Below are 72,089 nucleotides of genomic sequence, written 5' to 3'. Positions count from 1 at the left end.
ATATTTAATTTCATTTATTTTTATACATTACAGAGAAATGCATGCCAATCAAATTCTCGAATTTCCTGGCAACTGTAGCTTTTGGTAATGAGTTTATTAACATACACAATATTGTACATCCACATACTCTTAGAATTGAACCTTCAAGTAAAAATGAGTTTTCTGGAATAAACTAACTCTGACTATGGGTTCTAAGACTTTAAAGTGTGTTATAATAATTTTTTCAGTATTTTAATTAGTTTTGAATCCAGAAAAGTTGTGTGTGTGTGTGTGTGTGTGTGTGTGAATTCCCCAAATGATTTGATTACTCAAATAAAGGTCTTTAAGGTCTTTAATATGTATGTAAGTATTACATATATATGTATGTGTATATTTGCATATATGTGTCCCCCCACACGCATAAATAAAAAGAATACTTTTCAAGTATAAGCAGTGAAACATTGTTTCATTATTCATTATTCACTTAATATGATGTTAAGATGCATAAACAGATGCATAAAAAAGTACTACAAATTCTGTTTCCTGTGGACACTTCCAAAAACAATTGTGCTAGTACAGGGTTTGAACTCAGGCCTTACGCTTGCACTCAGGTTTTTTTTCCACTCATAGCAAGCACTTTTCCCTTCATCCATACCTCCAATACAGCTTTTTCCTGCTGGTTAATTGGAAATAATAGAGTCTCTTGCAGCTTCCCCCACTACACCCTGGGCTAGCTTTGAACGACAACTCTCATATCTCAGCCTACTGAGTACATAGAATTACATTTGTGAGCCACCATGAGGATCAGGCTTGGAAGCTTTACTTATGTTTACCTTAGTGTAGAATATGGACTACTAGACATTGGAAATGGGTGGGCCCAAATAAAGGGACTTAATCAATGCATACTATAGGTGTATATTGGGATATTGCATCCCATTAATATGAAAATAAATGTTGAACAAACATTCAAAAATGAAGCAGTGTACCAGAAAAATCATTTGATAAAGTGAATTACTAACATGACTTCAAGTTCTTTTTTTTTTTTTTTGCCAGTCCTGGGCTTAAGCTCAGGGTCTGAGCACTGTCCTTGGACTTTGGACTTTCTCAAGGCTAGAGCTCTACCACTTGAGCCTCAGCACCACTTCTGGCTTTTTTCTATGTATGTGGTACCGAGGAATCGAACCCGGGTCTTCATGCATGCTAGGCAAGCACTTTAACCACTAGGCCAAACTCCCGGCCCCAACTTCAAGTTCTTAAATCAAATACTTAATGAGCTTTTCTTAACATAACAAAGAATATAATTCATTATTTTGAAAAATAATGAATTTATATTTAATTCTGAAATTAGAAAAAGATAATACTTGCTACAGTATCTCTTTATATTTCTCTGCTAGTTCTGGCACATGTAATCCTATGGAGAAATGAAATGAGATGTGGTTATATGGGAGTAATAAAAAGTTAACATTGCCATAAGTGGAGCTCTGGCTCAAAGTGGTAGAGTGCTAGCCTTGAGCAAAAAAGCTTAGGAACAGTACCTAGGCCTTGAGTTCAAGCAACATGACTGACAAAACAAAACAAACAAAAAACAAAAACAACATTGCTTGTAAATAATGTTATCTAAATAAAACTCAGAAAATTATCTTAAAATCCACATCCTAAATTGAGAACAAAACTTCCATGTAAGGTGAGTGCTGTTGGCTCACAACTGTAAACCTAGCTACCCAGGAGCTTGAGATCTAAGAAGCCTGGGTAAAAATTCCATGAAATTCGTATGTCCAATTAACCACCAGAAATTAGGGGTGGTACTGTGGCTCAAAGTAATGAGTGCTAGCCTTTCACTGAAGACTTGAGGTACATCAGAGTTCAAGCCCCATGATGGACCAAACAAATAAACAAACATATTTCTATGTACCATCAAAATTAACACATAACTATAAGGAATCCTTCATTTTTATTGATGGTTGTGTGTTTTTAAACTCATGCCTGCTAGTGCAGTACCATATCACTGAACTGTTCTTCCATCCCTGCATTTGCTTTTATGATAGGATCTTACTTGCTGGCCAGATATGCATCTAAGCCTTGATCTGCCTATTTTTATGCTTCCTCTTTTGGCAGGAAGGTGGAATGTGGCACGAAGTCCAGCTTTCCTTTCAGATACAGGATCATATGGACTTTTCTGGCCAGGTTGGCCTGGCACTGGGATCTGCTCAATCAGCCTCCCATGTAGCTTGAGATGGTAGATGCACTGAGGCCAGATATAGATTAAGAATGTATCTCTTGAAACTTTTCTGCCTAGCCTGACCTCAAACCTCATTTCTCTTATTTTCAGTCTTCCAAGTAGTTTGGATTGCAGACATGAGCCACCAGTGACTTCCCTCCCCCAAATCAGTTATTCTGAACAATAACAAAATGTAACAATCCTTTGCAATAGTCATAAAAATGAGTATAAACTTCATAAAATGTATTTACATGTACTCTTAGACCTACAGCCTTGAGAAAATAGGGAATTTTTGTTTGAGAAAGCTTGATGCTTAAACAATTTTAATTTCTCTTAGTCAGTGGTTTTATTTTACCTTTTCACATTCTGGCTAGGATATTTTAGAGGGATTCTATTGAAAATGTTAATTTGTATCTTGAAAAGATGTTGATTAAAATTAAGGCTCTTTGAAAGAAGTATAAAATTTTAGATTTTATTTGAGAAGGTAAACAATTGTGACTATCACTCATTTCCTCAAATCCTTTAAAAATATTAGGCAACATGTTGGTATGTATACATGTATGTAAACAAAAGACTAATGAAAATCTCTAGTAAGAGCATTACATATTTATAGGTAAGAATGTTATTAATAGAAACAAATTAAGAAGTGCTAACATGTAGCTGACACTAGACTTAACCAAAACCTTCCAAGACCTTGGAGCAAGTCAGACTGAGTTATGTGTCAGTTATCAAATTATTTTTTAAAGAATTTTATTAAGAACATCTGAGATATTTGTTCCCGCTGGATGTAGTCAATGTGGCCCTCAGGTTCAAGTCCAGAAAATTTTTCTCTGGACAAAGTGATTTTTTTTTAAGATAGGGTTAATCGTAAGGGTATTATGGCTTGAGAAGGAAAATAAACTGAAATTGAGGTAATCTGGTAGAGACATAAGAAAATATTAGGCAAATAAGACAGAAATACATTAGATTTTTTTATTCTCAGACAATAAAATTCATTTCCCAGAGGACAGAACTTGTTAGTTTGGCAATTAGACTATGGGCATATGTGTGTTCTGGCGTACCACCCACATGCAGGTTAGTGTCCGCCACAGTGTGCAGCTTGTTTCCTTACACAGAATCAGTAGTGAGCTTTAATTATGGGAAAGTCTTAATGAAGAAACAGCCTACAACCATTATGGGGTCCAACACGCTCTGTACTAGTGCCAACTACTGTTGTTCTGTATTTGTAAATATTAGCAGACTGACACACATGACAAGACCTTTGAGTAAAACACAAAGTAAAAAGGAGATGGACAAAGAACAAGCAAAATAATATAGTCAATGTTCAAGGGTAGCTAGAGGTGTATTTAAAGTGGTAGAGCAGCAGCCTTGAACAAAAAAGCCAAGCAAGGATGTAAGGCACTAGTTCAAGCCCCAATACCACCCTGCACACACACACACACACACACACACACACACACACACACACACACACACACACGTGCACACACATTGACATTAATAACATGTTTTGGAGATTAAATTTTTAACTACATAAGTTTAATCATTAGACACTGTTTAATTACCACAGTGTATCCTATAAATATGTATAATTATAATAAAAATTAAAAGTATGCAAAACTTCTGGGGAAAAATAATACAATTCATTATTCTAGAATGAATCTTGTAAATACTGCACCCATAAAGCAATAATGCTTGACCATGAAAACAAAACATATGAAACCTACAAAGCAATTTTGGAAGTTTAAATTCAGTGAACTGCAAAAATACAAATGAGGGGTTTGGAGTATGGTCTAGAAGTAGAGTGAGTATAGTGCTTGCCTAGTGTGCATGAAGCCCTGGGTTCGCTTTCTTAGTACCCCATACACTGCAAAGGCTGGAAGTGGTACTGTGGCTCAAGGGTAGATTGTTAACCTGGAGAAAGCCCAAGAACAGTACCCAGGCCCTGAGTTCAAGCTCCCAGAGTCTCAAAAATAATACAAATGAGTACACTTTATTTCCAAATTATCCAACTAGAAAAATCTCTCTGATTATTAAAACAAAAAATAAGACAACTATAAGATCTCCAAAAAAGCCAGAAGTGGAATTGTGGCTCAAATGGTGGAGTGCTAGGGAGCAGAGGACACAGAAAAGTTCAGATACAATGCCTAGGCCCTGAGTTCATGCCTTAAGACCAGCACACACAAAAAATAAACTTTATATTTCAAAATGTTAAGAAAAATTTTCAATGGAAAATTTTAATCATAAAGAAATGGTACATAATTTGGAATATAGATGTGGCTTTTGGGCAGTACTAGTGTTTGACTTCAGGGTCTTTGTGCCTATTATGTCCTGAGCCACTCACAAGTCCCTTTTTGTGTTGGTTATGTTTAATATAGAGTCTCACATTATGTCCAGGCCTACCTGAATGAGAATCCTATTTGTGCTTCTCTGTGTTGGGGGAAAACAGGTATATACCATCACACTTCATACTAGACACTTGTAGTCTAGACAATTGTAGTCTAGAGTCTTGTGAATTTATTCCACTCCCCCAATTCAGGATGGCAATCTCCTGATCTTTGACTACTGGGTAACTAGTATTATAGGCTTGATAAATACGTTTTTATCTGAATTAAACATTCTAGAAGATATACATGTATAAAAATCCCGCATGATACACAATTGACATGTATATTTTTTGCCACTCCTGGGGCTTGAACTCAGGGCCTGAGCACTATCCTTGGGATTTCTCAAGGCTAGTGCTCACATTTTTGAAGATTTTTATGCATTAGTTTAAATACTTTAAAGAGAACATTTAAACTCGACAGAATTAGAGACAAAAAATGTTCATAAAGAAAGATTTTCAGGGAACTAAAGTATTAGGAGCGCAAAGAAAATATAGCAATCTCTTTAAATTTTTATGAAAAATAACATTTTTGAGACAAGAATTCTGTACACATTCATATCATTAATAAATCATAAATGTCAAGTAAGTATGCTTTTATGAATATATTACTCTCGAAAAAAATTCCAACAAAACCAAAAAGCTGGCAACATGCAATTGAATAATCATTAAAACCAGACACCAGTGATTCTATACCTCTAATCTTAGTAGTTAAGATTGGGAGGCTGGGGCTTGGAGAATTGTAGTTTGAGGCCTAGCTAGGCAGAAAAGTTCATGAGACCTTCTCAACCCATATCTGGACCATAGTCATTAATATACAGAGACCATAAACACACACACACACACACACACACACACACACACACACACACATGCACACTTCAACATGGTTTGAACTTACAAATAATGTGTCAGACTGTCTTAACTGAGGGCACTTAATAGGAATTTGATGATGAAGAAATGAACTACAGTATGCTAGAACTAAAGTAAAGGACTTGGTATAAAGTCTAAAAGATCCTAGTAGTACCAAAAATATTTTTTAGTAAATTTGAATGATGTATACTGAGAAATATGTGGTATGAGATGTGCTGTTTTAATTCATGTATAAAAAAAACCCTAAGGGACAATTGAGCTAATGTATAGTTTTTCATCAATAAATTAGTAGGTTCATGAAGTCTTCTGACTTACCTTGCTTTCTGATCATTAAAATAATAATAAAATAAAATAAACATGTACATCAGCAAAAACAGTCTAAGAATGATCTCTGAACCTCAAGGAAAGTAAATCAATATATTCCTTAAAAATAAAATGAATAATGATAGCATTGGAAATGGCAGTTGATAGACTTGTCAGACTCTAAGATGAACTTCTTGTGCAATCAAACGTGACAGTTTGATCTAAGTGAATGGATAACACAAGTCACAGAAAAGATTTTATTATTTCCATTCTTTAGCTAAAATATTTTGAATATTAATGGATATCCACTATTATGTTATCAAGCATGGTGTAAAAATTAAAATATATTATATTTGGCACTGTCATTGGCTATATAGAGTATATTAGTTGTCCTTTTAGTGAATGAGGATTTATGTATTTAACTAGCCTATGTCTTTGATACCTTCCTGTGATACAATCTTTGAGGTTTATTTTGATATTTCATATAGGTAATATGCATTCAATTTCCATGGACCATTCAAGAGAGTAAGTTGTGATATAATCAAACTTTGTGATATAATCTAACTTTAGGATATATTCAAGCAGAAATTGTGATGCTATATTCTGAACTATTATTTAACTTTCATCCACTTACATAATCAAATTAGCAATTTCCATTTGAAACATTTTAGTGACACAAAAACTGATGTAAAATATTTTGTTGATATTTTACAGGTTATGTTTTGCTTTTCAGATAGTATGATAAAAGCCTATTTGCTTGGTAATGAACATAGGATATGCTATGGTAAAATATACTTGTGACTATATTCCTGTGCTGTAAATTGTTAATATTATTAATATAATTATACACTTTACATTTCATTCTATTTTCTTAAATTTAGAGTGCAAGTTTGATCTGGTTATTATTGTAGTATGTATTTCTTAAAATTAAACTGTCAGTCCTTAGAGCAATTGTTTCAGGCAACTGTTTATGAAAAATAAGACATTCTGATTAAAAGATAAAAAGCCCCAAGGTCCATCATTCTTACTGAGAGTGATGTACAAAACACACAGCCACATAGTTTAGTTTCAATACCCCTCTTAAAGCCTATGTTTTCTGACTCTTGCCTGTTCTCTCACTTTTTCTAGTGTTGCTATCATTTTTAAAATCCCTTTACTATTTGATCTTCTTATCAGAAAACTTCCTGTAGATATTCATGTGGCTTGACTTCTGTATATTTTTCAGAACTCTTGCTGAAGTCCTTCCATGTCTACCTTAGCTCTGCATTTTGTAAGTTTTCATCTGCTTCTTTTTCTACAAAATTGACCTGGCATTGACATTATATTTCTTTGCATAATATTACCTGATTTGTATAGTTTTGTATTGTCTTTTTTGCCAGTTGTGGGGCTTGAATTCAGTGTCTGGGCTCTCTTCCTGACCCTATATTCAAGGCTAGCATTCTACCACTTGAGCAATAGCAGCACTTTGGCTTTTTCTGTTTATGTGGTACTGAGAAATCCAATCCTGGGCTTCATGTATGCTAGGCAAGCTTTCTACCACTAAACCAAATTCCCAGCCCCTTGTATTGTCTTTCTATACAAGACAGCTAAGGTTTTGTAGGATAGGTTTTGTTTGCTTAACTAGTATACTTCTACCACCTAAAGCATTTGACATATAGTAGGCTTTTCATTTTTCTGGAGCAATACAATGCAGAAACTGTTGGAAGGGGTGCTAAAAGTAATTCAGTAGATTCTTGAATTCTAATTTGATGTCAGAAAATACTTAATTTTGATTATGACATAGAAAAGTCAGCAAAATGTTGGGTACCAGTGGCTCACACTTGTAATCCTAGCTACTTAGAAGGCAGAAGTCAGAAAGCCTGCAGTTTCAAGCCAGCCTAGGCAAAATCTAACAGTAGATGAAATGGGAATGTGCACCTGTCATGCTATGCCTCAGATCAGGCAGACTATGGTTTTAGGAAAGCCTAAGCAAAACAGATCATTATATCCTCTCTTAACACAAAAAGCTGGATATGGTGGCATTTGCCTGTCATCTCAGCTAAAATGGGGGGGGGGCAAAGATCCAGGCCAGCCTGGGCAAAATGCTTGGACCCTATCTTAAAAATGACTGGAGTAAAAAAGGCTGAAAGCTTGGGTCAAGTGGCAGAATAAGTGCCCAAACATGAAATTCTGAATTCAAACCCCGTAATATAGAAAAGAGCAAAAACTAAGCAAGTTATTACTCAGATAAACAATGAAATCAACAGTTGCATATATTAGCATAATAACTATCATGAAATCTTATAAGATCACGTATATTTTTCATGTATAGCTTAATTCATAATTTCATATGCTGAAAATGTATGGTTAAGTTATTTATTAAATGATAACTATTTCTTCCTGGCCTCACCACTTTCTCCCACGTACCAGTGTTCCAAAGATAGACCAGGACAGAGACAGGGTTCTTCCCTATTAAGAGAAAAAGGAGAAAGTATGCCACATGGAGCTTGGACATGCTGAGTCTTCAATGGCCCTACAAAGAATCATCTACTGTTCTATTCATAGCACTTGGAAGTACCACTGAAATTTCACCAAACCTCTAAGAAAGTGGATAAAATTCCAACTTTTTCACTGCTCCAGTACTGAATTTATAAATGAAAAATATCAAGTAAGAATAATTGTATTTTGTGCACAGCTATATCCTGTGTGTTGCCATCTACATTCCACTTACTTCCTGGCAGATTCTCTGTAAAACAAACAAACAAACAAACACGAATTTTAAGTGTCAGGGATTCTCTCTTGTATAGCTCCTTGGGTTTGAGAACTCATTTGCAAGGAAGGTATTTCTCTCCAAGCATTTCCAGAGTAGTGTATAAAACATCTGAGAAAAACTAATTTGAGTGGTTAAGACTCCATAAATTTCTTGTGATTTTTATCCTTGCTTAAAAAAACAACACACACACAGTTAGGCACACTGATGTCTTACACATGTAATACTAGATACTCAAGAGAACTAAAGAATTTAGATTTTTTTCTAGTCTGATGGTGTGAACTCAGGGCCTGAGCTCTCTCCAGGAGCTTTATGCTCAACATTAGTGCTCTACTACTGGAACCACAGCTCCACTTTTAGATTTTTAGTGGTTAATTAAAAGTCTCATAGACTTTCCTGCCTGGGCTGGCTTTGAAGCACAATTCTCCTAGACCTCAGCCACTTGAGTAGCTAGGATTACAGGCATGAGCTACACATACTCACCAGGATTTCTATTTGAAGTCATTCCAGGCAGGAAATTCCATGAAAGTCTTATTTCCAATAAACTAGCAAAATACTGGACTAGAGACATGGCTCAAGTGGCACTATAATGCCAACTTTGAGCAAGAAGACTAAGCAAGGGACCCTAAGTTCAAAACTGGTGCTGGCATGAAAAAGAAAATTATATGCATACATTTTTCTTACTTTTTTATTTAAGGTATATGTGAAATGAAGTATGAAATGAACATAGATTGTATTTTGAATGCATAAATATGTAAATTATTTATGATATAAATGAATATATATAGGTCTATGAATCCTATCTATTTTTACTTTATGCACCTTTATAACCTTTACTGCCTTATTTTTTTCTAATTCTCTGATAAGGAGAAATAAGTTTCTCATTTCTTCAAGATACCTTAGTTTCTGATAAACACTGTCCAAACAACACAAAATAAAATTTAAAAACCAAGTATTTGGACTTGTTTTTGAGAGAAACTAATACCACTTTTTTCATCCCTTCCTTCAGAGCCAAATTTCTACAAATATTATCATTTTCTTGAAAAATCAGCTTTGTTGAGACATAATTTTCACCTCATAAAAATATATGCATTGTGTCAATTCAATTTTAAATGTTTTTCTAAATGTGTGGAGCCTGCATCACAATTCAGGAAGACTTGCTTCAGCTTTCCATTCCCCTGAGCCTGTATGTACAAATTGTATTTTCCAACTTGTTTTTAAGAGTCATTGTCTTCACTTGTTCACCTCTTAGTGAAAATGAACTTTGATTACATGAAAGTCCTGGTATTTGGGGGTTCTGTTGCCAATATTTGCTTGAAATCAGTAACTAAAATAACTTAGATAGGTTTTCTCATTTTGAATGGATAGGTAATCATATCACCTGAAGTCTAGTGGATTTGTCTGTCTCTCTCATTAATGATTACTAAAAGAAAAGAATAATCCTTCCTGATTTTCTTACCATATATGATGGGTTCTTTTCACGCTTTAAAACCCAATGAAATAAAAAAAATTTATGAAGAAAAGAAAAAATAAATGAATCAGGCTCGGGAGTTTGGCCTAATGGTAGAATGCTTGCCTAGCATGCACGAAGACCCTAGTGTGATTCCTTGGTACCATATACATACAAAAATGCCAGGAATGTTGCTGTGGCTCAAGTGGTAGAACATTAGCCTTGAGAAAGCCCAATGACAGTGCTCAGGCCCAGAGTTCAAGCCCCAGACTGGCAAAAAGACCAATGAATCAATTTATCTTATTACAAAAAAGTCATATTTGTTGCTTTAATTCCAATACTTGGGAAGCAGATAGTCAAAGGGTGAGGTCAAAATGCCTTGGCAAAATTTAGACCACATATTAACTAACAAGTTAAGTGTGATACCTGTAATCCTACATATCCTGGAGGCATAAACAGGAGGATTGCAGTTTAAGGTTAACTGTGCCTCATCCCCCTAAAAACAGACAATACCATAAAAATAACTGAAATAAAGGAAGAATCAGAGTAACAAGATAAAGAACATAAAGGGATAATAAGTAACAGAGAAAATGTTGAAAAAGTTTCAAATAGGATTTTCATATTTATATAGTATGTGAAATATGTGAGGTGGGAAGAAATTGGGAATATGTTACATCGTTAATGGTAGTTAAAACTGAAACATATGCACAAACCACAGGGATAACCAAAGTTTTAATCTTATCCTTTTTTCTATCCTTGCTGTTTCTGGATGTTTACCTGAAAAATACCAAGTTTTCTGAGACCCATTTTAAGTAGAGCCTAGTATTAAAGGCGAAATTCTACTTAGCTATCATTCTTATGCTTTATGGACCATGAACAAAAGTATGTGTTTCATGGTCAGAGTAATCCCTTTTCATAAAGTTTAATAGATACTTTGTGGTTTATACAATGAAAAGTTGTTTTTTTTTTTCCCAGTCCTGGGGATTGAATTCAACGCCAGGGCACTCTCCTTGAGCTTTTCAAGGCTAGCACTCTACCACTGGAGCCACAGCACCACTTCCGGCTTTTTCTGTGTATGTGGTACTGAGGAATCGAACCTAGGGTTGTGTGTGTACAGGCAAGCACTATACTTCTAAGCCTCACTCCTGGCCCCACACCATGAAAAGGTTTTTTTTAATGACTTTTACAGAGAGGGAGTGTTCAGGAAAGAGACGGGTGGAAAATGTTTGAGAGGTGTGTTTGTCTACGTGCACACATACACACATACACACACAAATATATGTGCATAAACATATATATGAATCTTTCTCATACAACTAATCAAAACTAATGAATTTTTTTTAATTTTATGACTTTTAATTTTTATAAAAATATTTAGCTAAATTTTTCTAAGTATCTACCACAAAGTGGTTTGTTTATAAGCTACTTTGATAATTAAGGACTGGGAGAAACTGCTTCTTACGTGCTGTGTGGCCATTATTGAAATGGTTTGTTGTAATATTCCTAGGAAAATTATTGAAGTGCAAAATTATGTGAGGAAAAGCCAATATCTACAATTAGGCCAGAGGGAATATTTAAAGTGAAAATTCAATATTGTTCTATTTATTGTAAAATCAGTCACAAATAGTAATTATATTTAATGATGCCAAATTCTCTTTAAGTAAATATTCATATATAGTTATTATGTACATTTTAATTTTAATTATTAGTAACTAATCATGTTTTGTAAATGAGAACACAGAAAGTGAGTGTGTTCAGGGTATTTTTTTTGCCAAAAACTGAGCAAGAGAATCTGGGCGTTTTTATGTCTTCTCTAATAAAAGCATTTATGGATATTTATTCCAGAAAACCATGACTTAAGACCTTTTCTCACATGACCTGAAGGTCTTCAAGTAAGTCCTATAGATCTTCAAAAGATGAGCTAGAACCTTGCCAAATGGCTCAATAGGTTTCATAGCTAATGAATATCGTGGCTTTAATAATTCTAATTGTTTTGCATTATCTTCTTCAAGGACTTTAGTACCCGGGCTGGCTTTGAACCTCGATCCTTAGCTCTCAGCCTCCTGAGTAGCTAGGATTATAGGCGTGAGCAACCATGCCTGGCTGACAAGTAGGTTTAATATGAATTAAACATTATTCAATGCACTATCTATAACAATACAACAATAATACAACATGTATCAAATGTTGAATGTTGCATTATGACCGTTACTTTAATTAATACAATTTGCTTGTTTTTAAGTTTCAGTTAAAAAATAGCTGATAGAAATAAAGGACTTCCTTCTACATTCTTCTTTCTGAAGAAAATTTCTCGATGACAGCTTTGTCTAAGTGTTGCAAACAGTATAAATGTAAGTGAAAATGTGGTAAGAATTTTCATTCTGAATTTACCTGAAGTTATCCTTTGGATGTCTATTATTCTGCCTATCAAAATGAATTAAAGAGTTCAAATACAACATAAGACACACTACATGGTTCCATGTATACGTAGTTCAAGAACAAGAACAAGTAACTTTAGAATAACAATTATTCTAAAAAACAGAAACTGTAAGTGAGAAAATTTTCTTGCTTGACAAGAAATTTCAGTGTTCTCTTACTTATTGGTGTTAAATATAAAATTCAGATGTCTATATATTTTCAATTTGTTAATTTTAACATATATAATTATCTTAATTAAAATATATAAAACTTGTTATGAAAAAATAGCACATGGGAGCATCATTACCATTCAACATTACTTCAGATTATAGCAAATGTAGGAAGCAGTGAAAGAGGAATAGGCTGTATAATTACTGAAAAGGGTAAAATAAAATTTACTGCTTGCGGGGCCGGGAGTTTGGCCCAGTGGTTAAAGTGCTTGCCTAGAATGCATGAAGACCCGGGTTCGATTCCTTGGTACCACATACATAGACAAAAGCCGGAAATGGTGCTGAGGCTCAAGTGGTAGAGTGCTAGCTAGCCTTGAGAAAGTCCAAGGACAGGGCTCAGGCCCTGAGCTCAAGCCCAGGACTGGCCAAAAAAAAAAAAATTTACTGCTTGCAATGATATGAAAGAACACATACATAATTTGAAAATAAACAGTAAATAAATAAATAGAACTCAAATGCTTAGGAAAGTCACATGTAGTTTCTGTGTTAAAACCTGAGAACTATTGTTTTATCATCTTTGTCATTCACTGCCTGTTAACATAATGCTCTAATGTGCCTTCTGATTTCTATTTTGTTTGCCAGGCTTGGGGCTTGACCTCAGGGCCTGGGCACTGTTCTTGGACATTCTCAAGGCCACTTGGATCCCCAGCACCATTTCCTGCTTTTTCGGTGTATGCGGTACCAATGAATCGAACCTAGAGCTTCATGCATACTAGACAAGCACTCTACCACTAGGCCATGCTCTTTGCCCCATGCCTTCTGATCATCATTGAATGATGATCTCCTTACAACTCACTTTATACTTTAAAAAACACATCTACATTTACTTAGCAGTTGAGGTCGTATTTTGCTAATCTTTCTCTTTATGCATTATTCTGTACAAAATTGATGTGGGTAATTTCTCAGATTTCTCCATTTTAAACCACTATGCCTGAGAGCTACTGTGAATCGTTACTATATTTCTATAAAGATTGTTTTTCACTATGGTTCTCAGCAGAGGTTTTCTTTCCTGATAACCTTAGATGTGAGCACTTTCTATGCACATATGTATGCATAATCAACAGAATACTTATAAGTGCTTTGTGGGAAGGTTTAAATTTTAGATTGAAATCTCAAAGAAAGTTGACTTGATAGGTCATGTTGATGTCAGATTATATCAGTTATCTAACAGACAAAAGCTCCATGGAGTCTCCTGTGGAGAAAGAATATAATGTACATTGCATCAATTTTCAAGTTACATTTGCATTTTAAATACAAATTTATAAAAAGTTTTTCCAACAAAGATTCTTTTATTTAGAATTTCTTTTTTCCTTTCACCAGTAATGAGATTTAAACTCAGGTGCTTGTTCTGTCAGGCAAGTTGTTCAACTACTTGAGCCATGCTTTTAGCAACTTTTTAGAGACTGACTCGCTGCCTGCTGGGCTAAGAAGGCACTTTTTAGCATTTTTTTAGTCTTGTATTTTTTCTCAGCAAACATAACCTCATAAAGCTCCTTAATAGCTAGATGGACAGATGTCTATCACCATGCTCAGTTGTGTTGTTGTTGAGATGATGTCTCATGAAGTTTTGCACAGATTGGTCTCAAGTCGTGATCTCGTTCTCAAGCTCCTGAGTAGCTGGGATTAGAGCCCTGAGATGATGCACTTTGCTTAGGATTTAATTTTTTTATCTTAAATATCTTGAGAAGTGTACATTTCCGTAAAACAATCATTTTCCTATTTTCTGAGAAAATTAAATCTAATTGTCTCCATTTAAAATTACAAAATTTCCTCTTATGATGAGTCTGAACTGAGACATTTATCTCATATTTTACTGGACATATCAGTCTCCTCCACCTTTCTTTTCTTTCCACTACATCTGTCAATGTCACTTGCTTCTGAATTCATATTCTGTAGCCTGATCCTAGGAAGCCACTTCTCCATTGGTTTCTAGACCCTATATCTCTCTTAGGGTTTTGAATACTTTTCTCTCAGACCTATATGTTTTCTTTCAGCATATTTTCTCAATATCGTTCATCTTATAAACAATGTGCAACAAACTCCCTTAATTATACATTTGGTTCTCTCTTTATTCTTTTCTTCCACATAGAAAAATGCCTTGGGAGATTTGGCTACACCCAATTTTTATGTACCAAGGACACTATCTCTGGGTTATATTACCAGATACTCATGAGGTTGAGACTGAGAGGATCACCATAAAGTATAGTCTATTCTAATGATTCTGATAATACTACACTCTGTATTAAGTTATAATAAGTTTAAATAATCAGTTTATGAATGTTTTATACAGTTCCCAATTACTTTGGTGATATGTCTAACTTTAAGAATTTTTCTTCCGCATGGAGTTTGTCCTTTAAATTTTTTATCTTGTTTTCATTTTATAGTCTTCATTGGGCTTTTATTAGAAGCAACTTAGCAGAAGCACTACATTGAACAGAATAGTCAGATAATGATATAGGAAGGAACATTTAAAAAAGATCACAAATAATGAAAATTGCTAGTCATGAATCACAAAATAAGTAGAGACTTCAAAATCTATGAGAACTGAATTATTTCTACTTACATGCTAAACATTATATGAATTATTATAGCTTCTACAGTTAAGGAATTTTTCTCATGGAGTTTTTGACATTTAATATTTTTATTATTTTCTGATTTATAAAATTCTCCCCAAGCTGTTTTTAGTCTCCTCTAATGTTACATCTTCTCATCTTCTCTTAATTTGGTATGTTTTTTAAATTTTTTGGGGGGGTCATGGGGCTTGAACTGTGGGTCTAGGTACTGTCCCTGAGTACTTCCGCTCAAGGATACCACCCTACCTCTTGAGTCACAGCCCCACTTCCCATTTTCTAGAGGTTAATTGGAGACACGGTCTTTAGTGACCAGGCTGGCTTTGAACTATGATCCTCAGATCTCAGCCTCCTGAGTTGCTAAGATTACAGGTGTGACCCACCCCGCTCGGCCCTTGATGTTTTTTTTTTTTTAACTAAGAAGCCAGTGCTGCTTTGTGGCTATTAACTAAGTTACAGACTTTATTCAAACATTTTGCCTCTTTGCTCATGAATGCTCTTTTTCTGTTCAAAGATCCTAACCAGATACAGCGTTGCATTTCACCATTTTGTTTCCTTAGTCTAATAAGGTCTGTTATAATTTCTCTGCCATTTTTTGTTGTCAGTGACCTTGAAACCATTGAGGAATTCTACAGGTGTTTTGTAAAATATTCATCAATTTGGTCTTTTCTGATATTTTTTATCATGGGTAAACTTGGAATATACAGGGTTTGGAAATGAATAAATGTGAAGATGAAAAACCTTACTATTGTATCATATTGGAGGCATCTAATATGAACATAAGCTACATTACTTGGCAAAGCAGTAAAGTAGTATTTTATGGTTATTTATTATAAAGTGATTACTATCTCTTCTTGTTACATTGGTTGTATCAATGCAAGACACTAAATCAAGTCCATATTCAAAGGAAGAAGGGAATAATATTAACCCATTGTATTTAGGGAGATTTAAACCTCCTCTCCCATTTGTTTAATTATTCATTTATATCATTGTAGACATGTAACTATTTATTTTTTAACTTGAGTTGTAATTTAACGCACATTATTTATGATAACTTATTATACCTTTGACCTTTGGAAATTGTTTGAGTTGGATCATGGGCAACTGAAATTTGTTGATTTGCTCTTTTACTTTCGTTTCTAATAACTTTACTATTTTATCAATACAAAATTCATCCTTTTTATTCCATGTACTAGATTCAGAACATGGGATTTTTCAAGGGATTTCAGGTTTCTTTTGTTATAGAATGGCAATAGAAATCATGATCTTGGCTGGGTACTGATGGCTGAAGCCTGTAATCTTAGTTACTTGGGAGGCTGAGATCCAGTTTGAAGCCAACCTGAGCCAAAAAATAAGATACTATCTCCAAAACCATTAGCAAACAACTAGGCTGCATTCGTAACTCTAATGGTACAGTATATATATTCTCTTCAATAAGAAGACATCTCAGACCCAGAGAATCTCCATGAAGACAGTTATAAAATATATACTTTGTTTCTGTATCTCTCTATATAATTTATTAAGCTAATCAAGAGTTTAGACTAATACCTGTAATTATAATCTATAACCTCAGAGTTAATCTAACCTGCCTTCCTTGCTTCCCCATAATTTCCTATTGACAGCAAGAAACCTGTTTTTCATCATCCATTATTAATTTGTTTATTAACATGTAACATGTAAAGCACGTTGATAATTACTGACTAGTTCTCACATTGAAAACAATTTATCAACTAAATTAGTTTGTATGTGTATCTCTTTTTTCTTTGCAGATGTCTTTAGGGTGCCATTTGATGAAATTATTTAAACAAGCTTACTATATCCATCCCTACTTCAGAAAGGGTATGTCAAACATTTGTAATATAGTCACACTTATTTATCATAATTCATATTCCATTTTGAAATCTCTTTAACATTGTAGGTGAATATTTTTAGTTTGCATATAAATATATGCTTTTGATGTACTGTTTCATGAGTCGTGACAAATGCATTGAATATTAAATACATGCCTCCAGTATCATACAGATCAAGTCTGTCACCCTAAAATCCTACCAACCTTATTGCTAAGAGGTACTCCAATGAGAAAGCATGTGGAATAATATATTTTTAATAAATGTTAGTTTATTTTCATAGTTCTCAAATTAATTTTTGAGGATTCACAAGTACTTTTATTTACCAACTTACAATTGTAAGCTTTTAAAAAGCACTCCTGTGTATCACAATAATTCCCATGGGTAACCTTAAAACGGTAACACCTAAGGCCCAATCTTGTCTATTATTTAGTAACTTTTAATGTAAGCTTTTTCAAGTGAACCAAGGTGCTAATATTTACCTCCTATTGATCTCAGTTCCAACACTGAGGAAATACAAAAGATAGCCCTTAAAATATCTATAGATTTTTAGCAGAGTAATGAAGACAACCCTGGCTCAGTTGTAATTTGAACTTTATTTTAAAGAGAGACTTAAGGAACACTTTTAGCTAACTCATCTAGATTACTCTGTAAGTGATATTAGACGTACTGCTCATATCTCAATATGTACTGCTTTTACAACATTATTTTTATCTTTTGTTTGTCTTTAAGAAATGTCCTCCAAGTCATACAGTTCAGTTTAACGTACTTGAATTATTAATATGGTTGCCATTTCTGCTTTCTAAGGTGAGAATATGTCTACTGTAATACACAGAACCTAATACGTGAATATCATGAAAGTATCTTAGATACTGAGCTCTCAATTTCTATTGTCAACTCTATCTAATTATGATGCACCAAAAGAACAGTGTAAAAATAGATGATACATAAATAGATGTAGATGATAGACAGATAGATGATAAATATGCGGATGGATGGGTGGGTGGATGGATTGATAGACTATAGAAATATAATGTGAAGCTAATTGAAAGGACCTCCAGGATAGTGAAACAAAAGCTATATAATGAATGATTGTTGTCCTTAATGTACTATGTTGTCTCTCATCTCCTTTGCTGTCCCTTGGTTATCTCATATTGGTATAGTATCTCACTTTGTTATCTGATATATTGAACTTATTCGTATTTGGATATTTGAAATTTGATAGGGAAGGGGGAAAACCAAGATGGGTGGGGGGTGTGGGGGGGGAGGGAAACGGGTACCAAGACATGTGAAAGGGTATCAATGTATGTGAATTAATGCACCTTCTGTCTGGCAAATATCATGTAACCCTTTTACTAATTACAATAAAAAAAAGAAATATATACAGAAAAATAAAACACAATTCCAATCTCTTTATTTATGGGCATTGATTTTCTCCATACAGCAAATATTTGAATCTAAGTAACTTAGGAACATAGTTCAAAGCATAAAGAGGATATATTATCATTTAGTGTTCAAGCAGGGAAATATAGAGATGTATATATATATAGAGAGAGAGATAAACAATGGTCTGGAACTTACTTAAATATGGTAGTTGGTTAAGGAGTCTTAGTAAGCTCTTTTCATGATTTCAACTAGCATCAATTAGTTATATAAGGAGGTTACATTCTGACATGTTCATATATGTGTACAACATACCTTGGTCACACACTCGTCCGTCACTCACTCTCACCCTGCAACCTCCATTCTGAAATCAATTTCAGAATGTTTGGTTGCATACATGTATGTAATGTATTTTAACAATATTCACCATTTTTTACTTTTTCCTCCCTCTTCCTACTAGTACCCATAGCCTGGACAAGACCTATGTATCTATATGCTTTCCCTCTATATAGTTAGAGATAGATATGTACACATATTATAACTGTCTTCATGGAGATTCTCTGGGTCTGAGATGTCTTCTTATCGAAGAGAATATATACTGTACCATTATATCAACAATACAGATACAGATTTATATGGAAACATGGCACACACATGAAATCTCAGAAGGCAAGACTGTTTCAAATTCAAAGACAGCCTGGGCTACGTATGCATTCTCGGCTTTCCTGGGCTAGTAAGACCTTGTCTCAGAAAAATTAGTTATAATTACAAGTATAAAGGAAACAAGCAAGTAAAATAGGACTTGGAAAACTGAAGTGATTTTTACACTTTTATTTTATGTATATATAGATCTCATTAATATACAGAAGAGGCTATAGAATTTAACTCTATCTGCCATAAGACAGTGGGAAAAACATTAATTTTATCAACTCAAATTGGAGATGAAATTCCCCCTTTTGAATTAATTTTTCAACACCAATTATTTTGTTGCAGTATAAAATGCCTACAGAACTGTATTTTTATAAGCTTTTATTATAACTGTTTCCTATATATGCTTATATTTAACTGCATAAAATTTTAACGATGCAAAAGTATACTTTTTGAAAAGACATCATTAATTTTTTTTTATTTTTATTTTTTGTGGGAAACAGGGATTGAACTCAGCCTGGTTGCTGTCCCTGAGCTCTTTACCTCAAGGCTACCACCCTACCTCTGGTCCTGGGCGCTGTCTCTGAGCTCTTCAGCTCAAGGCTACTGCCCTACCCTTGAGCCAAGCCCCATTTAACCATTTTTCTAGAGGTTGATTGGAGATAAGAGGCTCAGGTCCTTTTGTGCCTGGGCTAGCTTAGAACCTTGATGCTCAGATCTCAGCCTCCTGAGTAGCTAGGATTACAGGCGGGAGCCACCGCTCCCACCTGGCTGAGAAGACATCTTTTACATTCTTTCCTTAGAAGAAGTATGGAAAAGAACACAAATGGAAATACATATATAGTTGCAATATATGTATATATGTATATATATTTATATATGTAGTTTGCTGAACGGCAAGCCCAAAATTTTTGGAGTATTCTAATAGTCCAACAATGGAATTCAACAGAGCTTAGTCTACTAAGTTCTGAGCTAAAAGCATAATACAGAAAACTCACAGGCTCAAGCCTGTAATCATAGATACTCAGGAGGCTGAGATCTGAGCATCAAGCTTCAAAGCCAGCCCAGGCATAAAAGGATCTGAGACTCTTATCTCCAACTAACCTCTACAAAAGGGGAAGGGGGCTTGGCTCAAGGGTAGGGACAGTGCCCAGGCCCAGTTCAAGCCCCATGACCCAGAAAAAAATTAAGTTCAGTGAAGTTAAATATACATCAGTTTATACAGCATCAGTTTTTTTTCCAGTCTTTGCCTTGAACTCAAGGCCTGAGCACTGTCCTTGGGCTTTCTCAAGGCTAGTGCTCTACCACTTGAGCCACAGCACCATTTCTAACTTTATCTATGTATACGGTACTAAGGAATCAAACCCCGGTCTTTGTGCATGCTAAGCATACACTCTACCACTAGGTCAAACTCTCAGCCCCTCCCAGCAACAGTTTTTGAACAGATTTTTTTTCTATAGTGTATATTTTGGGATTCCTTAGCCTTTTGTTCATGCTCAGATGTTGCAATCTGATATAGAGGGGTCATTTGGGAAGCAGAAATAGTTGTGAAGTAGGAAAAATAATAATAAATCAGAATTTCTAAGAAGTATTTGGATGACAAGCACAGGTTGAAACTCATGTTGCTCTCTCCTTGTCTTAAGTCCTCCAGCTCTGATTATATGAGTGCCTTGAAGAAGCAGGCACTCCTTTAAAAGGAGCACCTGAAAGCAAAGGAATGTCTAAGGGAGTTGGAGTTGTGGGCCCAGCTAGTACTCAACATCTGCAATATAGGCAAAAATGTGCACAAGCTACCGCAACACCTGCTTCCCCTTCTACTACTTGTGAGGATACTTTGTGAGGATAAATATGTTTACTACGTTTTCCTTTTAGATATTTTTCTATATGCTTATAGAAAAAATAATCTCATTTCATGCATGAAACCTTACATAAAGTTTTAAGTTAACTAAGTTAATGGATTATAGATTGTGAATAGAGGCAGAGAAATGTTTATCAACAGCAAGAAAAGTTTTGTAAATGTTGCTAGTTTAAACCCTATCCAGTTATACAGCCTGCCTCAATTGTGGAATCCTAGTTTACTATTTTCCTCTTTTGTGTTCTACTTTAAACCACAGTACTAAGATCAGAATTATTGAGTTCTCTAGATGAATTCTCTCATGAGGCTCATAATGTCCTTTCCTGTCTGGAGATAGGTAGAATCTTCTCTAGGCCTCTAGATCCCTACGCATTATCCCTAACTTTGAATCTGTGTATTGGAATTTCGGTGAAGATATCTTCCATTAAAAATTGTAAACTCAGGCCGGGAGTTTGGCCTAGTGGTGGAGTGCTTGCCTAGCATTCACAAAGAGTTGAAAGACAACGGATAGTCCATGATTGGATAATTATGCAAGTACACATAATTCCCATATGTAAGAAGGCTTTTTCGAAGGGCAAATAGTTCTCACAATACAAGAGAATCACTTTCTAATAACAGAGAAAAATCTTGCAAAACAAGAGGGAGGAAGTTTGAAAAATACTTGGTGTTATATATATATAAATATATATATATATCCAAAGGCAAAGATACAATGTCATTCTTTTTATTACATATTGGTAGGCATCAACATTCATTTATTTTTTATATGTATGATACACAGTCTGGTAGTTTTTATTTATTTTTGTTACACTAATTTTCAGCAGATTTTTGTCTTAATTATTGAAAATTATCTTCAAGTAGTTATACAAATACTGATGTAATAGTTCTTTGTTTATTCTTCTCACTATTAAGTAGTTGTATGAAAGGGTTACAATTTCTTAAGTCAGGTTATGAATATAATGTTTCTCAGTCAATGTTACCACTTCATTTGGTTTCCCTCATTTTCCCTTTTCTGTCCCTACCCTAGGATCTAATAGTGTTTTGTGAAAGAGAGATTGTTTCTGTGCACCAGTGTCTTATGCCTTTAATGCCAGATAATCAGGAAACTGAGCATTGTGGTTCAAAGCCAGCTCAAGCAGACAAGTCCACAATACTCTTTTCTCTAATTAAAGACCAAAAAATCTGCAAGTGGAACTGTGGCTCAAGTGGTAGAGCTCTAGCCTTGAGCACAAAAATTCAGAGATGGCACAGAGGCACTGAGTTCAAGCCCCAGGACAGCATTGAAAGACATATTGTTCATTAACAAGGTGTTTGTCTCAGCCATGGAGCACAAACACAGGCAATCTAGAGAATCCAGGCCTATGGAAGCCCACACTGGTATTGTGTAGAAAAGAAATCCCTGTTGACTTTGGAGATGTGTGTGTGTGTGTGTGTGTGTGTGTGTGTGTGTGTGTGTGTGACATTAAGAGTATTTACAGAATTTCGAAGAGGGCACTGAAGCATTATAAGGAAGTATTAAGGAATATTAAGGAAAAACTCAGGCAACAGGATTAGAAGCCATAGTCAACGGAATAGTCCTATTCACAAGAAGGTATTTTTTCATGTTTTTGTTGTAATTAAAAGAAAGGTTACATTATATTTGCTAGATAGAAGGTGCATTACTTCACAAACATTGATACTCTTCCTCATGTTTTGGTCCCCATTTGCATGAAGGTATTTTTAAGCATGCTGTTAAACTTTGGGAAGTTTGAGTAGAAGAAAGCATTATGTGACTTACTTTTTGATTATTTTTATTATCTTTATTTAGTTGTACAAATGAGTTGCCATTCACCAACAGTTTGATTACAGTATTTCTTGATCAATGGCACCCCTTTCAGCATTCTCACTTACCCCTCCCAGCCCACTTATATTGGTTTTAAGTTATATATTTAATTTTTGTGCCTTTGAACAAATGCAACTTGATCTGTGCGATCCCTTCAACATCTTCATCCCCCACTTTGATCTATCAATTCCCTTATATTTCCCAATTTTGTGGCATGCACAATAAATTCTTGTCCACATTCTTCCCCTTCCATCTTCATTTTGCTACTCCTCTCTCCTTGGCCCCACCTTACCTCTTTCAAACACCTATTTCCTGGTACTTATTTTGTTGGGCATTGGTTTAATCTTTTAAAAAGAATTAGACTGTATGTGCCCTTCCTAGAGTCCATTATACTAAAGTTAATTAATTTGTAACCCCTTGCTCACCATCCAGGGTGTTTACTTGGTGATTTATAGGCACATTCTAGGTACCACAAATGAGTGAAACGATGAAATCTATGTTTCTCTGGGTCTAGATTGCTTTGCTTAATATAATTTTTTCAAGTCGTTTTACTAATGAAAAAGTATCATTTTTATGATGGATGAGTAGAATTCCATTGTGTGTATATATACCACATTTTCTTGAACCATTCCTCCATTGAGGGACATCGAGTCTGATACCATATCTTAGCTATGGTAAATAATGCTGCATTGAACATGGTTGTGCTGGTAGCTTTAGTATGGTCCTGTTTGTGTCCTATTAGATGAATACCCAGAGTGGAATTGTCAGATCATAGGGTAGCTCTAGTTTTATGAAGATCCTCCATACCACTTTCATTGATTGAACAACCTTACATTTTCACTAAGAATGAAAGTGGAGTTCTCTTTTGGCCAAATCCATGCCAGCTTTTTTTATCGTTAGTTTTCTTGAAATTCTCTATTCTAACTGGGGTGAGGTGGAAATTCTAATAGGAAGTACAGTGTTGGAGAAATATCAATACCAATCAGCCCAGGTGGAATTTCTAATAGGAAGAACAGTGTTGGAGGAATATCAATACCAATCTTCCAACTTTATTAAAATGCCATACTAATAAGAATAGCTTGCACCTGGCAAATAAATAGGCCTGAGGACCATTGGAATAGAATAGAAGATAAAGAAATGATCCCATAGACATATAGACACCTAATATTTGAGAAGGAAGCAAAAACACAGGATGGAAGAAAGATAACCTCTTCAATAAATGGTGCTGGCAGAGTTGGCTCTACACCTGCAGAAAACTGAGGTTAGATCTTTATGTATCACCTTATGCCAGATTAAATTCAAAATGAATTAAAGACCTCAATGTAAGGCCAAAAATGATGAAAATATTATAGGAAGGGTTAGGGGAAACCGTAGGGCTCTATACACAGGTTGAAAGTTTCTAAAATCTAGAATTACAACAAATAAAATCTAATAAATGGTTTTGCATCAAATTTAAAAGTCCTTTTAGCTAACAAGCTAAATAGAAAGCCTATAGAATGGGATATTTTTACCAGCTAACCAGCAAACAAGGGCCTAATATCCAAAATATACTTAGAGCTGAAAAATTGAACTCCTAGGCTGGGAGTGTGGCCTAGTAGTTGAGTGCTTACTTAGCATATACAAATCCTGAGTTGAATTCCTCAGTACCACATACATAAAAAAAGTCTCTAATTGGTGCTGTGACTCAAGTGGTAGAACACCAGCCTTGAGAAAGGCCAAAGTCAGTGCCCAGGCCTGAGTTCAAACTCCAGGACTGGCAAAAAAAATTGAACTCCCCCCGAAAAAACCCTCAGAGAAATAACAAGCCAATTAATAGATAGGTAAATAACTAAAAGAATTATCAGAAGCAAAAATGGCCAATAGACAAATGAAGAAATATTCATCATCTCAGATCATGAAGGAAAATATCATGGTTTGAGAAATTAAAGGGAGTAGTGCAAGGGGTGAAAAGTATTTAGTTTGAGAAATATTCTGAAAGTGGAAAAGATGGCATTTTTGATGAGTTGATTGAAGTGAATTAGGCTACAAAAACATGCATCAGTTGGGTAATTTAAAACATTTGGGTAATTTGAAGTGTATATAGGATTTTTACAAAAGTAAGAGCAGATTGCATGGAAGTCATAAGAGAAGTCCTGGATGTCAGTGCTAGTATGAACAGGAGGGCATTATTTCCCTAAACTTGAAGATGTGGAGGATCATAAGAGTTAACAGAAAACCTGATAAAGAATAGTTTGTATGAAGAGTCCCACCTGATATTAATCCCTTCCCATGAGCCCATAGGAAAGAGATCAAGGGCTTAAAAATATGCCAAATTTATTCTCACCCTTCAGATCTTCTGGTGTTTCCACTGAATCACGTAAGGAAGGAAGGCAAAAGAGTCTGGATGGACACTTTTGGTAGAGATAAGTATTAAAAATAACTCCTAATAATAGTGATTGAATAGTAATTACCATGTACTAGACTGGGCGCTACAAATGCAGACAGATGATCAATAGTTGTTTATTTTTATTTTTTTGCCAGTCCTGGGATTGAGCTCAAGGCCTTGAACACTGTCCTTGGAATTTATCAAGGCTAGAACTCTACCATTTGAGCCTCAGCACCACTTCTGGCTTTATTTTCTGTGTATGTGGTACCGAGGAATCAAGCCATGGTCTTCATGCATGCTAGGCAAGCCCTCTACCACTAGGTCAAACTCCAGCCCCAATAGTTGTTTTTTAAACATCAGTATAGAAATTCTAAACATTGAGAAAATAGAAGGACTTGAAATATTGGAATTGGGTGCACCTGTATGGAATTTGTAGGAAAGAAAAATAGATATAAAATGTGCAAATTATTAGCCTCTGGAAGTAAAGAAAATTTCCTAAGGAGTGAATACACAATGAAAAGACCAAAACTCTTTTGCCTGGTTACTGAGAAACATTTATTTTAGAAAGAAGAAGAAAACCATTTGGAACAAATATAAAACATGAAAATATGAAACACGTGTACCTGCGACTTCACAAATAAGTGGTTAACTGGGTTGAATGTTGAAGAAAAATTAAGGTAAGATATCAGAATTGACCATTGGATTGTGATTCCTGAGAACAAGTAGCCAAGAAAGTTGGGAGAGAGAAAGATATATAAAAAGGGGAATAGAGTGAAGGGAAACAACTCTTAAGGACTTTTATTTCATAGAGATGTGAATCAGAGGGTGAATCAGAGGGTAAGTCAGAAGAGAGGGGGAATGTGGCCAGAGGATTTTTGAAAGAAATTCATGGTTATCTCAGGATGTTACATGCAAATAATAATGAACCAGTAGTGAATGTTAAAACCACAATTCACTGGAGATAGAGAGTTTAAAAAAGAAAAGGAAAGAATTCAGTGCACAAGTGGAAGCTTTTAACATAAGGGGAGTCAAAATATTTGTTACAGAGACATGTAGATTGTTAGATCTGATGTGAAGAATGTGCATGTTATCTTCTAATTGATTCACTTCTTGAAGTAAATAAAGAAGCCAATTGTGAATGAAGGGATCTATTAGCAAGCCTGGAAGCTTAGAGGGTGGCTTGTTGTTTCATGCATACAAGTAAAGCGATACAACATTATTATTTGACTTTCTCTAACCATGTCTCATGTTCAAGTGTATGACTGAAGTAGATAGATAGGTAGGTTGAAGTAAATTCCAGAATTTTTGTTAAAGATGACAGAGTTAGGCTAGTAAAAGATCTTAGATTGTACCCAGTGGGATTGTTATAATAATGGACCAAATTAAGCAGGGAATTAGGAACATGTGGGGAAAGATGGAAAGAGCGAATGTTATCAGCTCAGCAGACTGGAGGTCCCAATAAAATTCAAGTTTGCTGTGGTCAGCAAGTATGATTAACCAGATAAGAGTAGAATTCACTTTGGAATATTTTTACCCTATAGTATAAAAATGTATATGAAGCTTAGACAAACAGGGTGGTGTACTAGTTTAAAGAAAAATCAATTTATTAAATGATGAAAGTAATTTTGGGGAGAATTTTAGAAGAAACACTGCAGTACCACAGGATAACACTACAACTGCTCGTGAAGATCAGAAGTAAGGGACCATTATTCTGGTAAGGTTCATGAATGAAATAAAAATGTGTTCCTCATCTGATTGCTTCACTGGGCTAGAGATTCAAGAGGCAATCATTTCTGAAGTGCTTAAAGACTTTGTCTTGTATTCTTCCCTCATGGAAATAACACTAAAGCAAGGAGACAAACTTGTAAACCAGTAATCATCATAAAATGATGTGCATACTACTAGTAAAAGCGTTTTCTGTGGAAAATTCATAAGATGTTTGAAAAACTAACATTTAAATGTGCTTTACAGATTCTATGACTACTTAAAATTCTAGGAAGCCTGGGAATTTCAGTTTCTTTTTAAATTATAATAGAAGATTTTATATTTTTATTTTAATGAGATACAGTTAAGAATTTATATAAATGTGTACAAATTTGTATAAATAAATAAAACTTGAATCCATATTCTAAAAAAATTATCTTACGTCTCAAGTAGAATGCATTCTTCTTCTGTCATAGAGAGTATTCTAACATAGTAGATAGTATTCCTGAAGACATTGACCCCTATGACATGGAATTTTCTGTAACCCTCTATAAGGACTAAGACTTTGGCTCAAGTAGTAGATTATTTGTTAAAAAATTCTATAGGTCACTTTTGGATGGAAAACAATAAAAAATCATTTCACACTATCAGAAAGATGTTGGAAATATGTTGTTTTATTTGTGTATTTCAAAGAGTAAAGCTAAATCATATTTGATTTCAGCTCATGTCTATTGAGGTAGAAATAAATGTAAGATATTGATAGATGAAAATCACAACAATTAGTTTTAATATTTCGTTAGTTTGCCTTAAAATACTTCTTGTATTTTATTATTTGAGTGATATATAGTGGGGTTACAGTTAAATTCATCAGGTAGTGGGTAGATTACCTTTTGAACATTGTTACCTCTTCCAATGTTCTTCTCCCACTTTCCCTCCCACCAATCATCTTGTTATTCCCTTTCCCTTCCTCTTTTTTTTCAACAAACAAATAAACATATATACAATATACCAGACACCCAGTTTTTCTCTAAAAAAAGGACAAAAGTATTCCTTACCTTTTAGAAAAACCATGCTATAATCTGTTAAATGGAAAGATTGTGTACTGGTTGACTTATTGTGTGAAAAGTGATTGATAGATATTAAATAATTTGGGAGTGACATAGTGCTTAGATTATTTTCTAGGAAAAGCATTTGAATATACCACCAAAGAAATGACAGGAGTGTGGTCCACCACCACTTAACATGAATTTTCTTCTGGGCACCTGTGCATTCATGCCCATGTTTCTGTGGCTTGTCCTTACTCTCCTTTAGCAGTCCCCATTCTGAGTGTGACCTGGCAAGGCTTGAGGTAGTTGGAACTTAACATGTGATCTGTGACAGGAAAGGAAAGCGAGCATAACATATTCTGGAAAATGGGAAATCTTGGTTTATGATTTGAACAGAGTATGTAGAAACAATATGAAACAGAGCTAGCTAATAACTTGACATAATTTATTGAAGTACTTCTGAAACTTTCACATCTCAGGACCCCTTTATCTCAATTCTTCAAAATGATTGGGAGTCCTAAGTTATAATTATTTATATTTCCTATACAAAAATGAAAGATGAGAGATGTTTAGTTATTAATTTAAAACAAAAATTAACCCTTTGCAAGCTACCTCAAGTAACACATCTTATGAAAGATAATTATTTTTCCTTAAAACAAAGTTAATGAGGGGATTGGTATTGTTTTACAACTTTGCATATTTTTATTATATGGCTTAATAGAAGACAACTGGATTCTCGTATTTGCTTCTTCCTGCAATCTATTGCATGCAGCATCACACATTATACTGTATTAGAAAAATTTGTACATCTATGATTGAATGATAGTGAAGAAAACAAATGACATTTTAGGATTATCATGAAAATCATTTCATGCAGTAAACCCTTGAAATAATTTTATAGACCTTCTTTATAATAGTTCCCAAATGTACTTTGACAAGACATATAAACTAATGAAGCATGAAATATTAGACATTAGGCAAGACATTACCTTGTTGGATTTGTCAGGGTGGGAAGTACGGTGGAGAGAGGAAATGCTGGATGATTGGAAACAAATTAAATCTAAACAATTTTTGACATATTCTTCCTGGAAGGACTATTTTAGATGCACACATATCTACACATAGAGATAGTGAATTTTTTTGCTATTCCTTTCTTCTATTCAAGAGTAAATTATTTGAATGAGGCACCAGTAACTCACATTAGTAATCATAGCTATTCAGGAGACTGAGATCTGAGGATATTGGTTCAAAGGAAGCCAGGGTAGAAGAGTCCACGTAACTATTATATTCAGTTAATCATCCAAATCCCAAAAGTTGAACAAGAGGTAGAGAGCCAGCCTGGAGTGAAAATCCTGAGGAACAGTGCACAAGCCCTGATTTCAAGCACCAGTATCTACCTCAAACAATCAGTCAATCAATAGGAGTAAGTTTCTTAAAATCAGATACTACTATATTTGCTTGATACTATTCTACTTTTTAAAACATATTTCTTAAGTGCCATTGGGGCTTGAACTCATGGTCTGATGCTCTTTCACAAGTTTTTCACTAAAGGCTTCTGCTCTACTGGAGCCATGCCCCCGCTTCTGGCATTTTTGTTAGTTGACTAGAAATAATAGTCTCATGGATCTATGTGACCTGGAGATTTCAGCCTCTTGAGTAAGACTGTAGGTGTGATCCATTAGAGCCAGGCTGTTTTTGGTTTTAGAATAGTTCTGACAAAATATAATGTAACCCTTCTATTAATTACAATAAAAATATATGAAAAAAGAATAGTTCTGACAACTAAACCTAAGGTCTCATTCATACTAGATAAGTACTATACCACTGAGCTATACACTCAGTCCAAGCAGATACAGGTTGAGATTAGATTCATCTTTCTAAGTTTAGCATTTGGTACCAAGTAAAGATCTGTTGAAAATTAATGAAATAACCACTTTAGCTATCAGAATAGGATTTAGGGAGTATAGAATAGAGTGGAATTTGTAGGGACGACCTCCAAGTATTTTTTTCAATATGATTAATTTAAAATGTGTGTGTGTGAGTGAGAGAGAGAAAGAGAGAGAGAGAGAGAGAGAGAGAGAGAGAGAGAGAGGAGAGAGAGGAGAGAGAGAGGAGAGAGACTTTCCTGCCTAACACTTTAGGCTTTCAAGTTTACTGAAGTGTCTTGTGTAATTAAGCCAACATCATGGTATATTCTAATATTTGTTTTCAATGTTTTAATATTTTGGCATTTGTTTTTAAGACTTTTGATGTTTTAGTGTTTATTTTTAATGTCTTAGAATTTTAAATATTAATCATTTAATATTTATTTAAATATTTAATCTTAGATCTTTGCTGGCCTATATTTCCAGTTCTGTTAGTGAGTACTGATTTACACCAACCAACTGGGATTAATTTGGTTACAGCACAGTGGATGTTATTTTCTTTTTTTTTTTTCCAGTCCTGGGCTTGAGCTCAGGGCCTGAGCACTGTCCTTGGACTTTCTCAAGGCTAGAGCTCTACCACTTGAGCCTCAGCACCACTTCCGGCTTTTTTCTATGTATGTGGTGCCGAGGAATCGAACCCGGGTATTCATGCATGCTAGGCAAGCACTTTAACCACTAGGCCAAACTCCCGGTCCCCTGGATGTTATTTTCTATCCAGCTTCACTATAATGTCCTTCTAGATGCCATTCACAATGAAGGAATCTGACTTATCCCTACAATTCTGTGAAGGAATCTGTTAGTCCCACTCTTAAATGCATGTATAATAGGAGACACACCATTCTACCCATCACTGATAGGTCCATCAATATCCTTCTACTTCATAAGCTCCACTAAGAGTTAATGATGTAAGGGTTTTAATGATTCACAAGTCAATAAATAGACATCATGATATAGAAAATAAACAAGTGTTATATGGAGTATGTTTCGAACAACTTCAAATGAATTCAGAAGGTAACGAAACAATCTGGCTTCACGTTTCAAGAGTGTAGCCGCAATAGGCAGGAAAGAATGCTTTAAACACTAAAGGGATTTAGTTCTCATGTCCTTTATTGTTGCTCATTTTTCCATCTGGTTAGACTTGCTATTTTATCTAGTTATTTTATCTGTACTATTCAGTACAACCTGCTTTATATTTTGTTTCCTGTATATTCCACAAGCTTAATTGTTGTCCTATCCCAAGAGGATATGAATCATTTTTAAGTTAGAAAAAGAAGCATCTGTATAGGTGGAAAATAACAATCATTTCATTATAATTACTAAATTTGTTTTTCTTTTAATTATGCCAAAATGCATCAATATCTCCACCTGTCATAAAAGATGAAGGCAGTCACCAACTCTGCTTTTATCCGTTTAAGATTTTAAAAAAGATGTAATGAAAGTTTCAGCCTTTATTTCATCTTACACATTTCTGTTTGCAGCGTAGTTTGATGAGTTACAGAAATTTTATGCTTGAGGAAAAGCATAAATATACTTCCAAAAATTACCATTGTTTTGATTTTCCAGTAGTTATTGCGTATCTGACAACATATTGAACAAAAAAACACCAATATCCATGTGTTTCAATAGAGATATTTATATAATTAAAATGAATAATAGACTATTATTTTAAGGATGTATAAGGTGGATATTCATAGTGATGTATGAAGTGGAACTATAGCACTAAAATTAATAATCTGGTATGATCTTATATAAGCTTACCCTGAAAAATAGAAAATTAAGCACATTAGTGGTTTGTTTGTTTGTTTGTTTTTGTCAGTCATGAGACTAGAACTCTGAGCCTAGGCACTGTCCCTGAGCTCTTCAGTTCAAGGCTAACCAGAACATTAGTTTTAAAAGTAGCCAAAGATATATTTCATTAAACATATATAACTAGAAGTGGTACCACACGTTCTTTCTCCTTTCATTCAAACACAAAAGGAATTTCTGTTCTTTTTTATTTCTAACGTGATCCTTCATATTTTCAAATGTAGTAGGCTTCAATTTCAGTTTTGACAGAGTCACACACATCCTACTGCCCTCATGTATTGTCTGTTGCGGTAGTTCTTAGGCACGGTAGACACTCTTGGGCTTCCTGTTGACAAAGTATGTTTGGACAGTGCCCTGGATCTGGCCTTGGTAGAATTGTTGAACATTCTTGCTGATTCTCTTTTTAACCACTGAATATGCATTTCAGTTGGACCAGGTATCTTTGTTCTAGTGTCATTGGGTATATAGACTCACTGTTTTGAGCTCTTACACTCTTTTGAGCTGTTTACATGGTATTTTTCTTCTATAATTTTATCCTCTTGCTTCTCCATGCTCCCAATATTGTATTTCCATAACCGTTTAGTTCAAAGGATAAATTTAGATTGAGTCAAGAATGCCTCACTTACATCGGCCTCCAACTTTATATTTTCCAGCCCAGCTTTTTAACTGAACAATTTTGTTTTTGAGAGATCATAAAATGTTTTAAAAATTAATGAATGCACTTAATGTGAAAAGAGAGTGGTACGATTTGGTTGCTTGGATTCAATTTTCTAAAATGCAAAGAGAGGAACTAGAATACATCATTTCTATTTCAGTCTTGGTAAAATAGAAACTGAAGTTGGAAAGCACATAGCCGATTTTCTTACATACCTTCTAAATAAACCTCAAGGTCACTTAAAACAATATGAGTCTACAAATACTGTGTTAGTACTATCAGTCTTTGGAATAAGTTTATATAACTTCATATAATGACTGGTTTGAAAGCTATTGATCATTTAGAACAGAAACATTTAGTGATTTTGTAAAAACCATTACATAGTTTCATTCTTTCTAGTTATACCATTCAACAACATATGCATTCATTAACAAGTGTGATGTAAAGTTAGTTATATCCAAAGAGTTTCAGAGGAGAGAGCATTCCCAAAGGTGGGGGCATTTGGGGAAACAACTAGAAAATGCTAAAAGAGACTGCTTAAACAACTAGAAAAAAATTTGTTAATTTTTGTTGTTCAAAACTGTGAAGTTGGTACTAATGTATTATAGCAGAAATAGGCAATTGAAACAGGGATGTATTTGTATAGATAAAATTTTAAAACATCTTTAAAATATTTTTAGCCAAAATGAAAGGCCTGGGTGCTGTTCCTGAGCTTCTTTGTGCTCAAGGCTAGTGCTCTACCACTTGAGCTGTACCACCACTTCTAGTGTTTTGAGTGGCTAACTGGAGATAAGAGTTTCACAGGAACTTTTCTGCCAGACTGTCTTTGAACATCAATTCATAGATCTCAGTATCCTGAGCAGCTGGATTATAATGGTGAGGCACCAGTGCCTGGAAAGTACTAGGTTTTGAACTCAGTACCAATACTTGCTAGAAGGAGCTCTATCACATGAACCACGCCCTCAGAACTTTTGCTTGTGCTATTTTTCTTTGCGGGGGGGGGGGGCTGTCATGGGTTTTGAATTGGGCCTGGGCGCTAACCCTGAGCTCTTCAGCTCAAGGCTACCACCCTACCACTGAGCCAAGCCCCACTTCCCCTTTTATAGAGGTTAATTGGAGATAAGAGTCTCAGGTCCTTTTGTGCCTAAGTTGGCTTTGAACCTTGGTCCTCAGATCTCAGCCTCCTGAGTAGCTAGAATTACAGGGGTGAGCTACCATGCCTAGCTACTTGTGTTATTTTTCAAATGGTGTCTTGGATTTTTTTTGTGTGTGCTTATACAACTGCTTGATTTTGGCTTTCTTGCTTATGTCTCCTGCTGTACCACTTCAGGCACACCTCCAGTCCAGCATTTCTTTGGTTAATTAGATATGGTGTATTGAAGACCTTTCTCATGGGCTTGCTCTGAACCCTGCCTCCTGAGTAGCTACGCTTATAGTCATTATAGTCCAGCTTTCAGCTGGATCTTACCTTTTGGCATGGTCAATCCCGATGTGATCTGCCTCACATATAGCTGACCTATCAGGTGCATGCAATGCCACAAACAATTTTTGCCAGTCCTGGGGCTTGAACTCAGGGCCTGAGCACTATCCTTTGGCTTTGTCAAGGCTAATACTCTACCACTTCAGCCACAGCACCACTTCCAGCCTTTTATGTGTATATGGTACAAAGAATAAAACCCAGGGTTTCATACATGCTAGGCAAGCATTCTACCACTAGGACACTTTCCTGGACCACAACCATTTTTAGCCTTTAAAAAATTTGCTACAGTTTGAACTCAGGATATCACACTTACTAGGTAGGTAGATCACCACAGAGATATACACCCATTCACCTTTTTTGCATATTTTTTTGGAGAACAGGTCCTATTAGCCATGGACTGAGCCTAGACTGTTCTTCCAATTGTACCTTCTCACCTTAACTTCGATGACAGGCATGTTCCATCATACTAGTTTATTCTGCTAAGATAGAGCATCCCTCACTTTTGCCTTGGATAAATGTTGAAAATCTATCCTTCCAATCTCAAGTTCCTATGTAGATGGGATGACTGGCACATGCCACCAGGATCACCTATTGGTAAGGTATAGTGAATATTATGCCTGGCCTGGCCTGAAACCATGATCCACCTGATCTTAGCATCTGAATAGTTAACATCATAGGCATGAGTCACCATTCCAATCTCAGAATAATTTTTGTTAATCAATTTTGTAGTCATATACATAATTCCTTGAAATGCTACCAGTGAATATATTCAGAGAAGGCAGTTAGCTTTTTATAGTACTTAAATCAACCACAAAGCTTCAAAATTCACCACTTATGCATATTTTTATGATATATTATTTTTATAATCACATACCCAGCTAGAGTATGATACCAAAATAATTTAAAATTACAATGGAACAAAATCTTGTGCTTTTACTCTCAAAATAATAATGTTGAAATCTCAACCCCAAAGGCGTTGATATTAGGATATGGCCTTTAAAGTGGTGATTTAGCCATAAAGTTAGAGCCTTTAGAAATGTCACCTCTGCTCTTATTTAAACAACATTCCAGACTCAAACCAGGAACTTATGGCTCATGTCTGTAGTTGTAGCTGCTCCAGAGGCTGAGATATGATAATGCCAGTTCAAAGCTAAAACAAGACAGGAAAGTCTGTGGGTCTGTTGTCTACAATATACTATTTAAAAATCCAAAGGACAGCAATAGAATGGTAGAAAGCCATATAACGAATGATTGCTGTCCTTAAGGTGCTATGTTATCTCTCATCTCTTTTGCTGTTCCTTTGTTATCTCATATTGTCACAATATCTCACTTTGTTATCTGATATATTGGATACATTTGTATTTGGTTACTTGAAATTGGACAGGTAAGGGGGGAAAACCAAGAGGGGGGGTGGGGGGGAGGGTAATGGGGACCAAGACATGTGGAAGGGTATCAATGTATGTGAATTAATGCACCTTCTGTCTGGCAAATATCATGTAACCCTTTTATTAAATACAATAAAAAATATTACAAAAAAGAAGCTCAGGGATAGTGCTCTGACCCTGAGTTCAAGCCCCAGGACAATAAATAAGTAGATAAACCACAGAGAGCTAGATTGGCCATTTGTTCATATTTAGGAAGCACCATCTACAAAATAGAAGCAGATCTCAGATATCATGTGTAATTGAACCTAAATATTGGGCCTTTTCACCTCCCTACATTGTATGATAAATTTACCTGGCTTTTCAGCTACTCATTTTTTATCATATTTTGATATAGCAATTAGTTGTCCATGTCTCTAGGTAAGAGAGAAGACAATGAAATAGAACATAAACAAACCTTTCAGGTAAATTATGAGAATACTGTATATCATTGGCTTCATAGTTATTAATTAAAATTTATAAACTATGTACTTAATGATTTGAGGGATCTACACTGGAGTTTGAACTCAGAGTATTGTAATTGTGATGCAGGAAACCATTGATCCACAGATTCTTTTTTTTTTATTGCCAGTTACATCCATCAGGTAGTGGGTACACTACTTCTAGAACATTAATAAACCTTTCTCATGGTTTTGTCTCCTTTTTTCCCCCCAACCCCATCCTAATCATCCTGTTTTCCCCTTCCCTTCCCTATTTCAAATAAACAAATAAATAGATATATAATATATACAGTAACAAAGTCAGATACATTAACCACATGAAATTAAACATAATGGGGAAAAAACAGGAAAAAATAACTTCACATAGTACATGAAGGACAACAATAACAAATATAAAGCTCTTATATCCATATCCTAGAATTCATTTTGTTTAGTTTTATCCTATACAACCAAATGTACATAGCTTTGAGCTATTGTGGTCCTCTACTAGGAGAATCCTGGATGTGTAATAATTATTCCAAATGAGAGAAACCATGGAGCCTATGTTCCTTTGGGTCTGGCTTACTTCACTTAATATGATTTTTTCCAAGTCTTTCCATTGCCTTACGAATGGGGCGATGTCCTTCTTTCTGATAGAAGCATATAATTCCATTGTATATAAGCACCTCATTTTCTTGATCCATTAATCTACCGAGGGTTCCATATCTTTGCTATGGTAAATAGTGCTGCAGTGATATCACTGTGCTAGTAGCTTTAGAATGCCCTTGTTTCTGGATATTTGGGTAAATGCTAAGGAGTGATATTGCTGGTGAAAATGGCAGAATTGATTAAGAACCTGTAGAAAACTAAAGTTGGACTCTTATATGTCACCGTTCACCAGAATTAATTCCAAATGATTCAAAGACCTTGAGGTAAAAGAAGATATCATGAAAAATTTACAGGAAGAAATAGGAGAAATACTAGAACTCCTTGGCACAGGTCAAAACTTTTTCAATAAAGACCAGAAGCACAACAAGTTAAAGAATGTTTGAACAAGGGACTTCATTAAACTGCAAAACTTCTGTATGGCAAAGGACATAGCTAGTAAGTTAAACAGAAAGCTCATAGGGTAGGAGAAGATCTTCAATAGGAATAAACAGACAAGGACATCATATCTAAAATATACCTGCAGCTCAAAGACTTGAGATAGAGAACCCAAGGAATAACTTAAGCAAGAGATTTAAATGGCTATCATAAAAGAAAATACAATAAAAATAGTGGTACTCGTCTGCAAGTTCAGCTGATTGAGAGGCATAGTATAAGGCTTTTGATCTAGATTAGCCCTAGAGAAAAACTGAGACTCTATTCAAAGAACATCTGAATAAAAATGGAAACATTGTTCAAATGGTAGAGAGGACCTTGCACATATGCATGAGACCTTCAATTCAAAACCAAGTGTCACAAAAGTGAAGACAGGGAAATGGTTTATACTCCTTATGCCAAACATTATTATTATCTAAAGAAATTCAAATAATTTATATAAATAAACTGAGTTGAACACTCAGATTAATATAAATGAAAAATTTAAAAAACATTGTTATTAATATGAATATATTTAAATGGAACTTTGTATAGTTTTCTTGAAATATTTTTTATTTTCCATATTTCTTCTTCCCACAAACAAATACATGGACACTTAATAGGAATTTTATTTAGATTTTGTTGAAAAAATGATTATAGAAAATTTCTGTGCCTACTAAGTTTTGCAGTTACTAGTATCCTTTTATTCCCAAAGTATCATCTTTGGGTATATAAACTATATCCAAATTATGTAAATTAAAAACAAAATGATTGGGAAAGAGTAGGGTGAGGGAAAGGATGGCAAAATCATGAGAAGGGATATCAAGGTTCAAGAAGTAATGCACCTAATACCTGACGAATGTAAGTGTAATCCCTCTCTGCATTATCCCGACAATAAACTACAATTAAAAATAGAATAAAACTCTTCACATAAGAGTTATTCATAATATAATGCCACCTACTCACCTGAAAAGCAACTAAAATATTATTCAACAATTTAATGGAACTTTCCTCGAACAATTAACATATATTAAAAAATGAATGACAGGCCAGGTGCCAGTGGCTAATGCCTGTAAATCTAGCTACTCAGGAATCTGAAATCTGAGGATCATAGTTCAAAGCTAGCCTGGGCAAGGAAGTCCATGACATTTATCTCCAATTAACCACCAGAAAACTGGAAGTGGTGTTGTGGCTCAAGTGGTAGCCTTGATATAAAGAGCTCAGGGACAGAGCCCAGGCCCAGAGTTTAAGCCCTATGACCCATAAAAAAAGTAGAATTGACAGGAATGTAGTATAAATCCTATCTGAGAAAAAAATGGAAATAGTGAATGAGGTGAATTGGGCTTGGCATAGGATGCAAAGGAATGAGGCAGAGTAATATAGGGAATGAGACTGCTCATGATACACTGCAGGTATATATAGATATGTCAACATGAATGCTTTTACACAACTAACTGATGCAAATAAAATGTAGGTGGTCAAAGACAGTGAAATTATAATCAATCCTCTATTCATATTGTTGCATATTATAGAGCAAAAAAGAAGGACTGCTGCTGCAAAATTACAATGGATGATTCTTTTTAGATATTGAGCACAATAAAGGACATACAAACAAATGCATGCTGTGTAGTTGAATTTGCAAAGTATTACAAAGAGTAATTGAGTTTATCGCTCTGGAGATAGGGGGATTGAACTCAAGGCCTTGTGCTTGTACTATACCACTTGAACCGTGCTTCCAGTTAACTTCTAGATAGGTTCTTTTACATGTGTTTTTGCCAGTCCTGGGGCTTGAACTCAGGACCTTAGTGCTGTCCTTGGGCTTTCTCAATGCTGGAGCACTACCACTTGAACCATAGCACCACTTCTGGCTTTTGCTATATATGTGGTACCGAAGAATTGAATCAGGTCTTTGTGCATGCTAGGCATGCAATCTGCCACTAGGTCAAACTCATGGTCCTTTTACTTTTTATCCATGAACCAGGCTTAGATTGTGATCCTACCTCTGCCTTTACTCAGCTGGTGTAACAAGGGTGGATCAACACTGCCTAGAATATTTGTTGAGGTAATTGTTGCTAAATTATACTTGATCTGAGCTTATACCATGATCCTCCCATCCCTGCCTCCACAGTAGGTGGGATTACAAGTGTATGCCAATGTACTGTGTCCAATAATTGGTTTTTGAATTTATTTTTCAACGGGAGGAAAGAAAGTATGATAAGGCCTCTGGTGTGATGGCAAATTTTTGCATATGTAAAATATGAAATTTAAACCATAAAATTTATATTATTAAAATACATAAACTAGACAACACAGTAGCTCACACCTCCATCCCTTGCTGCTCAGTAAGTGGAGATCAGGATAATGCCCATTCTAGCTAGCTGGTGTAAGCATGGTCCTGATTAATAAAATTGCAAAAGCAGAAATAGCTGGAGATATGGCTCAGTGGTAGAATGTTTATCTAGCAAGGCAAGGCCTTGATTTCAAACCTGAGCATTATCCCCTCCCCTCCAAAAGAGGTAGTACATGCCCCATAACTAGCACATAATACATGTAAAATTGATTTTTAAGGAACTATGTAATCTTTGGATTTATGCATGACTATAAATTAGTCTGGAGAAAGAGTTAATAAGAACTGATCTCCCAAATCTCATTTGGATTGAAAGAATAGTAATTGGTTATGAGAATTAAAGAGAAGAGTAATTACTTGGTTGCTCCTGAGCAAATGTATTATGTAGAACGGAGTGCAGGGATGTCCTGAGGGGTGCTGAAACATGACTAATTGAGTGTGGCCTTTGCTTTTTGTTGTGATGTGTTAGGAAGCTTTTGTTAGACACAGCAGGGTAGGATATGTAAATAGAGGGCATAGCTATATTGATCTCCAAACACTTTGTGTTTGGAGAGAGTGCTAACTTATTTTGCTTGTTCTTTTGAAAGACAGCTACAATATTGATAGAAAATAAATTGGAAGATCACTGTATTTGAAATGTTTTAATTTGTGCCTCAGGCCCCAATAATGAATATTTAATTCTGTTATACAGATATATTTTATGTATTATGTTTATGTATATTCTCTCTCTCTTTTGCCAGTCCTGAGACTTGAACTCAAGGCTGGGCACTCTCCTTAGACAATTTTTGCTCAAGACTAATACTCTGCCACTTGAGCCACAGCACCCCTTCTGGCTTTTCCTATGTATGTGGTTCCGGAGATTCAAACCCAAGGCTTTGTGCATGCTAGGCGAGCACTCTACCACTAGACTACTCTCCCAGCCTCTACATATATTTCTTGTAGACAAAATACTCGGTTTTCAATTGTGTTTAAAAAGCAATGTATGAATTTATCTTCAAAATTTCCAGACATGTATATAATGGACTCTACACCTTTATAAAACATAGAAGGTAAAAATAAAGAATTCAATAAACAAATAGTATTGTGTTGAAAATGTCTATGTCTATATTTAGCAGGCAAAAGTTATTGTTTATGATGATCACAAATCTATTCTTTGTTGGAGAGAACAAAATTATTCAATTCTATCTCCTAGTAACTCTCAGAGCAGCCTCCATTTGGGAATTGCTGATCGTAGACTATATCAATACTAAAATAGCATTTGAAGTTTTTTTGAAGGGGAGTGTACTCCTTAGACAGTTAGTATGTCCTTTGGAAATGAGATTTAGTTATTTGTGTTTTCCTACATATTGCCAACTTAATTGTCAACGGAGATGAATCTTTCAGGACTAAGAAAAATTCAGCTAAGGATTCTAATATGGCAAATGAAGAGTACCCTTGTGGTTAGAAATTTTCTCGTCAAAAATTAACATGTGCTACCTTTGATTATAATTGTAGATTTGCAAATATGATACAATATTGCAAATGCAATATTGCAAACATGATGCAATACAGTATTTGATGTGAAGCACAACATTTTATTTATTTAATAGTTACTTAGAAATAAATAATTGTTATTTCATTGTCTTACTCAGGTCATGTGATTGCTTCCTTTTGATTCCCTCCTATTTTAAAGTATTCATGAGATGATTATATTTAAAACAAGAATACCTGGAAGATGTAAGAAAATTGATTGGCTAAAATCAGGCAATAGTCTGTAAAATTGAACAAATGTGAATATAATTCTGTTACCTGGTAACTCGTTTCTTTAGCAGTGAAAAATTAAATGTGCAGACATCATTTGTTTCAGAGTGGATTGACAACCTGGGTGCAGTGGCTCATGCCTATAATCCTAGCTACTCAGGAGGCTGAGATCGAAGATCAAGGTTCAAAGCCATAACCAGGCACAAAAGGACCTGAGACTCTTATCTCCAACTAACTTCTAGAAAACTGGAAGTGGGGCTGTTACTCAGTGGGTAGAGTGGTAGCCTTGAGCTGAAGAGCTCAGGGACAATGCCCAGGCCCAGCGGTAGGGTGGTAGCTTTAAGCTAAAAGAGCTCAGAGACAGACCCCATGACCTGCAAAAAAAAATTGACAAAATGGAATTTTATAACCTATCCTTGTTGACTCATGAATTTAATATATTCTATCAAAAGTAATAGAGAGTTAACTAATTGACTTATAATTATAGCCAGAGTAAAAAAGTTGCTTTTCCCTTGATATTCCTAGCAGAAAATTAAAAATTTTCTATATTCTAAACTGTTTTAAAGTTAGTTTCCCAATGCTATGTCCAAGTTTTCAATAATATATACAATAAACAAAGAATGCTCCTCTGTACAAAGAAATACAGAAAAATGTTAATAAAATTCCTATTTTAAACTTGGGAGGTATGTAAGGCTTCTTACATAAATTGTATCTTTTTGTAAACATATAATAAACTGGAAGAAAAATTAATTGCAATTGTCATGTTAAATGACATTTCAAAGAGTAGATCAAGGAGGGCTGGGAATTTGGCCTAGTGGTAGAGTGCTTGCCTAGCATGCAAAAAGACCCCGGTTCAATTCCTCAGTACCACATACATTTAAAAAAGCCAGAAGTGGTTTTGTAGCTCAAGTGATAGAGCTCTGGCTTGAGAAAGTCCAAGGACAGTGCTCAGACCCTGAGCTCAAGCCCAGGACTGGCTAAAAAAAAAGAAAAAAGAGTAGATCAAGGGCATATTCCTATGAATTTATGAATATTATAATAGAAAATATAATTCAAATCATATTAAATACATGTATGAAGTAGTCATTCATACTCTCCTTTTTTTTTTTGTTTGCCAGTCCTGGGGCTTGAACTCAGGCTGTCCTTGAACTGTCTCAAAACTAAAGCTCTATCACTTGAGCCACAGCATCACTTCTAGCTTTTTCTGTATATGTGATATCAAGAAATTTAACCCAGAGCTGTGTGCATGCTAGGCAAGCACTCTAACACTGGGCCACACACTTGGTCCAAGTATTCATATTTAAAATTTCTGAACTCAATCTATTTTACTATTGGTGAACATCTTTATTAAAATTTTATAACTATAGTACTTTATGTAAATAGAAAAACATGAAACTAGATTCTTAGAAATGGATAACATATAAAATGCTAAATGAGTAACCCTATTAATGTATCATTTAGAATGAATGTGCATTCCTTGGAACAAATATTTAGAAGAGATTTGCTGTCAAAAATTAATTCCCCATATATTTGGGATAAATAATGTTATTGAGGTTTACATCATTTTTCACTTTTGCTAGCAATTTTTGTTGCACTATTTAAGTTATATGTGATAAAATATGACATTGTAAAATAGAATTTATAAATACCATTTGTATTACATTTCATAAATATTGTCAGTTTGTATACATTGCCAGTTTTCCCTTTGTATTGTTTTCTTTGTATTAGTTTTTTTTTTCCCAGTTCTGGGGCTTAAAATCAGGGCCTGGGCACTGTCCTTGGACACATTTTGCTCAAGGCTAGCACAATGCCACTTGAGCTACAGCACCACTTTCCATCCCTTTCTGTGTATGTGGTACTAAGGAACTGAACCCAGGGTTTCATGCTTCCTAGACAAGCACTATACCACTAGGCCGCACTCCTGATCCCTGTTGTATTAATTTCTAAGACCTGTATTTTTTACTTCTACATAAGAGCATAAAAATCATACATATCAGTGGGGGTACCATGTGATGTTTCAATACATGTGTATACTGAATGTTTAAGATAGATGTTTAATTGGTTTTTATTCGCTTTTTGACCTTACTAACGACATGATTTTAAAAAATAAGTTAGAAATATCTACTACTATTTTCATTTAAGATTTCTGCATGTTGAATTTTTATAAGAAATTACTAACTAGGTACTAACTTCACAAACTCTGATATTTGTAGGTTAACATTTCAATATGTATTTGGAGATATTAGAATTTGAAATCAAGACTTTGAACTCAGGCCTTTGTATTACCAAGACAGGTGTTGAGATCCAACCCCATCCTGGATTAAATTTGTTTTCATATAAAATTTCAGACTTTTGGATTTGTTCTGAAAATCAGTAACTACAAAGATTAAAAAGTCATGCTTGTTTACTTTTGACACTTGTAAAAACTTATTAAAAATTAATTTTTAATTCAATTTTTTAGTTGAAATTTATCCTGGTGTTTTCTATTGGAGATTCAAATACTATCTTTTATTCCTTCTAAAGGATTTCTAACTATTCACACAAAATTATTTAAAAGTTTTACTTTTAGTGTGGATGTGGTATATACCGGCAATCCTAAGCAATCAGTTGGCTGAAGCAGAAGTGTATGGCCAGGTTGGACTTCATAGCAAGATCTGAGCCTACTTTTTATCTCAAAAAATCACTTTCCCCAAACATTTTCAGATGCCACTTTTTACGATAATAATTTCTATATTCATTCAGTCTTTTTTTTGTGGGTGTTGGGGCTTTAACTCTGGGCCTGGTCTCTGTCCCTGAGCTCTTCAGCTCAAGGCTACTGCTCTATCCCTGCATCCACAGGCCTACTTCCCATTTTCTAGTTGTTACTCAGAGATAAGAGTCTAAGACTTTAGTTCCCCGGGCTGGCTTTGAACCCTGAGCCTCAAATTTAAGCCTCCTGCGTAGCTAGGATTACAGGCTTGAGCCATGGCACCTAGCAATATTTAGTCAATTTTTGCATGCTCCATGTTATTACATTGATTTCTCTATATAAAATTTAAACACGGTATTATTAATTAACTTGATTAATTTTACTTTTACTGATTTTTTTTTCGGGTCATTGGGCTTGGACTCTGGGCCTGGGCATTGTCCCTGAGCTCTTCAGTACAAGGTTACCTACTGCCTTACCACTTGAACCACTTCAGCCTCCTGAGTAGATAGGATTACAGGTGTGAGCTACCTTGTCTGGCTTGATTTTTTTGCAAATGTTTTTCTATCTACTTTTGCCTACTACATTTACAATGTACATTGTGACTAAGCATTCCTACCGTTAAGTATGTACTGAAGAGAAATTAAAATATCTTTATAGAAAAACTTTGTATAAATCAGAACTCTGCAGAAAACAGAAGCACAATATGCATGTGTTTGTGTATTTATATAACAAACACAGGTAAACATGCATGGTAGGAATTAATTCAAATATATGAATTATATTTGTACAATATGTTATAATTACATGATGTGACTATTTCATCATGTATATATACATAGGAATGTATACACATATAGACATATTATTCATATTTATATATTATATTTATAACTATATTATATATAAATATGGTATATATAATTATAGAGACTAAAAACACTAAGGTCAGTAATTTTAAAGCAGTAGATTCTGAAGAACCAATGGTATAATTTTAGATTGAGTCTAAAGAAACATATCTAATGTGAATGAACCAGTTGGAAAGCCAGCGTGGTGGAAATCCAGGAAGAGCAAATCTTTCAGCTTCAGTCTGAAGGCCAGAAAATTTCCAGGTTGTTTTCAATGTTAGAAAGCAGAATGTTAATAATATCACTGATTATGAGAGTAAAACTAAATATTTTCAAATGTAGAAATTAACAAGCTATGACCTATGACCTTTCCATTGAAGAATATTATACACTCAAGAGAATGAATGTGTCAAGAACATAGTCAGAGTAAAACTTACTAAACTTTTGTTTAACAAATTGCACATTTATAATGAGATTTAAAAAGAGAATGCAAATACCAAAAAGTTGTTTTAAGGCAGCAAGTATTTTTATATTTTAAATATTTATATGAATTATTTAAAATTGAATATACTTCAAAGGCAAAATAAAGTAAGTTTCCTGGCCTTGTAAATACGTCTGGTGTACTTCTATTTTGAAAATTGAATGAGATGTTTCTCAATAGGGTTGATGATAAGACATGGAAAGTCAGTGATGCAGAGAATGTGTTATTTTAAAACACTTGAAAAGATGAATATTATATAAATATAAAGATGTAAACATGAAAAAGCTATTTGATTTATATATGGTTTTAATTGTCATGGGTTGTCATTCTCTTTTCACATCTAACACTAATATTCAAGAATTTTTACTAGGTACAATATTTTTTGTAATGCTTTCACAGTTTTACATTTTAGTTAGATTATTCTTGTGACTAAATCATCCTCTGTTAATGACTTAGGCACCAGAGGCACATTAAAGCTTTTAACCACTATGAAATCACAGGTCTTTTAGGAAATTGCTGTTGCCATGCATAATTTGGTACCCATTGCATTCACCTGTGCCAGTAGCAATTAGAGATTTCCCCATTGATTCTATCACATCCTGAAAGAGTTAATGGACCTCTCTAATAGTGCAACTTCCTAACAGGATCAAATGAATTGTTTCAGAGCAAGTCTAACCAGTTTTCTTTTGAAAATTTGTATTTAGTGCTTGAGTTGTGCTAATTTAGTTGTACTGTGTGGTTATTCTCAATAAAGGAAATCAAAATAACTTAATCACTGGCATTTCAATTTATCTGATACCACTGAAGAGGAACAGCAAATTTAAGTTTAACATATGGTTCAAAAAATTTCATTAACAGCAACAACAATGTAATAATAATGCTAATAATAAGAATAATAATAAAGTCTGAGACAGAAAAGCAAAACTATTTCTATCAGTCTGTAGTAAGAGATACTAGGAACTTATCATTGAATATTATAGAATATCTGGATATGTTTGTTGCTAAACAAATTAAGGTAGAATAACCTACGGGCATAAAGTACAAATTTTCCCCATACTTTTAGTTTTATTATATCATAGCTTGTTAATGACAAAACCAATCTGTTCTATGCTCTCTTGCATCAGTAAATGTCTCTTCCACATTATGTATTTCTATTTAATTGATACATTGTTACAGACACTTGTCTAAGTTTTAGACAAACATTAAAACATTACCTGTAATAATGTTGCAAAATGGATGGTACTGATATTTCTACTTAACAGACTAGAAGACATATTTTAGACATTAACTTCCTTAAGCTTTGGAGTCTGGATCCTGAAACTGTGTTCTTAACTATAATTTAAATGCCATGATACTACATTGCATTTTCCAATTTCCACCTGATATCAAGAGTAGGTCTAGGGCCAGGAGTTTGGCCTAGTGGTAGAGTGCTTTTCTAGCCTGCACAAAGAACAGGGTTCAAGTTCTCAGTACCACATCCATAGAAAAAGCCAGAAATGGTGCTGTGGTTTAAGTGGTAGAGCTCTAGCCTTGACAAATCTAAATGACATTGCCCAGGCCCGGAGTTAAATCCCCAGGACTGGCAAAACTAAGAGAGGTCTGATATTACTTGATTTTTTACTGTCATTTTACATCAAATATGTACTTTCTTTAGGAATTATGGAGCATCATGCCTTGTGGAGGGAACAATATAAGTGCAACAATAAAAGCATTTTGAATTTCTAGCATGCAGATGAGGAGCTATTTTCAGAAAACTCTGTCTATCTGAACCAGAAAATAATTGCCTTTGAATTTTTGTTTATCCACCTATGCTGCTTTTACTTTAAGCATGTTTCATAACATAGCTGCAGGCTTCTTACCCTTAGGACTGAAATAATACGGCCTTAAACCCAATTGAATCCTGGGTAGTGACATCTGCAATTACTTCAGAATTTGGAGAAGTAGGAAAGATGGGCAGGCTAGAAAGCACTTGTCAATATATTCAATCCCTCAGAAAACATGAGTTTCTCAAATAACTGTCTCCTCACTGCTATTACTTTTGCAATTTCTGTGGTTGCAGCATCTTCTGTAATGCAATGTTGGCTGCCAGAAAAGAACACTCTGCCAAAATAAAATGCTTTCTAAATCTTAGTGATTTTAAAATTTAGTCATTTTATGTTATGGGAACAAACCTTTTTTTCTACTAAACTAAGCATATTTGCAGCAAACTTCTTTGGATTTGAAAACAAATGTCTAAGAAAGAAATTATGAAGCTGGTGTCTTCATGTTATAATGATACAAAACTTTAGGGAATCATGCTCACATCTGTAATCACAGCTCACTGGGAGGCAAAGATAGGATGATTAATGTCCAAGGCCAATTTGGGGGAAAAATGATAGAAAGACTTTTAAAGATAAGGTAGACATGCTGTTGTGTCCTTGTGATCTCAGCTATGTATGAGATGAAGCCAAGAGTATTGCAACTGCAGGCTGCTTTGGACACAAGTACAATACCCTATGCAAGAGAAAGCTAGAACAAAATGGACTGTGAGTGGGGCCTAAGTGGTAGAATTCTTGCTTAGTAAGCATGAGGTCCTGAGTTCAGAACTCCAGCTCTTCCTCCCAAATATGGCAAAAGAAATGTTACTTAAATGATTACAACAGACTCAGGGAAAATAAAAGCACAGTAGATATAATAAGTATATATTTAGAATTAATTTGACACTATAACTTAAAATGATTTTGACAACTTGACTTGCTATACTAATATATAATTTTAGGTACTTAGAAATTAAAAAGCAACTCTGCTAAGATTTAGAATTACACAGAACCCATTAAAGTACATTGCTTTGGGCTTTGTGTAGCTCAATTGTAGAGTGCTTTTCCAACATGTGAAAGACTTTGGGCTTGATATCCAGGACCTGAAAAAAGGCATTTATTTTATATTTTTCTGTATTTTCTCTATTATGAAGTTAGCAGATTATGAGATGGAAGTAGACAAGACAGAAGACAAAGCTTGCCAGTGATAGATTAGATAATTAACATCAAATTACTCATTTAATGTTTGATAATATGGTAAACTAGAAAAAAAATTTAAATCATACAACCATATATACATAGCTTTTGAGCTATTATGATCACACAGGATGAGACTAAACAAAATAAACTCTAGGTTATAGAACCAAGAGGTTTATTTGTGGTTGTTGTTCTTAATGTACTATGTGAAGTTATTACTTTTCTCTGTTTTCCACTTACGGTTAATCTCAGGTGGTTACTGTATCTGACTTTTTTACCTGGTGTACTGTATATACACTTATTTGTTTATTTGAAATAGAGAAGGGAAGGGTGGAAACAAGATGATTGGAAGGGGAAGGGGGAACAAAAGCATGAGAAGGCATATCAAGGTTTGTGAAGTAATGTATCCACTACCTGACAAATATAACTGTAACACCTCTATATATTATCCTGACCATAAAATACAATTAAAAATATCATATGACTATAATCTACATGTATTAGGTTTTGTGTTTTACTTTATGTTTATATTATCATGGGTGTCTTCTAAATTGAAGTATAGTCTGTATACTTGGATGGTGTGTTTATTTCAGGTTTGGCTACTCAAGAACTTAATTTCTGATATTATTATTTCTTTTCTTATATTTGAAGTCAATAAACTATGCACTGTAACCCAGATCCTCTCATATTTAGCAAACAAATTTTTACTGGAATACAACCATGTTCATTTATTTTCGGGGGTTGCTTTTGTGTTGTAATGAAAGTGCATAGCAGATTTAACAAAGATCAGGTGACACACAAAGTCTAAAAATATTTACTGTCTGGACCTTTGGAGAAAATGCTTGCCAAATAATGTCATACATCTTTAATTTTTCTTCTTAGATTATTCCTGTCTAGAAATAAACATTGTGTAATAGTTCTCATGTAACAATACTTTCCTGATTCTACTTTCCTCCAATCACTGTTACTTGTATCTGCTCCCCCTTAAAACTATCATCAAAAGGCTTGTATATATCTTATTTCTTTCATCCTCTCTTTTCCAATTATTTTTTGTGCCTTCTGAAATATTTCTTCGAACTATTTCATGCAGTCTTCTCTCTTGGAGTTATAAATGGTGTAAATGATTCCAGTTTCACCAGCCAATGTTTAATTCTCATCTTTCTCATTCAATAGCAACATTTGGCATTATCCAAATACAATTGTCTTGAAATATTTATTTGACTCTTCTGCCAAGCCAATTATTCCTTTTTCTTAAAGATTTTTCCTTTTGGTTCTTCTTTCTTTTCCTGCGTCCTGAACTTCGAAGTATCCTCGGCCCCAGTCTATAAACCTTTGATTGTTTCTGTGTAATCACTTCCTTCATAATTCTGTCTAGTAGCAGATATTAAAATGCCACATATTCTATGCCACATTGATTCCCCAACTAGTTTCCAACTTAGTCCTTTTCCTTAAATTCTGGCCCATATAATTACATATTATATGTACTTGGATAATAAGTAGAAATTTCATTGGTGATAAGTTCAAGACAGAATCCTCATGCACATTTGTGATGGGTCCATTTTTTAAGAATCATGCCTTTTCTGAATTACAAATGTGGTCTATCTCTATAGAAACATAAATTTATATATTTTCAGGCTCCCACTAAGGCTTTCTGTTTCTATTATATAGGAAGACTAATCTAATGTGTCAATCCACAATTGTCAGCTATAAATTTAGACAAAAATAAGCAAAAATAACAATTAAAAACCACTAGACTCTTAAGACTGAAGAGAATGAATGTTTTTGTAAGTAAAACCTAAAACTGAGACCAAGTGACCACCCCAAAGTAAATTCTCATTTTCTGACAGCTTTATGTGAGGATAGTCTTGTTCACAACACAGGGACAGCTAATGCTGATTGTAAACCAGAAAATTTTCTAGTTGGTCAATGAGCAAAGAAAGGAGATAATAAAAGAAGACAACTATTTATTTTGTGCTTAATTATAGCCATGCTTGTGAAACATGCCTGTGTAGGACAACCAGGAAACATTACAACTAAAGCAAGAAGAACATAAAAGATTTAAGTCATTGCCTTATTCAGCTAGGGGATTTGGAGTTTAGATTTATTTAAAATACCTCCTAGAAAAGGAATGTATCATATCACTTCAGAAAAGTATTATAGCTTCCAACATGCTTACCACATAACAATGACACTATTTTTTATGTATCTTTACTCTTATGTTTATTCCGTCAGTATTCACAATCGCCATGACATGGATAAAGAATGTGGGATATTCACAAATACAATGGAATGCTATCAGTTCTATAAAATGAGGATGTACTCTCATTTATGACAACATGAATCAAACTAGAAAATATTGCAATAAGTGAGATGGAGCAAATATAGAAAGACAAATTTTGTATCATTCCACTTTCATGTAGAATCTGAAAAATAAAATAAATAAAAAGAAGCCATAGGAGCAGAAACTGGAATGGTGGTTGCCAGGAGCTGGGATGAAGGGGGTGGGGGATGTGGTTCAAAGGGGATTTACCTCACTTGCAAGGTAAGTGTGATCTGGGAATTACAATGATACTATTATACTATAAAATTACCTGACATCCAAAGTGTCAGGAAATCTAATGGCAAGTTGATGAAAATAATAATCGGTATTTGTTAATCCTGAGATGAATCAAATAATAGAATATAGTAATTGACTTAAGTATTTAAAACGAGAACATATATCATTAGATGGAATCAAAAGCAAGTCCAACAGTGTAGTATATGTAAGAAATTTACTTTAAATAAAAAGAAAAAAAATGTATGTGTTTGTTTTCGCCAGTCTTCGCATTTAAACTCAGGGCCTCGGCACTGTCCTTGGGCATTTTGTTCAAGGGCTAGTACTCTGCCACTTGAGCCACAGTACCACTTCTTCCTTTTTATGTGTATGTGGTACTGAGGAAGCGCACACAGAGCTCCCTGTGTGCTAGGCAAGCACTCTACCACTAGGCTACACTGCTCCCCACTAAAAAATAGAAAATTTAATATGAAATGGGTACATATAAGTAAACTTAAGGCAGTTGAAAGTATACTATTAATATCAGATATAGCCTTTAAGACAATTATTTTTGCTAAGAATAAAGAAATACAGTTTCCCAAGATCAAAAGGTCTTTTAAGTATGATGCCACACAATAATGCAAGCACCGTGTAAGTGGCAACAGGAGGATTGAAAGTCCCAGGCTGTCTTTGGCTGCACAAAGGGAAAAAGATTAAATGGTCACTTTATCTAAGGAAATAATAATTATAAAAGTGTATCGTCCTACTTACAAAACATTAAAGTGAATAAAGTTAAATTTCTGTTTGTTCAGAAGAAAAATGAATCTTCCAAATTTATAGGATATTTTCATCTCTTTTGTAAAAAAGAGATAAAAACAATGAAGTAACTAAAAATCATGGAGATTTGGAACAATATTACTATAAAACACTGTGACTCAATTTGTATTTATAGAACACTATATGAAACTACTTCAGGATTTTCATGTTTAAAAGAGCCTAAAATCAAATGTACTGATATATCTAATCACAATAGAATTCAATTAAAATTAAAGAAATAAGACATCTAGGTAAATGAACAAAAAAGAAGAGATTGTGAGAGAAAAATGGCTCAGAATTTTTATAGCTTTAAGCATATTTTTGTGAAGAAGTGAGATCTAAACTATTTAATGTAAGATTTAAGAAAAATGAAAATCTATAAAACATTATCATTTTTAGAAAAATAATAATGGTAAATACGTGAAGCAAAGGTTTATAAAATGGATTAAGTATTGGAGATATTGGATCCAAAATATGGTTCTTGAAAAAGATCAACATAATTCAGGCCAGGAGTTTGGCCTAGTGGTAGAGTGCTTGCCTAGCATGCACAAAGACCCGGGTTCGATTCTTTGGTACCATATATATAGAAAAAAGCCAGAAGTGGTGCTGAGGCTCATCTGGTAGAGCTCTAGCCTTGAGAAAGTCCAAGGACAGGGCTCAGGCCCTGAGTTCAAGCCCAGAACTGGCAAAAATAAAGATCATAACATTTAGCTATACTGAAGTGTAATGAAAATGAGAATAAGTTTATAACTATCATGAATTATAAAATTAATTATCCTGCATATTCTACAGACATTAAAAGAATAAGAAATCAAGCTCCAGTAGCTTATGCATGCAAATTTAGGTAACCAGGAGGCTGAGGTCTGAGGATCACAATTCAAGGCCTGCTCTAACAGGCCATGAGACGCATTTCCAATTAACCACAAAAAAGCCAGAAATGTAGCTAAGAGCTCAAAGCACTAGGGTAAAAGGCCATCATTACTAACTTAATGGGAGTAAATTAAAAAATACATTGAAATAGACAAATTCATTGAAAGAAACAGTACCAAACTTAAGGAGAAACAGATAACCTAAATATATGCACACATAAATACATATATACATACAGGTATATGTGTATTTATATGAGTGTTGTATGTGCATATATATTATATGTGATAAACACAGTATATGATAGATACAACCAAATAAGCATTTGATAATAAAAATAACAATAAAATATTCCTTTAGAATTTAAATTTAAAGTATAGTTTATGAGGTCAGAATTACTTTGATCCTAAAATTACAAAATAATGTTGGAAGAAACTACACGTCTTACTAAATTTCACTTGATATTTTAGTTGTTTGTATTTGAAATTTTCAGTATTATATAATAGAGAACAAACAAATGAAGGAAATTAACATATTTGACATCTCATATATTTACTATATAAATTTTCCTTGTTTCCTTGTTTAGCAAATATCCCTAATACAAGTGTAATGTGTGTGTGTGTGTGTGTGTGTGAGTGTGTGTGTTTATTTATGTGTGCCTTTCTGTGTGTGCACATTCATTCACATACACTGGTATGTTATTCAACCTCAAAAATGGAAGTAGATCATGTCATATACTAGATGAATAGACCTGCATCATAGTCTGCCAAGTAAAATAGGGGTCTCATAAACTTTTCTGTCTTGGATTGACTGCAATCATTGCCCTCAGTCTCCCCAGTATTGAGAATTACAGGTATGAGCTACCAGTGCCTGACTTAATTTTCTTAAATGTTTGGCAAAACTCTCCTGAGGTAGGTTTTCTGGATGGAGGGGGCCAAGCTTGTAAACTATTTTGATTTCTTTTTTTTTTTTAATCAGTCCTGGGCTTGGACTCAGGGCTTGAGCACTGTCCTTGGACTTTCTCAAGGCTAGCACTCTGCCACTTGAGCCTCAGCACCACTTCTGGCTTTTTGCTATGTATATGGAGTACCGAGGAATCGAACCCGGGTCTTCATGCATGCTAGGCAAGCACTCTACCACTAGGCCAAACTCCTGGCCCCCTTGATTTCTTTTTATACTTTTATAATGGTTACATTAGAGTCACCAGATAGAAGGTGCATTACTTCACATACATTGATATCTTTCTCCTATCTTGGTACCAATTTCCCTGCCCCCACCCTGCCCCTTATGTTGTTTTCCTCCCTTCCCTATCTGACTTCAATAACCAAATACACATATATACAATATAGCAGATAACCAAGTGAAATACTCTAACAATATGAGATAACCAAGGGACAGCAAAAGAGATGAGAGATAACATAGTATATTAAGGACAACAGTCACTCATTATATGGCTTTTGTTTCTATATCCTGGAGGTCCTTTCATTTAGCATCATTCTATTTAGCCTTACTCCTCTAAGTTTTGTCCTATTGCAAATCTCTGCTAGTACAGCCCAAGGTTTCTACTGATTAGGACAAATGAGGGAAACCACTGAGCCTATGTTCCTTTGAGTCTGGCTTACTTCACTTAATATGATTTTTTTCTAAGTTTTTCCATATCCTTACAAATGGGGTGATGTTGTTCTTTCTGACAGCAGCATAGAATTCCATTCTGTACAAATACCACATCTTGTTGATGCACTCATCAACTGAGGGACATCTGGGTTGGCTCCATATCTTTTCTATGGTATATAGTGCTGCAATGAATATCATTGTGCTAGTGGATTTATTTTGTCCTTGTTTTTGGACATGTGGGTGAATGCAAATTAATGGAATTGCTGGGTCATAAGGGAGCTCTATGTTTAGTCTTTTGAAGAACTGCCAAACTGATTTCCATAGTGGTTGAATGAGTTTGCACTCCCACCAACAGTGTAGTAGTGATCCCTCCTGGCCACATCCTCTCCAGCATCTGTTGTTAGTAGATTTCTTGATCCTGGCCATTCTCAATGGAGTGAAGTGGAATCTTTGACTTGTTTTGATTTGCATTTCTTTTTTGGCCAGAGATGTCCAAAATTTCTTTCTGTGTCTATAGGCTATTCTTATTTCTTCTTCTAAGAAGACTATCTTTTAATTCTTTGGCCCATCTTTTAATGGGATCGTTGTTTCTTTGGAGATTAGTTTGAGATTGATTAAATTTTTTGAGCTGTTGATATATTTTAGATATGAGGCCTTTGTCCATTGTATGGTTAGAGATCTTCTCCCACTCCATAGGCTTTCTAGTTAATTTGCTAGCTATGTCCTTTGCCATACAGAAGCTCTGAGGTTTAATGCAGTCCCACTTATCCAGACTTTCTCTGATTTGTTGTGTTTCTGGGTCCTTATTAAGAAAGGTTCGACCTGTGCCAAGGAGACCTAGTGTATCTCCTTTTCTTTCTTGTAGAGTTTTCAGTGTGTTGGCTTTTACCTCGAGGTCTTTGATCCATTTGGAGTTAATCCTGGTGTGGAGTGACAAAGAAGGATCCATCTTTAGTTTTCCACAGGTGCTTAACCAGTTCTGCCAGTACCACTTGCTGAAGAGGCTGTCCTTCTTCCACTCTTATTTTTTTTGGTGCCCTTATCAAAGATTAGGTGGCCATAGGTCTGTGGGTTAATATCTGGGTCTTCAGTTCTATTCCACTGGTCATCAGGCCTGTTCATGTGCCAGTACCATGCTGTTTTGGACACCATTCTCTGTAATAGCGTCTAAAGTTTGGTATTGAAATTCCTCCTGTGCTGTTCTTTCTGCTAAGAAATGCTTTTGCTATACGGGGTCTTTTATTATTCCATATGAATTTTTGGATTGCCTCTTCTATTTCTTTAAAGAATGACATTGGGATATTGATAGTATTGCATTGAATTTGTAGATAGCCCTTGGAAAGACTGCTATTTTCATGATGTTAATTCTTCCAATTAGGAGCGTGGGAGGTTTTTCCATTTCCTCATTTCTGCTTTAATTTCCTTTTTGAGGGTTTTAAAGTTTTCATCAAAAAGTCCTTTACATTCTTAGTTAATTCCTAGATACTTTATTTTCTTTGAGGATATTGCAAAAAGAGTTGCTTTCCTGACTGTTGCCTCGTTCCTCTCATTCGTTCTTTAGGATTGTTTGGCATAATTTCTACATGTTTATTGATTTACCATATTTTCTTCTGTTATTAATGTGTAGGTTAGTTCTGTTGAACTCTCAAAACTTACATTTTTTTTGCTAGTTGTGGGGCTTGAACTCAGGGTCTGAGCACTGTCCTTGGACTTTTCTCGAGGCTAGAGCTCTACCACTTGAGCCATAGCACCACTGCCAGCTTTTTTCTATATATGTGGTACCGAGGAATGGAACCCGGGTCTTAGTGCATGCAAAGCAAGCACTCTACCACTAGGCCAAACTCTCGGCCCCAAAACTTACATTTTATTTATTTGATTTCTTTCATGTGTCAAAGCTTAATTTATGAATGATTATATATTTTATTTTGGAGAATATAAATTTTACTCTTGATAAGAATGTGTATTTTGCTCTTTGGTGTGGAGTATTCAATTGACTTTTCAACTGAGTCATCTTAGAGTGTGGTCAAACTCTTATGACAAAATCCATCCATTATTAAATGGATTGTATTACTTTTCTTCTTAAACTTTATAGTGGTGGGTACAATGTCATGATAATCTTTCTTTTCCTTTACTTTAAGTCCTTGTGTCTTTGGAGTCTTTAGAAATATTAAGCACATCAGATTCTTGGTGCTGAATTAATAAAAATTTCCCTGAAATAATTGAGCTCATTTAACTGAGAAACATCCCATAATGAATTGTCTAAATGAATATCAGTTTGAAACCATAATGCGGAAGCCTCTTGAGAGAGATTTATGCAAAGTAATTGGAGACAAAATAACAGATTTCAAAATTTATTTCAATCACTAAATTACATTGTAAAGGTGAATTTATTGGTGAAGTTTATTCTGAATTTTAATATACAGAAGTTATTATTTTGTATACTTTAATACCCAAGGGATTGCCTTTCCATTCAAATTTACATAAACTTTATATTGGCATTTTGTTATTAAACTATATTAATGATTCCAATTTTGCTGTTGAAAAATTTGCTTTATCATTAGAAAAATATTTGGATGAGAGGGAGAAAGAATGGGCGAATATTGGTCTTGGATGATAAGAATGACATTTGTTCATAATTTCCTGATTCATTTCTGGTATTTCTAAGAGCAAAATATGTATTTTCAATCAATATTTTCAGAACAATAAGGAAAGGAGCAATGACGTCCATCTTGGCTAGTCCTCAAAGATAATCATCTGACTTTTTTAGAGGAGAATGCAAATCTCCTGTATGACCCTTTCTCAAAAGAAAAATAACCATAAATACAAAGACTGTTAAAGAATGATTTTCTTCTTGGCTTTTGATATCCCCTTAACTCATGTAATAGGTCACATTTTTTCCCCTTAACATTAATGGACTATTCAACAAACTAAATACTTCACCCACTCATTGGTTTTCCTTTCTCAGCTGGCTATACAAATAACAAATTTAGAATCTAAAAGAAAGGATTCCCACTTTATCTTAGAAATAGAAATATTATACTCAAGATTCTCCATAGAGTTATATATTCCAAAATTTATGCCAATATCTTTATCACACTCTTTCTTGCTGCCCTACTTTATTCTACTCACTTTGATGTTGTGACAGTACTTCCAATGAGCAGTCTTCTTGCCTTAGGTATCCTTTCTCTATTCTTAGTAAAATTTCCCTTGCAAACATCCACATGGCTTATTTCCTAACATTTTGAATTTTCTTCTAAATTATCTCCTTAACCTGTGAGGATTTTCTAATGACATTTATAAAATAGCATTTCTTTTCCTCTGCATTCACATTTTAAAACATTTTACACTTAGCTTAGCTATTTGGCTGCATTTTCCTCTTTATTTACTTGTTTAAGTTTTCTGCAAAACTTGTATTTGAGAATTTTGTTTGGATTTGTTGTCTACATTTGGACTGGTCCCCAGTCCAGAGCCAGAGGTTTGATAATTCATCAATAAACATTTGAGCTACGAAAATACTTTTGATACATAATGTGCTTTGAAAAAGTTATTATCTTACTATTTTAGGCTTTATATTGGGAAACAAACCAAATGAAGATAAGTGGACAATTAGTTATTGCATCAGTCTCTGTAAAATTAATAATTTATGTCAGTAAAATACTTTGCATTTTATATTCCAATATTCTACGACAGGCATTATATGTAAGGGAAAACCAAAATAAGTTTCTCTCTCTTTTTTTCCAGGCGTGAGGCTTGAACTCAGGGCCTGAGCATTGTCTTTGGGCTTTCTTCAAGGCTAGCGCTCTGCCACTTGAACCACATCACCATTTCCAGAACTTTCTATGTATGTGGTACAGAGGAATCGAACCCTGATCTTTGTGCATGGTAGGCAGGCACTTTACCACTAGGCCAAGCTCCTGGTCCCCAAAATAATTTTCTCATAAACATTTTCTTGAATTTTAAAACATGAGTAAGATGAATTTTATTCACTGTAATACTGGGCAGCATTTATTTGTGTAAAGAAATATCAAGGAGTCTACACCAATGAAATAAATTAGTTAATGGGAAAATGCTAACCAAATGATGAAAACATTTAAATTCAAATTTTGTTTTTCATGAGTCTTTTTCTGTTTTTGAATTCCATGAGATTTTTTTGTAAGATTCTTACTGCAATTGTATGATATTTATGTTTTTTAAGTTAATGTCATCTTTTATTATTTCTCCCTTTTCTTTCCTTCATTCACTTGATTTCTTTAATTGTATTAAATAAAATAGTCACGAGGTGAGAATGTAGTTCAGTTATCACATGCCTTCCATGGTAGAGAACCCTGTTTCAATTCCCAGCAGTAGTAACCAACTAACTTGTTTAAATAAACAATATACTTCCAGATAGCATAATAGAGCATAAGATTATAAAGAGTTTTTTCAGTTGATATCCTCTCAGTTCTTCAGGGTTACTTGCTTGCATGTTGATCACTTATATTTAAAAATTGTAATGATAGCTTCATTGTGCATTCCAAAAATAATTGATATAGCTAGTAATTTATTGCATTTAATAAAGAATAAATAAGAGGGTAGAATAATTGATAAACTAATAAATATATTTTAATGTTTTAATGAATTGCTTTTTAGAGTTGCCAAAAAATACTAAAATCCTCCTACTGTACATTTGAGGATATCAATTTTCCTGTGCATGAATAGCACTTAGTGAAAAAGAATATTTATGCAAATTTATAATACATTCCTAGACAATATTTCCTTTTTGCATCTACTAAAGCTATTAGGAAATGTAAACACCTTTTCTACAATATGCATATTGAGACCTGTGGTTTTCAGTGAGAAAATTGTATTAATGATGAAAAATGCTATGAAGTACAGATACGAAAATAACAACTTAATTTCTTTAGCATTTACTTAATGACTTTTATTGATTTTGTAATCATCACAAAATTGTTTATCACCTCTATAAAGTTACTTTGGCACCTTGTCAGTCAGACTAATGCAAGAACTGTGACTTAGTCTATTTTACTGGAAACTCATGGTAAGTGCCATTTTACTTTTATTCAAGTCTCAGGGGTTAGGTCAGGTTAAGAGGACATTGTGTACAGTTTTGTAAAGGAAATATTTTCAAACTTTTCATAGCACATTCAGTATTGCCCTTCTCAACCCAATCTGACCTGATAAAATGATAATGCCAGATTTAGTTGTGGAAATCTCCTTTTGGGGATAGTATCAATTCTATACTAAAAAAAGGTACTGCTTTTAAAGGATACAAGGTTTATTCAAGTGACTGCAAATGTCTTCCCAGCCATTGTATTCTTTATCTAGTCTGTCCAAGGAGTCTATTTAAAGAAGTATTAAAGAATCAAACCGACCGATGTCTTTTAGAAAGACTTCTATTTTATATAACAGGAACAGCTTAATCATCTGGAGGCTTATGATTTAAAATAATATTTAGAAGGGAAAGCAAAATAAATTTCACAACCAGTTATAATTTTCCTTGCTTACATGCTTTAAAATTCACTTTTATTAAGGGGATATCTCTATATAGATTCTATGAAATTATAGTTATGCTTTAAAGTAAACATGAAAACGTCATAGAACTTTAGAAATAAAAAAGTAACTTTTGGAAATATTCAGTCTATAACATCATTTTACTAAAACTGAGGAAGGAATAGCATCTTGTTAAACCCCAACAGCTAATCAAATTCAATTTTTCTGTTTTTTTTTAGCATGCTATTTAATGCCTTACATTTTAATTTTTGACATCAAAATTCAATTTATTATATTGTTTCAAAATTTTATATTTGTATTAAAGTTATAATACAAATTTTAAAATAATTTTTGAAATTGAATAAAAGTACAATATTGAAAATAAGCTGCAAAATTCTTTTATAAAATCTTTTTAAAATATATTTTTTCTTTTGTTAATTTTACAAAGTTGTTGTCAACAGAGCAGTTTATGAATACAGTAGCTTTTGCTCAATGTCACTATTTAACCAACCAATTTATGTATACAATACATCTTGATCTATGTCATCCCTTCACATTGTCATCCCCCTTCTACCCACCCTTTTCATTATTTTTCTCAGAGTGTTATGTACAACACATTTTCCCTTACTTTCTATTCATTTATCCCATTTATTCTTCTACTCCTCTCCTCTTGGCTTCCCACTTGCAGGTACCCATTTCCTTGTATTCATTTCATTACCACAAGCATTAAAATGTCCATATGAAAAATATAAATACTGATTACTTTCTTAAGTATACAGAAGGCAGTAGTACTTATTATTATTCACTATGATTATATGACAAATACTATATTTGGTTCTAAACATATTCTATTTCTAAAAGCATGGACTTTTAGCTGTATGGTGGTAGCTCAAGTCTGTAATCCTAGCTACTCAGGAGGCTGAAATATGAAAGATCATTATTTGAAAAATTTCTAGCAGAAAAATTCATCAGTTTCTGTCCTAAAATAACCATTAAAAGGCAAAGCTGGTTGTGTGCTGCAAATGTTAGGTCATCAGCAAATAAGGAAGTCAAATGAGTGTAAGTCCCTTCATTCATACCTCAGTACCATAAAAATAAAAATCAGAGCTGTTATATAAATATTTTAGTGAGAACATTGAAATTTAAAAAATGTAAAAGCTTTTCAAAAATAATTAGTTTATGACAAATATTTGTTTCCACTGTAGATCTGTTTAACTCTAAAGTCTAAGCTTTTAAACATTGTGATGAATAATAAATGTCATTCTTGGAGCCTTTAACTCCCGTTTCCTGGGAAAGCAGGAACTGTTTCTTTTTTTCATATTCCCCTTACATTATCTTTTTATACTCAAATCACCGATAAAACTCTTTAAAAATGTCATTCTGTACCCCAGTCGAACTGTGAATCAGAACCTTTATTTGGCTTTAATTTAAATATTATTAATATAATTTTCTATTGGAGTTGTTCTGCATAAATTTGTGTATATTAACATAAGTTCAACTTGAAAAATAACAGTGATGGTAACTACCAAAATAGTTCTTATGTGTGTGTGTGTGTGTGTGTGCGCGCGCGCGCGCGTGCATGCGCGTGCATGTGCATGCGCATGCGTCTCTACAGGGGGCATGGGTCATGGGCTCAGGTTTTGTTCATGGCTGGCCCTCTAATATTTGACCCATACTTCCAAGTCTGACTGTTCTGCTAGTTAATTCAAGATAGAGTCTTGTGAATATGTCTTCCCAGGCTAGCTTTGAACCAGGGTCCTCAGATGTCAGGTCCAGAGTAGCTTGCATTACAGACATGTCACTGATACCCACTTCAAAATGATTCTTAACTAACCAATTAACCTCCTCTTAATTAGACATAAAGAACTGTAGCAAAAATATTAAATTTCAAGAAATAAAATTCAGTAATTCAACACTAAGGGGTCGTGTAGCCTACTATGGTCTAGGAGGGCCTGTGCTTATACAGAGGAACAGATCTGCAAAACAGATCTTCAAATTCTTCCATCTGCTCTGTGTGCTATACAAAGTGATGTAGTTGAGGTAAGAAAAAAAAGAACAATTTCATCTCCATTATGAAGGCAGAATTTGATTCTATAGAGTGGTCCTTCCTGAATAAAAAATGTAGTCGAAGTGATATTATACTAAGCATGTTTACATTTCAAGTACAATCATGTTTCTGTTGTCATAATAATAAGAGACAAGGCTGGAGTAGGATGCTCAAAACCTGTTTATGTGACAAGAATAAAGCATTCGACATCTCCAATGTAGTTAATATCTAAAAAGTGTTTTATAGAACATTTCCTTAAAATTTGAGAATAATCCTTGCTAATAATAGAATTACTGATATGCATAAAGGAAAATACAATCCTAACTCATTAATTAGGTATATAGAAACATATTGTTTCTTTTTAAATATCTTGGACTTTATATGTTAGTATAGCAAGGGATTACATAATATGTTCTAAAAAAAATCAGTCACTAAAGTCATCCTTAACAAATTAATTAATGGTACTTAATAAATAACATGACTCAAATGTTATTCTATTACTTTATTAAAAATTCAGTTTGAAGCCATGTAACAGTAGCTTGTCTGTGTAATACTAGCTACTCCAGAGGCTGAACCTTGAGGATCCATGGTTCAAAGCCAGCCCAGGCAGGAAAGTTTATCTCTAATAAACTACTTAGAAAAAGCCAAAAGTGGTGCTGTGGCTCAAGTGCTATAGTACTAGCATTGAGCACAAATAGGCTCAGTGACAGTGCTCAGGCCTTGATTTCAAACCCCAGGACTGGTAAAAAGAATTAGGTTCAGTTTGACAGAAATGTTAATATTTTTAAAGTATTTCTCAGACAATGAACATAGTAATCAAGTACTTATTTTCTTATTTTTTACTACTTTAGTATAAAAGAGAAGGGAATACAGACTATACATAGGGTGAGATCAAATGACTCTAATATGGAAAAAAAAAGGAAAAAAATGTGATGGAGGCCAAGATGCCTTTTGATTAATTTTTAGTTATCTTAAATATTCACTGGCATTTTTAAATATTCACTACAACATTTTTCAAATTTCCTGATTCATGAAGCTAAATTCCTGTAATTATTTGTAAATGAACTTCATGAATTTATAGATGAAACGAAACATATAGGAATTAAATTTCTGTGTGTGTGTGTGTGTGTGTGTGTGTGTGTGTGTGTGTGAAATTATTTTTTGATGTTGTTTGTCTTGGGGCTTATACTCAGGGACTGAGCACTGTCCCTGAGCTTTTTTTCTCAAGGCTAATGCTTTACCACTTTGAGCCACAGCTCTTCTAGTTTTTAGGTGGTCAGTTGAAATGGCCTTTCTTACCAGTACTGGCTTTGAACCTGATCCATATAACTCAGCCTCCTGAATAACTAGAATTACGGTTCTGAGCCACCAGCCCCTGTCTTTTTCCATATATTTTAAGTAACTCAAAAATCTGTGTGTGTGTGTGTGTGTGTGTGTGTGTGTGTGTGTGTGTGTGTGTGTGTGTTTAGGAAGTGATCTTTTGCTGTTAGAACATTCTAGTAAATTATAGGCCTTTCTTTAATGGCTCATAATACAATTCAAGCTGGAACCAATGTAACAATGAACTCATTATAATAGTTGTTTCCTACACTGACATCTGTATTGCAAATATATATTGGAGTCCATCTCTTTTATGATCATCAAGGACTTTATATGGATTGAGTCTTTTTCCAATCTTTTTAAAAATTGTATTTTATTGGTGGGGTATTGTGTAGAGAGCTTACAGTTACGTTCATCAGGTAGTGGGTACATTATTTCTTGAACATTGATACCACATCCCATGTTTTTCTCCTACTTTCCCTCCCCACATTCACTACTAATCAGCTTGTTTTTCCCCTTCTCTTCCCTATTTCCTAGGTATATTCATATAAATGGAGTAAAAAAAAGAGAGCTCTTATTTTGAAAATGCCAGTTACTTCTTAACCTGTTCCTCTTGGAATTAAGTTCTTAGTTACTAATTCTACATTGCCTGCTGGCTTAAAATATATTCAAGTAGCCAGACGCTGGTGGCCTTGAATTCTAGCTACTCAAGAGGCTGAGATTTGAGGATTGTGGTTCAAAGCCAGCTTGCGGAGGAAAGGCCCATGAGACTCTTATCTCGCTTAATCACTAGAAGAGCAGAAGTGGAACTGTAGCTCAGAGTAGTAGAATGCTAGACTTGAGCAAAAGAGCTCAGGGATAGATCCCAGGCACTGAGTTCAAACCCCACTACTGAAAAAAACTATATATGTATATGTAGGTGTGTGAGTGTGTGTGTGTGTGTGGAGAGAGACAGACCAGATAGAAAGACAGACAGAGGGAGAGAGAGAACATCTTTTTCAGACTCAACCTATGGCCAACTCAGTCAAAATGGAATTAACATTCCCCAAACTCAACTCCAAACTTAACATTTTCTGATAGTTTTATTAGTAATCATGACTCTACATTTTTAATCTTCATAGATTCAAATTTCATTCATTATGCAAGAACTATCTGTAGATTGAGAGTGTGAATTCAAATTCTGTCATTTACTGGCAAGTAGTTTTTGTCAAACTCTAGACAAAATATTTTATGATTTAATTGAAAAATAGAAAATATCTATATCATGTTTTCTCTAAGGATTACTTCCAGCAAGCAAATTCCTCGGATATATTATTGTTCAATATTTTAGTAATAAAATTTTTATTTATATTATAATGTGGACAAGATACTAATGTTCATGTCAAACTTCCCTATCATTATTATCTTTTTAAAATTTTTATATCTAACCACATCTTTCTATTCTGATAACCAGTCCCCTTGTTTTGCCATATATTAGATAATTTAAGCAGGTTTTAAAATTATGTCTTATGTCTTAATCATTTGTAATTACATCTATTTCCTATAGTCTGATATGAAGCCAATTTACTCTATAAATGCTTAGGAAACCTAGAGTGGCTCAACTGCATTTCTCTTGAAACAACTCTCTGGAAATAAATGAAGCCAAAAATAATAACATCTATTTCACATATAAATAATTTATAGCATAAATCAATCACTTTATGAAGAGCTATAACCTTGCTAGATTCATGTAGTTAATGAATTGCTATCATTTGATTGGATCTTAAATACGATATTTTGTTAGCATTTTTTCTTTATATTAAATGTCATTCTGATAGAATGATAAATGTGCGTATAACTGAAGAAGTTTCAGGTAAATGTGCAGAGAAATACAAAAAAATTGCTTGGCACAGGGAAATGAATTTTTGTCCTTCACTTAAAAAGTGCTTATTTCAGTGGTATTCGATGACACATGAGAATATTAATAGATATCGGCCTTTATGCTCTCAATTTGTAGTTTCCATTTCAGTTGAGAAAACTCTTCAAAGTATTTCAAGCTTAAGGATAACAGTTGTTAAATAGAATAGCTTCCTACATTTTTCTCAATTCAATTGAGTTGGATGAAATTTATAACAGAAATATTGCTAAATGTTTGGGTTTGAGGGCAAAAAATAACCATTATTAGTTTGGTATGTAATAGACAAGAGGGAGCAGAGTGGCAGCAATGAGAGAAGAGAGATATCCTAACAAGATATTACAGGATTTTAAAGACACTGTAACAATTTGACATTTTGTTGTGCTTCTTGTAAAGAGCTATCAAATATATTCCTTTTATTTTAGCAATGAAGGATGTGAAGTAATTTCTGTGTCAGCAAGACCAATTTACAAAGATCCAGTGGGTGGACACTGGTAGACTTGTGTGCCAAATATTACTGACAAGTCTAAGATTAGGAACGTGAATTGAAAAATCATATTTCTTTCTATACTAAAAATTATCTGTCTGCAGAACATGCCTATAGTTAAGGCATGCACTCTTGTAGGTTATTACACACGCTGTAATTTCCCATATATTTTTAGTTAGCTTGATTTTCACTTATGTTCTTATATGGCTACTGATGACATTTGTTATTCAAATCAGCAAAAATCATTAACTGCTTACAGATTGCATATATGTAAGCAACTGTTCTTCCCGTTATGGCTTTTTATTTATTATTTGGAAAATAATGCATATATTTCAAAGTCATAATATTGAATAACTAAGTTCATTTCTTTATACCACAGTGGAATAAAACAAAAAATAATAAAACCAGAACCACAACCCTCCTATCTTTTGCCAAGTACCCTAGATTAAAGATCTTTGCCTCTGTGTCTGACCTTCTAGTAGCTGATGCTTTGATATATGGTTGTCTTATGTTATAGTTGAGTCAAGTTAAATATGTTTAATAGATCTCCTCTACATTTATCATTTTTATGCTGAAAGTTTTCCAAATAATTCTTTAGCTTTGTAAAATATACCTATTTATTGTTTTATCTATAGTCATCTTACTGTGCAATTGAAACTAAAGTGGCTCTTACTTAATTGCAACTTCAAAAGTCATTGATCATCTGCTCCTCATCCCTACCTCCCCTTTGCTTTTCAGTCCCCTGATAACCTTCATTCTACCCTCAATTTCTATGAGAAAACCTTTTTTTAGACTTGACATATGAGGAGATAATGTGATAGTATTCATTTTTCTGTTCCTGAATCACTTCATTTAGTGATTTCGAGCTCCATCCATATTGTCACAATTTATAGAATTTCATCTCTTTTAATGCTTAATGGTAGTCCATGCTATACATGTATTTCATTTTCCATATTAATTCATCAGTTGGGATTGAGTTTGTTTTCATGTCTATTATGAATAGTACAATGATCTTGGGCATAACTGTTCATTTCCTTTCGATATATACCTTAAAGTGGTATTCCTGGATCATGTGGCATTAAATTTTTTAAAGGCTTAGAAGAACTTATAAACTGTGTTCTAATGTGTTTGTATTAATTTACATTAACTCCCTTTTCTCCATATTTTTATTAGCATATGTTAGGTTTAGTCATTTTGATAGTACCTACTCATACTGGCATGAGATGATATCTCATTTTGGTTTTGTTGTGAATTTCACTCTTGATTAGTGATAATGAGCAGTTTTCCCACATATCTGTTAGATATACATCTAGTTTTGAGAATGGTATATTATAGTAGTAGTTTAGAATTACAGTGAAGCAATGATTCTTTCTATAACCTTTCTGATCATCATACTGGGCCTCTGGTGTCAGTAGTAGTCACCTGAACATATCAGAGAAAATATTAAAAAATATTTTCCTTATTTGATATTTGGGTTTTTCCATCTAGAAAGCAGAGATGATTTATATATATAAATTTACATATACTTACAATTTATATATTATATATGAAATACTTGTGTATTAAGTAATATTTTAATGGCAACTTTCTCATTGACATTGTTTAAAAGTATGTATTTTCGATCATCATAATCCTCTTCATGGTCACTGAATGACTAATCAGGAGTACAATGGTAGAGAGCAGAGGCAGACAGTAGAAAAGATATATGAAGCTCAACAATGACCAAGTGTAAATCATCATAGATAAAGCCAATTTATTTTCTTTTGATTGAGTACCACAAAAAAAACTTTACCAGTAAGAAATAAAAATATTAGTTCAGAGGACAAGAAATTGTAAAAGTTCATTCCTTAGCTACTCATTAATCCTTTCTGAAAACTTGATATTCAAAGAAGTCTATATTTGGTTTCTTTTTTTCCCTTTTTTTCATATATTTTTTACTGTAATTAATAGAAGGGTTACATGATATTTGCCAGATAGATGGTACATTAATTCCCATACATTGATACCCTTTCACATGTCTTGGTCCCCATTTCCCTGCCCCCCACCCCCACCCCTCATCTTGTTTTCCTCGTTCTCTATCCAATTTCAAATAACCAAATACAAATATATCCAATATATCAGGTAACGAAGTGAGATACTGTAACAATATGAGATAACCAAGGGACAGCAAAAGAGATGAGAGATAACATAGTACCTTAAGAACAACAATCATTCATTATATGGCTTATGTTTCTATATCCTAGAGATCCTCTCATTTAGCGTCCTTCTATATACCCTTTTGTATTAAGGTTTTGTTCTACTGCAAATCTCTTCTAGGAGAGCCCAAGGTTTCTACTGATTAGGACAAATGAGGGAAACCATTGAGCCTAATTTCCTTTGAGTCTGGCTTACTTCACTTAATATGATCTTTTCTAAGTCTTTCCATTTCCTAACAAATGGGGCGATGTTGTTCTTTCTGACAGCAGCATACAATTCCATTGCGTACAAATACCACATCTTGTTGATCCACTCATCAACTGAGGGACATCTAGGTTGGTTCCATATCTTTGCCCAGGTAAATAGTGCTGCAATGAACATTGTTGTGCCGGTGGATTTAGTATGTCTTTGTTTCTGGATGATTGGGTAAATGCCAAGTAGTGGAATTGCTGGGTCATAGGGGAGCTCTACGTTTAGTCTTTTGAGGAACTGCCATACTGCTTTCCATAGTGGTTGAATGAGTTTGCACTCCCACCAACAGTGTAGTAGTGATCCCTCCTGGCCACATCCCCTCCAGCATCTGTTATTGGTTTTCTTGAGCCTGGCCATTCTAACTAGAGTGAGGTGGAATCTTAGAGTTGTTTTGATTTGCATTTCTTTTATGACTAGAGATGTTGAGCATTTCTTCATGTGTCTATCGGCCATTTTTGTTTCTTCTTCAGAGAAGACTCTTTAATCTTTGGCCCATCTTTTATTGGGATGGCTGTTACTTTGGAGATTAGTTTTGGATTGATTCAATTTTTTGAGCTGTTGATATATTTTAGATATGAGGCCTTTGTCTGTTATATGGTTGGTGAAGATCTTCTCCCACTCTGTATGCTTCCTACTTAGTTTACTAGCTATGTCCTTTGCCATACAAAAGCTCTGCAGTTTGATGCAGTCCCACTTACCCAGCCTTTCTCTGATTTGTTGTGATTCTTGGTCCTTATTAAGAAAGTTTCTTTTGACATGTTACAAGTGAGATGTGATTGGTACCATTGCAATAGCTCTCAGTTCTCACTAGTTACTAAAAGCAAGTTTTAAGGTTTATTTAAATATAACAGTGACCAAATTGAGAACCTCCCAGTCAATATCTTGTGGCTTTAACAGGAACTATTAAATATGTCAGAAAGATAAAGAGTCAATATAAAGCACATAAAACTTTGCAGGATTATTTTTCTTGAAAAATACAGTCTTCTTCCTTCAAATAAAGGACTTTGGGAAGACTCTTGACAGCTTGAACAACATATAAAAATACTGATTTGGCCAACATCAAGAACTTTCGTTGACCTGAACCAAATGATCCATAACCTTTTGTCATATGGAAATTTATTCTTTATTATCTACGACTACAAGCAATATAATTCTATTCTATAAATATTAATTAAGTTTTTGAAAAATTTGAGATGTTTACTCATTAAAATAAAATGTTGGTACAGGATCCAAGCCAGATAAATTAAGGCTGAAGTGGAAAGCAATAGTCCATCTTTATTACATATTTTAGTACAAGTTACTGTACTTTATTTTCTCATGAATCATTTTAGGTATCTTTCTTGTCTTGTCTCAATTTCATAAGGGAATCATATATTAAGACATCATTTTTAGAATTTATTTACTGAATATCCTATCAGTTTGACCTTAGTTAATTTTTTAACTCTTTAATAAAATCTGATTCTAGAAGTACAACCCTCACACTTGTCACACAGTTTATTGTGGCATTCTGTGACCATAAGTAATTTTCTGAAATTCTGTAATATTTTACTTATATAATCAATTTTTTGTAGCCTAAGCATATACTCTGGGAATTTCAGTTTAGTAATTACATTGTACTAGGAACTTGTATAATATATACCATACATGTTTGGAAAACCAGAAGTTTAAGAAAGTTTACGCTTAAAATGTGCATTTTTGGGGGAATATATTTTAATATTAATCATAGAATTGATAAACTTTCAAATATGGCTGTGTGATGTTAATTTAATCACAAGAGGTAATTGACAGAAAATTTTCATATATTCCTATTAACTGATGTTTTTTCATATATTTTTATTGTAATTACTAGAAGGGTTACATTATATTTGCCAGATAGAAGGTACATTCTTTCACAAACATTGATACCCATTCTTATATTTTCATCCCCATTTCCCTCCCCCCACCCTGCCCCTCATCTTGTTTACCCCCCTTCCCTATCCTATTTCAACTAACCAAATAAACATATATAATATATCAGATAACAAGGTAAGATACTGTAACAATATGAGATAACCAAGGGACAGCAAAAGAGATGAGAAATAACATAGAACATTAAGGACAACAACCACACATTATATGGCTCTTGTTTCTATATCCTGGAGGTCTTTTCATTTAGCATCATCCTATATGGCTTTATATATCTAGGTTTTGCTCTAATGTAAACCTCTGCTAGGAGAGCCCAAGGTTTCTACTGATATTTTTAAATAATAAAGCATATTATAAAGTAGTACTACTTTATCTTGGTTTTTTGTTAGTAAAGAAATTTTATTTTATACTGGACTTTCCAAAGAACAAGAATGGCACCCAGAGTGGTGCATCTACAATGAATTACCTGTCACTTCATTGTAGAGATCTAGAGTTTCATAAACTCAGATATGGTTTATACCATAACACATTATATGTATGTTTGAAAATGTTACAATGTGCAGTTTGTATGCAATAATAATTATAGTAATCAAAAATGGCATTGTGTCAGGACTGTTTCTTGTGCCTTTTGCTAATTTTCTCTTCTTTTACCACAACTTTACCCTCTTATTTATTTTTATTTCAAGGTCTGTACTGGGTCACTTCTGTTTAATGACAAGTATGTGTTTATGCTTAACTTCTGGCTGCTATAAACTGATCTCACTCTCAAATTTCCCCACACAGAGGACTGAATTGGTTCTTTATTTACTGTTGAGTTCCTAGACTCCTCCTTTAGCTCAGCTAAGAGTAGATGACATGTAGATAACTAGCTCTAAGGCATACATCTTTCTTTATTTTCTCAGGAAAACTCTTGCTCTTTAAGCAAAGCAATCCCATAATGACTTCCTTTATCCAGGTTATGTTTCTAGGTGAATAAGAATTCATTTTTAACATTCTGCTTTTAGTGATCCAGTTACCTAAGACAGTTTTGTTTTTAATGAAAAAGACTATTGAAATATATTAACATAACAATCCGCATTTCTACTTGCTTGACAATGCCTGAAATTCTTTTGTTATGAGACACAGAAGAAAAGATTAAAGTGCCAATTCTTCACCAAGGAAATGCAGAGAAGTCAATTAAGCAGTTGTTCAAGTATCTGAATTGTGTGAATTTTGATACTTTCCAGTTTCAGAGAAGAACTTGATGCCAGTGATTGTATAGGCAGAATGATATCAAGGGGATAGATGGCCTGTAAACTTGAAAGAGAAGGTGAGGCCTCAGTGAATAATACATTTTCTAATACTTAAGATATTTCTTTTTTATTATTTACTCAAACTTTTGTAGGAGATAAGTGATTTACAGAGTGTTTTGTTGATTTTTCTCATACTCATTCATACACATGCTTACTTTAACACTTCTTTTAAGATCCCCTATGACCACTGACAGTGGTTAGGCATGCTTTATGAAGCTTATTTTTTTTCTAACTCAACTACATTGTAGAATGGCTTTATTATCTTGGAGCTTACAGGATCAGAATAACTTTCACCATCAAATTACAGAGATATTCCAACACTTTAGCTCTGTGCTACTGGTTAGTTCATAGGGATTCTGACCAACTCATCCTTAAAGGTTGTTGAAATAAACCTCTTCATTGAACTTTCTATTGAACTTGTTCAACAGGAAGAAAAGACAAACAACAGCCTAAATACCTAATGTGGTACCATGGACTTCCAGAGGCAGGTTTGCAGTACTTTAGGAAATTATTTTCACTAATGTAACACAAAATCAAAGGCACACTTCCACTTTTGATTTACTTTTTACAAACATGATCAGGAGGTTTTATGTGATATTTGAGAAAAATGCCATGTTATGTTTTCTACTTAGATCTATTTAGTGGAGAAAGCCAGAGCGATTTTATTTTTAATAGGGTACAGAACAAAGAAAAGCTGTCTAGCTAGTCCTCTACCTAGGACAAGTAACATTGTCAGGTAATTCTTATAAAGCAGGATATGCTGAAGTGAGTTGAGTATTAAGAGAAGGTGGGGATGTGTCTATAATAAAGTGTCCTGTGTGCAGCATTTTTCCTCTTTCTTCCTTGACTTCTTTTTTGTCTTTATTTCACATTTCTGTTCAACCTTCTAGAGCCCTTTTGAATAATAGTCCTCTGCACAATCATTAATATCTGAGTTCAGAAGGTTTGGTTCCATACTCTCCTTTCCTTTCACTCCACACTCAGCCATATTTTGGGGGGGACAGCATCTCAACATGTTAGCCTTTCTCTCCCTAATAGTCATTTCTCATAATACCCTGCTTATTCTATGATATCCAACCATATTTTGCTTCTTTGGATTTGTAATTAGTCACTTCACCTGCATCATGCCCATGGTGAATAATAAGACCTACCCTCCATTATTTGTCATCACAGAGATTATATTAAACTCTCTCTTACACGCTGTCAATAATACTACTTTTTTCTAATGCCTTATCATAGAAACATTTCTAATTTTTATTTCTTTAAATTTTTTATTGTCTGGATGATAAACAGAGGGTATTTTCCTCTGAGAATACTATTCAGGAGGATATCATCCATATCTACTTTTTAAAACCTTTATATGTCTAACATGTAAGATGGCTCCTGGCATAATATAAATATTTAAAATTTGTAGGATGGAGATTTATGTATCCATTTTCCTTGCCAGAATTCAAATTCCTTTCTTTGATAAGGATGTGGCACTAACTTAATCACATTTTCATCCATCCCAAGTCTCAAACATGTAATAGCATATTTAGAGATCATTCACATACATTTCAAGTACAACAGAGCCTCTTAAACTAACCAGAAGCATATACTTTTCCACCACACATGTTTCATGTCTCACT

Source organism: Megascapheus bottae, chromosome X (genome assembly GCF_031878675.1).
Source record: "Megascapheus bottae isolate mThoBot1 chromosome X, mThoBot2.hap1, whole genome shotgun sequence".
NCBI classification, from domain to species: Eukaryota; Metazoa; Chordata; class Mammalia; order Rodentia; family Geomyidae; genus Megascapheus; species Megascapheus bottae.
This window is presented reverse-complemented; position numbering follows the sequence as displayed.